General features: G+C 40.9%; 2 protein-coding genes across 3 annotated transcripts; both read right to left on the bottom strand.

Annotated features, from left to right (window-relative positions):
* Nucleotides 1–817: 817 nt before the first annotated feature.
* Nucleotides 818–2,989, bottom strand: POU4F1 (POU class 4 homeobox 1). The gene is made up of 2 exons (XM_048215732.2): nt 2,638–2,989; nt 818–1,960 (listed from the first exon to the last, which is right to left on the bottom strand). The coding sequence occupies exons 1-2, from the start codon at nt 2,758–2,760 to the stop codon at nt 818–820; spliced, it is 1,266 nt and encodes a 421-aa protein (XP_048071689.1). The 5' UTR covers nt 2,761–2,989.
* Nucleotides 2,990–12,684: 9,695 nt separating this feature from the next.
* Nucleotides 12,685–54,692, bottom strand: OBI1 (ORC ubiquitin ligase 1). 2 transcript variants are annotated; one of them, XM_048215667.2, is made up of 7 exons: nt 54,536–54,625; nt 50,561–50,615; nt 42,478–42,613; nt 40,298–40,389; nt 37,324–37,572; nt 33,713–33,801; nt 12,685–15,434 (listed from the first exon to the last, which is right to left on the bottom strand). In XM_048215667.2, exons 4-7 carry the CDS (start codon nt 40,364–40,366, stop codon nt 13,919–13,921), a joined length of 1,923 nt encoding a protein of 640 aa, XP_048071624.1. In that variant the 5' UTR covers nt 40,367–40,389; nt 42,478–42,613; nt 50,561–50,615; nt 54,536–54,625; the 3' UTR covers nt 12,685–13,918. The 2 variants fall into 2 exon arrangements, with proteins under 2 accessions (XP_048071624.1, XP_026349233.1); XM_026493448.4 differs by lacking the exon at nt 50,561–50,615 and having other exon boundaries at nt 54,536–54,692.
* Between the last annotated feature and the right edge of the window lie 17,397 nt (nt 54,693–72,089).

Here is a 72,089-nt window from a genome sequence, read left to right as displayed (position 1 = left end):
TTCAGCTGTGTCCCGCCTCACTTTCTGGCAATGGAGAGCAGCTATCGCAGCCTCGCAGCCTCGTTGGGACGGAGAAAATAAATCAAAGAGGACACGGATGGGGTGGAGGTGAGACTTGGGAGGAGAACGTAAACACAGAAACAGAACAACTAGCTTCGCTACCCAGAATTTCACCTTCTGGTTTGTTTGGTTTTCCATTTTTAACTCAGTTCCTGTATGTAGGGTTGGGGTGGGTGGTAATAATAGTGGTGCTTTTTTCTCTTCCTTAGGGGGTAATGAAGCTGCAGAATACGGCTCCCCAGAGTTAAGTTCCTAAAGCATTTTTTTGTTGTTGTTGTTCTGTTTTGTTTTAGTTTGTCTTTATTTGTCAGGTTTTTGGTGGTTGGTAGGTTTGTTTTTGTACATAGTCCCTTGGTCCCCAGGAGATTTTGACAAGTGTCTCTGGTCAAAAACAGTCCATTTCCCTACTCTTCCCGAGTCTCCCCCCACCCTAACCCCCAGAACCAATCTGCTCCTCAGAACCCCTCCTCCAGTCTCTGCTTTCCTTCCCCTCAACTCCCTGGCTCACCCAAATATTCCCCCTTTCTCCCCTGCCTGGCTCTCCGGTGTCCACACCCAGCACCACAGTCCTCTTTTCTGGGGAGGGTAAAGGGCAGAGAGAGCAAAGAGGGGGTAAAGGAGAGTGCGCCAGGAGGGACTCCCCAAATGCAAGCAAGATAACGGACACTCCAAATCTAGGGGAAAGAGGCTCAGGGAAAGCCCCTGAAAAGCCCCTTCAGCTCCCCGTTCTGCCCCGCCCTGCACCTCCCACTCCCCCTCAGTAAGTGGCGGAGAATTTCATCCGCTTCTGCTTCTGTCTCTGGTTGCAAAACCACACCCGCACCACGTTCTTTTTGAGGTCCAGTTTCTCGGCGATGGCGGCGATCTTCTCGGAGGAGGGCCGGGGTTGTACGGCGAAGTAGGCCTCGAGGGAGCGCTTCTCCGGCGCTGCGATGGAAGTCCGCTTGCGCTTCTTCTCGCCGCCGTTGAAGAGCTCGGGCTTGTTCATTTTCTCGCGCTGCGCGCCCTCGGCCTCCTCGAGCCACGCCTGCAGGATGGGCTTGAGCGCGATCATGTTGTTGTGAGAGAGCGTGAGCGACTCGAACCTGCAGATGGTGCTCTGGCTGAGCGAGCCCACGCCCGGGATCTTGAGGTTGGCCAGCGCCGAGCCCACGTCGGCCTGCGTCACGCCCAGCTTGATGCGCCTCTGCTTGAAGCGCTCGGCGAACGCCTCGAGCTCGCGCGGGTCCGTGTCCGAGTCGCAGATGGACGCCAGGCCCGCCGCGCCCACCACGGCCGCAGCCGCTGAGGCCGCCGCCACCTGCCCGGCCGCCGCCGCCGCCGCCGCCGCCGCCGCGCCGTGGTGCGCCGCCGCCGCCACCAGCCCGGGGTGCGGCAGACCCGACGGCATGTTCATGGCGGCCGCCGCCGCCGGGTGCGACAGGTGGCCCAGGCCGTGCATGTGCGGATGAGGGTGCGCCGAGCCGCCTAGCAGCCCGCCGCCCGGGCCGCCGCCGCCGCCCCCCGGGCCACCGCCGCCGCCGCCGCCCCCGGGGCCGCCGCCGCCCGGGCCTCCGCCGCCCCCCGGGCCTCCGCCGCCCCCCGGGCCGTCGTGGGCGCCGCCGCCGCCGCCGGCCGCGCCCGCGCCACCCGCGCCGGCCATGAGCGCGAGAGAGGGCGACGAAATGTGGTCCAGCAGGTCGCCAGGCTCGAGCGCCTGGTGGTGATGGTGGTGGTGGTGGTGGTGCGCCAGCGGCACGGTGGATGTGGACGTGCATGGCACGCTGTTCATCGTGTGGTACGTGGCGTCTGGCTTGAATGGGTGGCTCTTGCCCTGGGACACGGCGATGTCCACGGCCGCCAGCGCCTCTGCCCGCGCCAGCAGCGTTTCGTCTAGGCTGGCGAAGAGGTTGCTCTGCAGCTGCAGGCGACACAAACCAAACCAAAACAAAAACAAACAACAAAAAAACCACAAAACAAAAAAAAGCAAGAACACAAAACAAAACCACACACAAGCCGGAAAGCACAAGCAAAGGGCAAACCAAACACAAAGCAACCAAAATAACAATAACGGGGGTGGGGATAGCGGAGACCGGGAAAGACGGAATGGGGAGCACATTGAGGGCGAGACAGGGGGGACAGATGAGAAGGGACATGAGTGTGAGGAGAGGGATAGGTGCAGGGGAGAGGGGGACACAAGAACACATTCCGGGAACCGGTGTAGGAGACCAAAAAGGAAGGGGGAAAGAAGAAGAAATGGAGATGTAACTCGCAGCTGGGGACCCGTGTCACGCACCCGAACACGCACAGAGACCGCCTTTCCGAGGCGTGAAATTAACAGAGAAAGTGGAGGGAAGTCGAGAGTCATGGCCCCAGCGCTCCCCACTCTGATCGCAGGCGCCCGACACGAGGCAGAGGCGACGGGAACACGACATTAAGCGCCACTGGACAAAACGTGCCTCGCAGCGGGATTCCTCTAAAAATCCCTGCCCGCAAAACCCAGCACCTGGACCTGGCGCACATCACCCGACATGCAGTGTCTCGGAGACGGGGAGGGGGCAGGCGCGCGGGCCGGGGCCGCGGACGTGGGGCGCTTACCGGCGGCGTGGGCAGGCAGGCCCGCCGGATGGCCTCAGAGCTGGAGTGCAGCGACGGGTACTTGTGCTCAGGGAGGGTGGGATGCATGGCAAAGTGAGGCTGCTTGCTGTTCATAGACATCATCTTGATGGCTTGGCATGTAAATCCACAAACACTCCGAAAGTCTGCCGGAAAGTGCGCACGCCGGCTCCCCCGGCCTCCCTTCGGAGGCTGCAGCCGAGGCGGCTGGCGGCGCGGAGGCGGCGGCCGCGCCGGGGGCTGCTGCTGCTCCTCTGCTGCCGCCGCTGCCGCCCGGCGCTCCCTTTGACCGTGCAGAGCGCCGCGCACCGGCCTCGCGATCCCACTTCTCCTAGAGCTCTAGCCCCGCGCGCCGACGGGATGCACTCCTCTTACACCTGAGCCCCACTTCTCGCGGCCGGTTCGGGGAGCTCTCGCGAGAGCTCCCGGCCCCGCCGCGCTGACAGGCATCAGCTGTCTCTGTCTGTCTAGGCGCGCTCTCTCTCTCCGCGGCTCCGTGCGTCTGCGCGCGCGCGCGCTCGCTCGGCCGAGACAGGCGCTTGGGAGCCGCTCTTATAGTGACCACCAGCAAGGACAGCGCAGGTGATGCACCTGTAGCTACCTGGGCATGCGCATTGCACGCCTCACCTTTCCCACCGCGGCTCTGGAAAGATCAAAAGGGCTAGCTATTGTCTCAGGGTACGCACCTTTTAGGGGGAGAAAGACAAGATGCTCACAAGCCCCTTGGTGCTTTCCCTCTCGCAAGCTCTCCCCATCCCATCGCAAGCCCGGAATATATGCGCATTACTTCGGCACACCTCCACTCCGGGATGTCTAACAAGCTGTTATATAATGTATACAGCTGGGTATTTGTATGTTAAATTATGCCCGCGCATTCCTCTGTATACAGTATAAATAACAACACAGAAATGCAGAAGATGCTGTCTTTTGCTGCAAGAACCTGTTTCTTTCAAGGTTTATAAATAGGTTCCTGGAGAATAATCGTGGTGACAGATATTTGTTTGAAGCAGTCAGACGCTATTGATTTCCATATAATTTAATTTCCTCTGCATACTTTGTTGTTGTTGTTGTTGTTGTTGTGAATATAACTGTGTCAGGCACCGACAGTGACAGCCACTTAGGAGCCACAAGGAGCGTGTGCTTTCTACTAGGGAACCGCTGTTGAAATGAAATTGTGCATTTCTCTTATTGTTTGTCTCCTTTAACCGTGTACAAACCCACATTTCAAATGAGCTCCGGGTGATCTGAGGCTTCTAGTAATCAAAAGGAAAAATAGTTAACAGGGTGTTGCTGGGATCCTTTCCTCTCCTCAGTGTATACACACACACACACACACACACACACACACACACACACACACACACTTAATGCTGGAAACTCCGGGAAAAGGAAATCGCTTCACAGAAAAAAGAATTAAGATGTTGAGAACTTTCTTTTCCCTTCAATCGTTTTGGCTTCTTTGCATCTTATCTGTGTGTGTGTGTGTGTGTGTGTGTGTGTGTGTATACACATATACACTTCTCCAATAGGAGACAGGATCAAGCCAGTTTATAGGAAAGTGTGATTAAAATATTAATTCTAACCAATTTGAAAGAAAGAAACCTAAGCTCTGGTCTGGACTTTATTTTTTACATATTCTCTTGTTGTGAAATCAAAACGTAAGAAGAATGAATCAATTAGCCAACCTGTTATATGGCTCTTGTGTGGCAGACAGATCAAGGGCCTCCAGGGAGAGCTACAGTTCAGGTGCCCAGTCCCCAGGGACACAGCGCTTGCCCCGGGTGATAATAACAGCCCAGATGTTATCACATCTGCGGCAGGAGAGCTGGAGAGCATCTAGGGGCTACTTATGGGAGGCAGAGATCAGATAAATAATCTTTCTGGTCTCTCCCACACCAAAGAGGTCTGGATTTCCACCAAAGAGCAGCTCTCATCTCTCAATTTGCGTTCGTGTGGATCTTTTCTTCGGATAAACGTGTCCGTATTTAGCATACCCACTCAATACTCAAATTCCAAGAAAAGCCCACAGGCGTCACCATGGCATTTTCTTTCTTTTCTTTCCTCTCTACCCTCCTCCCCCGTTGCAGCCAGAGAGGGGAGTAAGAAAGATGTTCAGTTGCTGGTGGGAGAGGAGCCGCGCGTTTCCATCCATTACGTGGTCCCCCGGGAGTGCAAATGCAACTTATCTCTACCGTGAATGGACGAGGAGCAGGACATCGCTGGAGGGAGCGAGTGAGTCCTAGGTAGTTGTCGCACCGGGTGTCCAGGCTTAACCTAATCCTTCCTGATACCCAAGGCGGCGGTTCCCTGAGATCTCTCACGAGGGAAAGGATGGGTCCCACAGAGGGCGAGAGCCTAGATCCTGCCTGTTCCCGAAACGCTGGCCTTTAGAGACCCGGAAGCGTGCGTGGGAGACGGAACCTCAAATAGCACAGGTTCCTCCGAAGTGGACCCCCAGAGAGCGAGGCCAGCCACCCCCCTCCCCTGTACTGAAAACTCCTCTGGACTTACACTATGACTCTGGGAGAGCACCAGGAAACCGAGAAGATAGACACCCTGCCAGAGATCGGGAGTTCACAGGCCTGCCGAGACTCCTCCCCTAGTTCACATTTCTTTGGACTCCTTTCTTCCGACAATGCCTTGGGGTGAAGCCAAACTTTAATCCAGAATATCTCAGCTTTTCCTGGCGCTAGAAATAGAGGGCTGTGGGTTCAATTCCCAACCCACCCCCTAACCAATGGACTGGAAGCCCATTTAGGGCACATCTGTGTCCACCGTGGTACCTAGCAAGGTGCTTTCCACAAGAGTAAAAATGCCCCATCAGAAAATACCTGTGTGTAGGAAGAAAGAGAAGGCAGATGGGCCAGGAGTAAGAGCCAGAGAGTTCAACAAGCCAGGGTTAATGAGGGGCAAGCAGGAAGAATACTGAAGGGTCTCCTCTCTTCCTAACAGGAAGATGGAGACTGGGCCAAAGAGGTGTGTTGTCGCTATGCAGAGCTGTAAATCTTTTTTTTTTTTTTAAAGATTTTATTTATTTATTCGACAGAGAGAGAGACAGCCAGCGAGAGAGGGAACACAAGCAGGGGGAGTGGGAGAGGAAGAAGCAGGCTCATAGCAGAGGAGCCTGATGTGGGGCTCGATCCCATAACACCGGGATCACGCCCTGAGCCGAAGGCAGAGGCTTAACCGCTGTGCCACCCAGGCGCCCCCAGAGCTGTAAATCTTGATAGCAGCTTGTTCTTTTTCGGAGTTCAATTATTTCATCCCTCCCTCATTTACTGTCTACTTTACTTTCCTCCCTCGGTGCTTGGTTATCACCAGTCTGGGCCAGGGCAAGACACTGGAGAGAAAGATGAGGTGTAAAAAATGGGTATCTGCCCTCCAGGAGGTGGCAGTCTCTAAGAGTGGGGCAGCCCCAGGTTGAAGGGGTGCTATGGTACAGGTGTGACAGGTGCAAAGAGAGGGAATTGGACAGAAACATGGGATGGGGTGGGAGATGATGCTGGGTCACTTGTCTGGCCACATCCCTGCTAGCCTTGGCCCCAGGCTAGAGAATCAGGCACAGTGGCCGATCTGCCGGCAGTTCCTTGGACCTTATGAAGTCTTTCTCTACTTTCCCCAGGGCAGTGAAAGAAGAGGGTGGTGGGCTGAGGCTCACCAATATGTCACTGCTTTGTTTTCCTGGTTTGGCAAGTGCAGTAACTAGTTGGCCCCTGCTTGTGCTAATGATGCCCACATGGGGTCTGAGCCTTGGCATAGATTCCTGGAAAGTCCCCCCCTTCCTACTTGTTTAATGACCAACACAGATTCTCCCCTCCCCCCATCTCATAGCTTTGCATTTTATCAAGAGGGGATAATGAATGCACAGCTATTGATTTCCAAGGAATTTCCGCCCCCAGGGATAGGGAGTCTATCATCTGGATCAGAGACACATTTCTTTCCCTCATTAATTAATTTTCTCCTCCTCCTTTGGCAGGCCCCACTTCACATCTCCTTTGGCAGCTGCTTTTTCCCCGAGCTCAGAGAGCAGAGATTCCTTGATTGGAGTGAGGGCCTGCGAGAGAGGCGCTGTTCAAGGGCCGGCGCTGCTGGGAGTGACCTCTCCTTACCTTAGACACCCACCTACCTCCGCAGATCAGGAGAGCGCTCCTGACAGCTGCTGCCCACTCGGGCTGCCTTTTTCCGTCCAGAGGGGTGCGGGGAAGATCAGCGCTGCCCTCAGCAGCCGCTACCTGCGCGCGCGCGCGCGCGCACACACACACACACACACACACACACACACACACACACCCCTCTGGGATTGAACCCGAGTTATTTGTTCGGATTCAAGGATAGGGGTTTGGCCCTGAAGAATGTCTCCTTAAGTGCATGGAGTTCGCGTGTGTGTATAGGTGAAGGGTATCGGGCTCCACTTTCTGGCCTGAACCTGGGGATCTGGCCCTCCCTGCAGGCCAGCCACCTCGGGTTCTGGCGGCCCGGGCGGGAGCTCTGCACCTCCCAAACCCGGGGTGCCCCGGTTCCCGCGGGCAGTTGCCAGTTTGAAACTAGGCACATTTCACAGCGCAGCCAGCGCTCTGCGTGCAGGAGTCGCCCCCAGAGCTCAGAGCTGACGGGCTCCAGAGGCCTTCTGGGTTGTTTTTAAGCAATGTGCAGGGGCAGGAAGGGGAGGAGCAGGCCCAGAGTAGGGGGTGGGGGTCGGTTCTCTTGAAGGGGAGCTGCGCTTGGGTGGGCCGGGCGGCGCCTTCGCACTCCGACACTTTTTGTCTGAAGGGTGGACGAGAGACGCTACTGGGGCGGAACTTTTTGCTTCCGCTCCCGGCCGACTTCCCAGGGCTAAGCCTGGGCTGCCTCGATGGTAGGTTTCTGTGAGCGCTACTCCTCGCGCAGGCCGATCCCGTCTCTCCTGCCGTTAGGGGCCCGGGCTCCTCGCAGGTCCTGCCGGGGTCCTCAGACCTCCCCCACGCAGCGCCCACCCCGTCCGATTTGGGGCGGTGGCCCTGCTCTCTGCCAGCCTCAGGGCCCAGCCCTGCCCAAGCAGCGACTTCAGAGCCACGCTCTTGCTGCCGGGAGCTCGAGGATTTCCTGGAGGCCTTGTCCTCCCTTTCTACCGCGCCCCGCCCGCACTCGGGCTGCCCGTCCCTCTCCCCAAAGCTGAGCTGAGTGAGTTATTGAGGCCCTTGGTGATCTCCTTAAGGCTTCAGCCCCGCGTTCATACTGGATTCCAGCTGGGACCTGAGGAGAAGGTTCTGGAGTAAGCCAGTAAAAATCCCCACTGTCTTCTTTCTTCTGGCCGTTTAATTCAAATGCAACTTCCGTTGGGACCATTTTCCTGGATGTCCACCACGCTACCCCGAGATGATGCGTCCCAGTAAAGTTCACTGCCGGTCATTATCACTCTTGGCGTTACATATGTAGAGATCTATCAATCATCTATCATATCTATCTATCTATCATCTATCAATTATCTATCTATCTATCTATCTATCTATCTACCTTTCATCTCCACCTTCTCCACCTTCATCTCTCTATGGACTCAAAACCAACCTACCTTGTGAAAGATCTACGGACGAGGCAGGACAACTACGTCTGGGTCCTGACAGGGACATGGCCTCCCCCGCCCGCTAGTTTCGCTGTCCGTGTGAACAATGTTATCACTAAACCAGGCCACGGCCCCCTATGCTTTAGATCCTAAGAGGAGCAAAGTCGCCCCCGCTCCACCCAGGCTCCTTCAAAACCGGAAGAGCGCGCTGGTCAGAGAAGGGGTTCGAGGTCCCCGGGTTAAAAACAACAACGAACAAACCTACTCTACAACCCGCACTCCCGCCAGTGACCCTATGCGACGAGATGGAGATTCTGTCGCCTTCCCTCTCCTCAGCCGCCTGCCCACCGCTGCGATTCGGCCGCACGCAGGCCGGGGTTGGAGGGAGCTCGGCGGGCGCAAATGGACAGCAGAGGACCCCCGACAGCGTACGAGTGCAGTTCCGGGGACCGGGAGGCGGGCGCTCATCGCCCTCCCCGGGCTCAGCTCTGCCTGCAGGAGCAGGATCCCCAGAAGGGCCCAGAAGCCGCCGAGGAAAGCGTGAAGCCGCGAGTCCGAACGCCGGAGTGCGGAGTTGGGTCCTGTCGCCGGGCTCCGGCACTCGCCGGCGCCGCCGCCAGCCTCCCCTCCTCCTCGCCGCCCGCACAAATCAAAGCCCCTTGCGAGGGACTGGGAAATAGTTGCCTTGTCATGTAACACATTGCCCTGATTTATTATAAAATTTTAACGAAATCATGCATATTTTAACAGCCTTTAATCACTGCATGAAAATTTAATTCATGGACTGTAGCGCGTTTAAATAAATGAAGTGTTAATTCATTAGGATTAATTAATTTGTTAAAGGATTGTGTGCAAGGTTAAGGTGGAAAGAAAACTCTTTGTTGGTTTCGCGTCTTAATCGCCAGGTTTCGCGAGTGGTAATAAAATGAAAGGAAACCGCAAAGCAAGTCGTTTCTTCGGGTGGGGCCTGGGCGGGACCAACTGAGAGCGCCCTCGAGAGCGCGGGAAATTCCGGCCCGCGGGGCACCGGCGGGTATGTCCTCCCAGGGGGCCGGGGGACCGGGGATTGGGGGAAGAGCCGCGCAGGCTGCGGAAATCCGGGAAGGCGGGGTGAGTTGGAATCAGAGGGAGGCAGGGGCCTCAGAGCCAAGACTAGTGGGCTAGACCTCACCTCCCCACCCCCAGCACAAAGATGACCCTGTGAGTGAAGCGAGGTCGCGCCTTCCGGCCCTCGCAGCGCAAAGCCCCGGCTTAATGGACAGATGATGGGCCAGCCCTGCCACCTCCTGAGCCTTCCTGCGCCCAGGGAGTCACTGTCTCGCCATCAGGCCGCCGGCCCCGGCGGCTAGGGCTAGCTAGAGTCTCCAGGGACGCTTAGAAAGAGGAGGCGGAGCAAAGCCAAACTTGCAAGCTCAGGCTGGAGCAATCTAGAAACCTTTCTCAATCAGAAGCCCTGGCATTAGGCAATGGGTCCTTCAGCACCTCTTCTGAGACGGCCGTGAAGTAGGCGCCCCTACAAGGACAGCGAACAAAGCAGAAGAGACGTCCTTTCCCACACCGAGCTCTTATTCATCCTTAAAGACCCAGTGCAAACAGCACTTCCGTGAAGATGCTCCATGCTATCGCCAACACCGACTTTTTCACCGTGCTGTGAGAATCAAAATGGACCAGAACTAGCTCCTCTGTCCTCACGGAAAGTCTCGGTAAACGCCTAAATCCTTGCCCTTGGTAACCGCGAAATCGTGCCACACAAGGCACACACTTCTCCACGCTTGGTTAATCCAACTAACATTTATCAGAGGGGGTCTGCTCCCTCTTAAGCCACTGCAGACCTTGTAATCTACCATTTCAAGAAGTGGAGCTCCAATTCAAAGTATTCTAGGCTGCTTCTGTCATATAAAACTGAAGATCACCCTAGCTTGAGCTCCAGATGGGTTCTTTAAAAAAAATCTGCATCTTAATAGATGTTTCCTCGCTCAGAGTGGGGTTCCGAGAATTAGGCAATAAATGTTCACTATGCACTCTGAGATCATTGCTTAAAAGGTTTTCTCTCTGCCAAGTATTATTAAAAGGATTGGGTTACATCATCACAGGCAAAGACTGTGTTGTAGGACTCCCACAAATAGGAATGAAAGACCTTCTTATGAGGCTTTGGGAAATACTTTTAATCTAATAGGCCATACTCCATAAAGTTAAACTGTTAATCTCAGTTTGATGTTCTACAAGTATCATTCACAGGTACAAAATCTATGTATTACACTTTGAATAACTGAAAACCATTCAAGTATACAGAAACAAGTTCCTGAAACACCTTGGGATTTAAGACGAAAGTTCTTCCCTTGTTCAGTGGTAACTTTAGTTTTAAACCAATGTAGATACAAAAGAAATTATAGGAATATAAAGCAGATTTGAAATTAAGGGGCTATAAATCTTAAAGTCTACCATTTTCAGTTTTAGTCTCAGCTGATACATTAAAACAGGAAAAAAATGTCATTGTGAATGGGATTAAGATTTTGAAAATTAAAAGATGAACACTAAAAGTCATGTCAAAAACAAACAAACCCTAGCATCATGTCACATTTCCTTAGCCATTACATTTGAGAAAGATGAGCAATGAAAAGATGTTGTTTTTATAGGCATGACTGATTACTGTCTGTTTCCCTTATCACAAGTGCATCTTGTTCTAACACAGCCTTTACTGCTATCTAACCCTCCCAATAAGGGTTAAATTCATCTAAATGTCAGAGTCAATGCAAATCTTTCAAAATTTAAAAGTGGCAGAGACTATGGACTCCAGGAAACAAACTGCGGGTTTCAGAGGGGAGGGGAGTGGGGGGATGGGCTAGCCAGGTGATGGGTATTAAGGAGGACATGTATTGCATGGAGCACTGGGTGTTATACGCAAACGATGAATCATGGAACACTACATCAAAAACTAATGATGTACTGTATGGTGACTAACACAATACAAATTTAAATAAAATATAAGTGGCACACGAACAACTCTCATCACTGAGCTTCCACTTAGTAGTGGAGTTAGACCCTGGAACATTGGCAGGAATAAAATGCTACTTGAAAAGAAACATGCTACTATTTCTAAAGTAGTACTTTAAAAGGAACCCTTGGAAATTTCAAATCCATTCATCCTTTGGCCTACAAATGTGAACTCTCATGTGTGAGGGAGGAAGAGTACAAGCTCTAGAGTTAGGGGCCCAGCTCTAAGACATGGTTCTATCCCATTCCAGCTGTGTGACCACTAATCCTCAAATCACTTATTTTAAACTGAGGATAACAGCTCTTGGTTTACAGAGGATTAAAGGAAATAGAAGTTAGTAAAGTACTTGGTTTAAATAAAAGTTTGTTTTTAGAGTGTGTATACAATATACTTAAAAATATATGAAACCACTACATTTATCATGACATATCAGATTATGGTAAAATAAGTAAAGAGTACAAATGAGAATATGTGATTAAAATAAAATCCTGCAGGTTATTCCCTTCACCTGAGAAATGTCACAGGTTTGATTAATTTAATATATTGTTAATATACTGAAATATTGTTTTGGGAAGGGTGGAGCAACATTTCTGACGCAGCTGGGAAATGCTCTGGTCCAGTAGAGACACTCTAACCCTGATTAGGCATCACGAAATCAGGTTACACATTCTGGACTGCCATGGCACACTATCAGTATATATTTGGATTAATGGATTAAAAACTGACACATTCATAGTAAAGAAGAGTTATAGACAGAATTAGAGTGAGGCTTACCCTCAAATTTACTCTATTTACTCAGAAAAATTGTGGATTTTTACATTTAATAGAATTTCAAATATATTATCATATTGTCAAAGATATCTAAACTACTAATATCTCTAAAAGTACCCACTGACTTTAACACATTAAAAGAAAAAAGAACACACAAATACTTATTGGAAAATATATATGATAAAAATTATGCTTCATGTTAGCTTTTCTTTTTGGCCCTTATTATTTCTAAAAGTGGAAGGCATGATTCTCCAAATCATAAAAGTGATTTGTTACACGTTTATGGTTTCATTGAATCCTTAGAGTCTACTATTAACAGGGGTCAGCAAATTTTTCTGTAAAAGGCCAAACAGTAAATATTTTAGGCTTTGTGGGCCATATGGTCTCAGTGGCAACTATTCAACTCCGCCACTGCAGTGTAGAAGCAGTCATAGGTAACATGTAAACAAAGGAGTGTATTTGCGTTCTAGTAAGACTGTATTTAGAAACACTGAAATTTGAATTTTGTACCATTTTCCGGTATTATGAAAGATTTTTTGGATTCTTAAAAACCATTAAAAAGTGTAAAAACTATTTTTATACTTCACAGGCTTTTCACAAAAAACAGGTGTAGGCCAGATTTGGTCCATGGTCCATAGTTTGTCAACCCCTATAAGATTAATTAAAAAGGGTGAGTTTTACTGATCATTATAGGCTAACTCAATATCTGAGACAACATCAAGGATTACAGTGCTTATGACATCCTTTATTCAATTCACATAGAAAAGCATGCAGTATTAATGTAAAACAGTACAGTATTAATGTAAAATGTTCAGTGCACATTAGATAAACAAGTTATTAGCATACAAACCATTTTAAAGGCCTATACAGGCATACCAAACATGTACAGAATATACTTTTTCAGACCCTAAATTAAAAATTGTGCTTAGCTCACCTATTCTCATCTCAACACTCTTCAGGAAAAAAAATTCTGTCCGACACAAAGATAATTCTATTAGCCAACTAAAACTTCTTTTTCTTAGTAAGGAGAACAGTGCAAGCAAGAATGCTACCATGCATACAGAGTTTCCACAAAGAATAGTAACATGCAAACAAGAACTTCACTCCAAAAAAAGCTCCCCTGGGATGAAAGTGGATCAAGAATTTGGCAAAGAGCGCTTCTGCACCTGTGTATATGGAACAATGAAGCTACCAAGTTTAGGCTCCCCAAACCCAACCAACCATTCTATGCCTTCTTTCCAAAGTAGGTTCAATTTCTGATATTTGACACACACAAAAAGATGAGGAAATGAAAACTACCTGACATAAAACAAGTATTTTCATATAGAAACTGCATTCTTTCATTCTAGCAAAATGTTCTCACAAAAACTGTACAGAACACAATGTTAAAAATGCAAACATACATACACAAAACCTAAAAAGAAAAGTAAATGAATATTAGACTAAGGTTAGAGTGCTATTTCTCCATCCCATATGGCCCTGCCTAAAAGTTGAGCCATCTCTAAACATAAATAAAAAAGGGCAGGCAAAATTATTTCCATCCTAGGAAAGCTTTAAAGAAACTCAAGTGTCTTATGAGCAGTGTGTAGACAACCCAAAAAGTTTTATTTAAGAAATCCAAGTTCTGAAGACAACCAAGGCTCATTAACAGGCCACTGTATCTAACAGCTATATCAAGACCCAAACAAACAAAATACACCTAAACCAGATACATATAAAAAGAAACCTTCTCCTTATCCTTTCTGGTTAAAAAGATGCCCAAACGAAACTGAAAAAGGACAAATTCTTTAAAATGAACAAAAGTATTTTGGGTACAGGCTAATCCACCATTCTGACCTGACATTTGACTACAGATTATCAATTCAAAATCATATAGAACTTTTATGAGGGAAAAAAGTAATTTTAAAAACTTATTATTCCTCTCAGGACAAAAACATGAATGACACCTTTCTAATGAGTCAACTTTTAGTTGCTTTTGATGGGCTTGCATTGGAAAGACTGCTCTGGATTTTTCTTTTCGTTGATTGATTCATATTTTTATTCCTCTTCTCAGGCACAAAGGAAGTAGACCAAGGAGACTGAAGGTGGTTATGAAGACCATGCATCTCTGAGGTCACCTTAAATAAAGATGACCCAAACCTCTGATCTTCAAATAGCCGGTGTGAACTGCTTAACAAAACACCCTGGGAAAACTCAGTCTGAAACAGACAGCTTGGAGGTTTGATTTCATTAGTACCTGGGTTAGAACTGGTATGGAGAGAAAAATCTTCATTCATTTCTTGGTCAGATGGAGAGAGGAGAAAAAAGGAAGTGGGTTTCCAATCATTTCCATTTTCTAACTGATCAGTAGTTAGAGAACCTTTGGAAAGGTTTGGCTTAGTTCTTTCTTCCAACTTATCTGGTTCCTCCAGAAATTCACTGCCTTGAGATGACTTTGATAACCCATCCAAATCCACTGACTTAAAACCATTATTACAGGGGCTCTTGCTGTTGTCTGATTCCGACATCATTGAATCCAGCTCAGAGATTTTGTCAAGGTAAGCTGCGTCCATGGATGCTTCACTGGATGTTCTTGTCCGATTCATTTCAAAAGAACGAATAGAATTCAACCTCTTAGATAAGCATGAGCCTGATTTCTCACTTAATTTTAGAGTAATTTCTCCAACAGAATTTGCTATTGTGTTCCCCTCTGGGCTTTCAAAATCCAAGTTTTGGGCATAGCTTGTGGAACAACAGTCCCAAAACCCTGTCTTTGAGGAAGTAAAACATTCTGATTTCTTTTCATTTTCACTCCTATCATCTTCTGATGAATCTTTATTACAAACATTTGGAGAATCACAAAAATCATCAAACACCAATTTTCTGAGATGGTTTGAGTGCTTTTTGGAACCCACTGCTTTGACTACAGAGCTCTCTCTATTTTCTGGAGTACTGAGCTGAAGGCAACTAAGGGACAAAGGAGTACAAGGAGCTGGAAGATCATAAAGTTCTTCATCTTTGTAGGGTATACAATCACTTGGCTTATTACCCCATTCTCTTTCCAAATAAGTATCCATACTTGTATCTGTCACATCTAACATTATTTCCACCTGTTTTTGATATAGGTCTTTGTTCTTAGAACAATTTGGTTCTGTTTTGCTGGTGCTTTCCTGCCTGGCAGAACTGCTAGAAGGTTTTGCCAGGTGAGAACTTGAGGTGGATGAGCCAAGCTGCTTTCTGGCACCATCACCTTGATTCTTTGATGCCATATCCTCCTCGTTGCCTATGCTCCCCTTGCCATCTGCAGAAAGTGCTCTCTGGCAAATGGAATTCATAGCTTCCTTCTCTTCACTTGAATTTTTTAGCTGTGCAATTTGAGATTCTAGTTCTTCTATATACTTATCACTTCGTTCCAGAGCTTTCTTGAGACGATTGGTTTCACGTTCATGCTGTTCTACTTTGGACTGAAGAGCAGCTACTGTAAACCTTCCAAACCTACAAGGAATGGAAAGATAGTTAACTTTACAGTTCAAGTTTTTTCTTTCCTTTTCAAAGTTTAAGAGTGTAAACTATATCAACCCATTTCAATTTCACATACCAGTGACATTTCAGACCACTCGATGAACAGGTCAAAAGCGATGCCAAGGTAGTATTTTCAGAAAAGAGTTTTTCCACTTTATATAATAATATGCATATGATAACAATGGCAAAGATCTAATAGGATACTCTTGTGGTCAAATCAGATTAGTAGTGGCAGAAAGGCAGAAACTCACTGCTGATTTCCCTTCCAAGAGCTAACTCTATCAATTCAGCTCATATATGCATGCAGGGTTATCCCCTAAAACAATGGCAAAGATTTATGATAACATTTGAACAGTGGTCCACATCTTGAAATATTTACATTCAATCATTTTCCTATTGTGCAGCAGTGTTTTACAATACATTTCTTATACAATGTCACCTTGTCAAACATAAAATGCCAATTTGAAATTCAGAAATCTTAGCAGTCCCAGCAGGGGTGGTTTTAAATACTTATTTGGACCCTTTCAATTACAGCCACTCTTGATCTGAAGCTTTTACTTGGCCTTTCTGAACACTGGGCTTTAATTCATTCCAGTTCTACTTATTTTTGGCATTTTACAACTGTGTGGGACATCAATCTCATTTCTTCCAACTTTGAAATATAAAGTCAATATATTACACATAAAAACATTTTCACATTTTCTGAAAAGGAACCTTTTGGAGAGTAACTGAAAAAGAACATATCAAAAATTCCTTCTTTTACTCAGGATTATCTTGTTTTCATTATTCCCTTAAGAATGGGTATGGGAGGTACCTGGGTGGCTCAGATGGTTGAGTGACTGACTCTTGATTTCCGCTTAGGTCATGATTTCAGGGTCATGAGACTGAGCCCTGAGTGGTGCTCTGCTCTCAGCGTGGAGTCTGCTTAATATCCTCTCTCTGCCCCTCCCCTTGCATGCTCACTCGCTGTTCTCTCTCAAATAAATAAAAATAAATCTTAAAAAAAAAAAAAAAAAAAGAACGGGTACTAGGCTCAGCTCAGAAAACAGTTTTGAGCACCTAGTATGGGCTGATGGTATATCTGGAGCTGGGGATACAAAGATCAGCAACACTGTCCCACCCCAATGGATATAAAATGTCTACCTTAAATTCCATCTGAACATCAAAGAAAATTCTATCTTTTAAGAAACTGCTTCTTATGACCGAATAAACATAAGCCTTGCATTCTAACCTCATGAAAAATACTCCTCTCCACAAAAGTTCTTTTAAAGAGCCTCTTTCTATAATCTTTTTGATGATTTAAATATTGACCCATCTTAAAGAATTCACGATTGTCTGTTCGGAGGAAAGTACTTGAGAAGGTGGCTTCTAAAAAAAATTTTTTTTAAATCTATGGGTTTATCTTTTTCTTCTTTTTCCCCCTAATTATAAAAGTAATTACAATTAAGAGGTGCTTGGGTGGTTTCTTGGTTTCGGCTCAGGTCTAGATCTCAGGGTTGTGGGATCAAGCCCTGCCTAGGCTCCGGCTTGGCAGGGAGTCTGCCTCCCTTCTCCTTCTGTTCCCCCCCACCCCCAATTATGCCCTCTCTGTCTCTGAAATAAATAATCTTTTTTTAAAAAGTTATTACAATTAAGAAAATATACTAGGTATTAAAAAAAAACACAAAGAAGAAGAAACCCACAGTAATTACCTTTTAGAGACAACCACTACATGTGCTCTGACTCACTCAATGCCCAACACCTCCTCTTCCACTACAGCCCAATTCACTCTCTAGCTTACTCTGACACAATTCCTGCTCCGGTCACTACTGGGGGAAAAAAGCAGGGCAAAAGTAGATACAGATTCATAAAATCTCAGGTTTAGAAGGGCCTTAAAAGACTCAGTACTGAATATTGATCTAATCACTGCAATTAACTAACTGAACTCCCAGAAAAAGCATACTCCCTTCAACCTCTAAAAAACAAAGCAAAAACCACAGGTATAACAATAACAAAACCAACTACAATAACAAGCCTCCCTGTTTTAAAACCAAGTTTATTACTACTATGAGTATCTGGTTAAATGAATGATGGTAGTTTTTCCTTCTTTGTTAGAGAAAAATGTTTTAGTTTATAAATGTAGTATCTAATAGAGCTGTAGTTTCACAAGAGGATTTTAAAAAGCAATGAATATCTTAAGGACATCAGCAAAAATGTAAGTTCTTGATTGCAACTACTCTATAATCAAATAACCCACATATTTTTAAATGGAAAAAATGTGTAGCATGTTTATTTAATGCAAACAGCAAAAGTGACAGCCTTAAATTTGCTTACCAAGATAAAATTTATCTTTTTCTTAAGTGCGATTTTTACAATAAAGGTAAACTCAGAAGAAAAAAAAATCAAACAATTTTTTAAAAGATTTATTTATTTTAAAGAGAGAGAGAGAAAGCACAAGCAGGGAGAAGGGCAGAGAGGGAGACAAGCAGACTCCCCACTGAGCAGGGAGCCCGATATGAGGCTCGATCCCACAACCCTAAGATCATGACCTGAGCTGAAATCAAGAGTTGGACACTTAACTGACTGAGCCACCCAGGTGCCCAAAAATCAAACAATTTAAAATCAAATAATGTTACTAGATAGGTAAGTCAGCCATTACCAAAGGATGTCCTTGGGAACTCAGACGCTTACATAAGGAAAGACTAGTGACAAATATGAAATGTTTCCCAAAATATTAGCAGCTTTTTATTAGCAGGTTTTAACCTGGAATTTCAAACATGTCACTTTATTTATTTATTTTTTTAAAGATTTTATTTATTTATTTGACAGAGAGAAACAGCCAGCAAGAGAGGGAACACAAGCAGGGGGAGTGGGAGAGGAAGAAGCAGGCTCCCAGAGAAGGAGCCTGATGTGGGGCTCAATCCCAGAACACCGGGATCACGCCCTGAGCCGAAGGCAGACGCTTAACAACTGTGCCACCCAGGCGCCCCTAAGCACATCACTTTAAGATGCTACATTTGTCCCTATGTTTATTTTTTTTTAATGTTTTTAAAATAAGTTAACAAATGGTTCTGAGTTGAAGTCAAAATGACAGCCCCAACCATGTATTCTGTGTTACTTCAGAAAGAAAGCTGAAGTGCCCTAAGAACTAACAACAACAAAGGCCAGCAATGGAGCACATATGACAGAGACAGCAAGCACAAGTCACTGATGGAGCTGGCTGTTTTCTAAAAGGTCACTGCCCTCAATTCCCCAAAGTTCCATTTCAATACTTTACAAGTCTATAATACTTTGAGTGATCAGACCTTTTTACCATGCTAATAAGAGGCCTGTGCTGGTGGACAAACTAACAGAAATGTATAGTGAAAGCTATGGAACTGATCAATTAATTAATCAATCCATGTAATTTTTGTCTCTCTCTCCCCCACTAGAGTATAAGCTCCAGGAAAGTAGGGAGTCTGACCAACTCACATTCACTGCTAGCTCCCTAGAACAATTCCTGGTATACAGCAGTCCTCATTAAATGCACCTTGAATAAATGTTATTTTCTTACTTTAAGATGCATCAATACCTTACATCAAGACAGAGCCAACAACATAGGATAAGCCAAAGGTCCTTGGGTCTCTTTTACGTGTTAAATAAAATCTTAAAAAAAAAAAATTGCTTATTTATTTGAGAGAGAGAGAGAGAGAGCACGAGAGCAGGGTGGAGGCAGAGGAAGAAGCAGACTCCCCACTGAGCAGGGAGCCTGTTGTGGTACTCCATCCCAGGACTCCGGGATGACCTGAGCCAAAGGCAGTCATTTAAATGACTGAGCCACCCAGGTGCCCCATACATGTAGGTATTCTGAATCACTATATAACTAAACTGAATGTTTCATACATTTGACTGTTTTTTTTTTTTTTTTTTCATTGACACCAAGGAAAGCAGCAACAGAGAACACCACATACAGAGCATAGTTCTGTGGCTTTTTTGTTTTGTTTTTACTACAGGCTTTCCATCTTATACTGCTCCTTCTAAAAAAACCTGCCACTTAAGGCACTTGGGTGGCTCAGTCAGTTAAGCATCTGCCTTCAGCTCAGGTCATGATCCCAGGGTCCTGGGATACAGCCAGGCATCAGGCTCCCTGCTCAGTGGGGAGCCTGCTTCTCCCTCTCCCTCTGCCCCTCCCCCCGCTCGTGCTCTCTTCTCTCTCTCTCTCTCCTCTCTCAATCAAATAAATACATAAAATCTTTAACTCTAACCTTAGCAAAAGAATGGAAACATATGAGACTTTTGACATAGCTATTAGGAATTTTAAGCTTACCCTCGACTACTGTATTAGATTTGGCAAAGGGAAATTAATCAAGTCATATAGAAATAACAATTAGGGCTGCATATCTGATGCTATACTTCCATAAAAGAAGACAACGAAGATAAGAGCTTATTTAACTTTGGGTTTTAATACTCTTATTCACACTAATTCCAGATATTTCCAGAGTACATAGCATTAAATGAATCAATGCCAAGGCAAGCCAGAGGGAATTCTAACATCATTTACCATACTTCCTTTTCCTGAGCAAATTTCAAAATGGAGTATTTTTATAAACATTCCATTAGAGACCAAAAGGCTTTGATTTTCAAAGTAGCAGTGATGGCCAAAGGCTTCATTATGTCAGAGAAAACATCGTAAAGCAGTTTGGGAGCTGCAACCGATATATCGGAAGTATGCTAGAATCTAGGAGAAGCTTAAAGGATTTTGCAGCTTGCAATGTTAACAGATATATACAATCTGGATTAGGGCTCCCCTTGTCCAAAAAGCTACAGAGGTACAAGATTATTCCTGTCCCTACTAGCAGTAGGAGAAATGAAAGTCCTATTAGTTTGACCTTTGAGGTATTACACCTAGAATAGAGTATTACTCACAATGAAAAGCTCCTCAGTCCACATTATCTCATAGCCCATTACACAGAAGTAATAGGATGTGCTTGAAGGGGATTAAAAGAAAGGAAAGGTGGTAAAAGAATAAATGCCAGAACCAAGTACCAAAATATTTAACTTCTAGTGCCATGCTGCCATTAACTAATTGTGAGAACTTGAGCAATTAACTTGCCTCTCTAGTTCTCAATGGTATCCCCAACAAAAGAGATAAAGTCAGCAAGTCCAGTGGTTGCTGAGACCACTAAAATTCTAAAACATCTTCAGGACATAGGGGGACATCAGGGAAGGGAACCCACCTGCCCCTCCATGCATCTTTGATTTCATATCTTTTCCTTACTTGCTAGATGGGGTAGTAATTATGAAACAAAGTGAAAGCAATCTTTGGATCCGGACCAGCTTTTATGATCTGGCCTATGTGCCAGTTTTCCAGCACTGATATCCTTGCTGTACACACTTCTGATATGGGTAAATTTCAGTTGCCACAGTTTAGGTAAATAATACCAGTTACTTAACAACGTGGCTCAAATTTACCACATTATATTAATGTAACTAACTGCATGAAACTGCATAAAATAAAAATTTCAATACTTGCTTTTCAGTTCACAAAACAGTACATAAATAACATACGCATCAGTGACCAATCGGGTCACTTCTTTCAAAGTCTGAAAGTGGTCACTTTGCATCTGTTATTCGGTTCACACACAGACAGTAACACGTGTACTACTGTCACGTACATTTTACAAGAATGGATAATCAAAAGACAGAACTGGTCAACAAAAAGGAAGGTGTGGCAAAGAACTGAATAGTGATCAATGCTAGAAGTCAAACTGGAATCAAATGTAAATGCAGTTATTGAAGAACTGACCATGGAAATGTTGAAACCGTCACTATCTGAGAGACCCTAGCAATGCCTGAGGAAACTGGGAGCGGCAAACTTATTGACCCAAATGAGAAAAGTAGTTGTGATGAAAAGAATAAAGCTGTCTAGAGGAAGTGACAGGCTGGCAAAAAACTTCACATTAAAGCAATATGGAGATATTTCACAACATTGAAAGCATTAAGGATAAAACGTTGGAAGCTGATGCAAACTTAGGAGTATGACAATTCGTCAAGGCATTAGAAAAGATGCTAGCTTCATATCATAAGTTATAGGATAGGAAGACAAGCACTATTCAGATTATTCTCCACAGGTTTTTTACAAAGAAATAAAATACTTTACACTTCACAATGTTTCTAATGTTTTATTTTTATTTTTTTTAAAGATTTTATGTATTTATTCGACAGAGATAGAGACAGCCAGCGAGAGAGGGAACACAAGCAGGGGGAGTGGGAGAGGAAGAAGCAGGCTCACAGCGGAGGAGCCTGATGTGGGGCTCGATCCCATAACGCCAGGATTACGCCCTGAGCCGAAGGCAGACGCTTAACCGTTGTGCCACCCAGGCGCCCCTCTAATGTTTTAAATTACACTACATAAATATTAGTTTTACTCTTTTTTCATTTCCATATACATTTATAGCTGAAAGCAAGAGATTTAATGTTTTGACAAAAATTATTAAAGTTTATAAAGCAACCTGATTTTTCCCATTGATTATTAAGACTGCTTTTCATGGTTTTTATTTGAATGGCCTTTTTTATGGTCCTCCACAACTGTGCAAAGTGAGTATTACCTACACTAAAGGAATAGTTGATATGTAAGAAAACCAAGTAAACTTCAGTGAGTCTTGAAAGTTTTTTTTAAAGAATAACCCATTCATAGAGGGAATTGTATTGTACAGTTGCATGTTTACACAAATGCTGTTGCATATCTTCTCATTCCCTGACTTTCAGAGATATTAAAAAATATCTTATTTTAAACATAGAAGAGAGGTAGGGTTTCAAAGGGAAGAACATTCCATTATCCTTTTCCCTTTCCTAAATATTTTTTCCTAAAGCAAAATTCACCAGTTAGAGATTCCTTAAATTTGCAAACTCCTCTTTTTGATTACACGTAACTGAAGAAAGTAGCTTATAATATGAACTCTTCAGAAACATGAAGTTTGATAGGAGTGGGAAGAAAAGGGAGAGGCCCAAGTACTGTGTTCTGCCTTGTGCTTGCGCACGCAGGGTGGCAGAGGGGCATATTTCAGGGCAAGAGGGCAGAGAGGACCAGGACTGTAGGAAGCTCAAAACTGTACTTGGTGGTGAGGGCCTTTCGTTCTCACCTGTTTCCAAAGAGTTGTTTGTGTGTTTACCTATATCTATCTCACCCTTGTGTATGTGTCAGGAGGACCGTCAAGGGCATTCTGTCTTTAAACTACTAGGGAAGCTTTGGGAAGTGGCTGATACATTTTTATCTGCTGCAGAGCTGTATGACTTGCCAGTGTTTCTTCAAGAGTTTTTTCTTTTTAAAATTAAACACCCAGTGATGAAAATTCTACATTCTTAGAGAATTTATTAATCATAAAAGTACCATCTATGACCAATCCTAGCCACACAAGCTGCTTCCACAAAAACATGTTAAATAATATGAGCCACACTAAGAGAAGAGGAAGAAATTCCTCCCTCCGGAAGACTCAAAACAACATTTCTGTTTTCTGGACCATCATCAATAAAGAAAGAAAGAAATAGCCCATCATCAAATAAATAAATAAAGTGAACTTGCATGATGGAATTTAACAAGAGTAAGTGTAACAAGTAAGTCTTTAACAGTAGCCTGACCACTACTGATAATGACAGTGACAAACATAACAGCAGCAATCACAATTTATTAAATGTTTACCTGAATCAAGCCCATAGCTATATGCTCATTATATATTATCTTTTTTATTGTCCTGTCGACCTAATAAAGGAGGATCTGTTATTTTTATTTTAAAGACAAGAAATGAGAAGCTTAAAAAGACTGTCTCTTATTCAAGGATTTGCAGAAAGTGGCAGGAATAGGATTTGAATTCAAGTGTATCTGAGTCCAAATGCCAAGTCTGACATTATATGAAGTGCCTGAACATTGAGATCCCTTCTTCAGTAATACAAGTACCTATTTATACTGTAAAGTAACATAAAATACAAGCTAGGACTGCTGAGCACACAGTCTGTACACACAGTTAAGTAACTAGGATTGCTGTAATATTTACTAATCCATACATTTGCTAATAGAACATGGAGAGGAAATAAGGGATCAAGATGTAGGAAGACATACAGATATGTATGCACACAACTGATAAATATTTATCAAAAACCTACTATATTTTAGGCACAAGTTCAAGAATATTTTGCAATTTCCAAACATCATTTATTACAGTAGCCTTTCAGGAAACTAGCACAGACAGCTCACCCCAACAAATGCCAACCCAAAGAGGGTATCTCCTTTAACCAAAGATACGAGGACTAAATCGGAACCCAAACCACAAATCTGAAAGCCCCATCTTAAAGTGTGCTAACAACAGAAAGTATACATGATCATTTTGTCTACCTCATGCATAATCAGCAGGCATCTTCAACTATAAGGAAACAATGCTACTTATGTGAAATAAGCAAAATTTTAAATGTAAAATTTTAGGGCCTAAGCCTCACACAGGTACTTGTCCTGGGGTCTAATATTGAGGAATAAAAAAATACCAGCTATATTATGCTGCATCTTAGTTTTAGCATACAATAGAAAGTGCTTCAACATTTGCAAGAATAAAAAAAAGTCACAATTTCTTCCTTAAAGACAAAGGTCACATGGACAGTGGAACTAGATAAAGAATTAAGGCCCATGTAGCCATTTTTCCTCCTCCTACCTCCCAGAAGTACTGTTTAAAGATTAAGGTACAGTCTGCTTTGCAAGCTTTCAAATGGAGAGCCGAGTTTTAAAATAACAGCTCACATTATCAATACAATTTTAAAGGAAGTGGTTTTTTGCTGCATTTATTAAACTAACCATGCATTTGTAGTTGAAAATTGTGAGGCTGAAAATTCTTGCCGAGAAACCTAGAAATTCTTAACACAAACAACCTTAGAGTTGGGCTGCATATGTAAATTGAAGAAGAAGAGATTCCCTTTTGTGGTCTCTAAAAAGGGCTGACACACACACACACACACACACACACGCGCGCACACACACACACACACACACACATATATTAACTGTTCTTTTTACTATGGAATAAATTCCATTTTATTTGATGAATATATTTCATTTCAATTCCACATAGAAATACCTTAATTTTCTTCCCCAAAAGAAAAGATCAGCCTTGAAGTTTACAGGATATCAGTGGGGATCCTAATCTTTCATGGAAGGAAATAACCTATGACATGCTATTTCATATCTTTTTACAGTTCTAAAAGGAATAAAGGACTTATATGTTTTCCCCAAATATAATAACCTTAACAACAAAATCTCAACAGTGTAAGAGGATAGCTTTTGCTATATAAAAAAAGCATACTTAAAAATCTCCGGACTAGTATCTATCTATACATTTTTCACTACAGTTAAATCAACCTCTCTCTCACCATGAGGAGCAATCTATTTTTTTATTCTCCCAATTTCAAAGGGGATGTTTATTAACACAAGAAACAATCTAAAACAAAATAAAACAACAAAAAAACTGTGATCCGGCCACGCTGTAATTATTACTCTGATGACAGTTACTAAGGACTTAAAGTATGCTGAGGGAATAAGAGAAAGGAAAACAAAGTAGAAGACATTCTTGTTCTCAAGCAGTTCCTAATCTTCCCGACAACCCTACTGCTTAGTCATTAGCATGCATTGCAGGCTTCTAAAATATCTTATCAATACAATAAAGACAAGTTGACAGAAAACTGCAGTAACTGTCCATCCCCAATTAGCTGAATACCCAGAGAAGGGCCCCTCAGGCGGATGAGGGGCCCGAGCACACCTGGCTGTCACAGTCTGGCCCCAGGGTATCATCAGGCTCCCCTGACAGTCTACAAGTTCCCCTTCCGGGAAAACCAAAGGGCATAGCAGAATCAGTCATCAGATCAGGCTGGGGTCAAATACCAGGAATCGTGGCGTTTGTCAGAGCAGAATCATGAGAAGTAAAAAAGGCCAGAATAGGTCAAGAAGGGACAATAGCCAAGGCCAGCAAGACCAGACATGCTGCTGAGGAAGCCGAAAGACAGAAGCACTCTGAGTGGTACTGGGATGTCTTGAGACACAGTTTAGGAAGAGCAGAAGTGTGAACCAAGAAGGAGCCACAGCTCAGAGTCAGCACGGAGACAGATCAAGGTAGGATAAACCCAGTACAAGTAAGGAGATAGATGAGAAATCTTGTCCAGAAGCCCAGCAACCCCACCTCCTCCTTTCCCCTTTCTTGCTCCCAATCTCTAGTATGACCTAGGAAAACCTCAGGAAATCCCTCTGCTCTCCTCATTTGGAGAAAATGCCAAGAATCTTGGGATTTCCTGTCCGTGTAAACTCTTTGTACTTTAAGCTTCAAGAAAACTCAAAATCTCAATTCCCTGGTTAGTTCTCTCCATGTTGCAGCATGGAATATTAGGGTATAAGGACTCCTTCCTTCTGCCAGTCTTCAGAGAAGGAACACATACACACACACACACACACACACGAGTCATACACACACTTACATATACTTTATACAGATACACATATTGCATGCATTTTTATAAATATGTCTTAGCTCCAAGAAGCTAGCCGTTAGATTAACTGAGCATCAGTCATGGAACTTGTCAGTATACCACTTGACCCTTAATAATATAAGAACAATGGGAAGAACAAGAGGAAAGTGTTTCTTCTGTCTTAGGAACTCATGGGAGGGCTTCACAAATAGAGTAACAACTGTGGAGGAATTAACAAGGCAGAATAAAAAGGGAGAGGTTAATGGGGAGAACCAGGGAAAACAAAGGAAAAGGCATGAGCAAAGGTGCAAAGGCATGTCATAACATGGCGAATCTGGTCAAAATTCAGCATGTCAAAGCAGAGTATAAGAAGGGGAAGGTTGGCTGGGGCGCCTGGGTGGCACAGCGGTTAAGCGTCTGCCTTCGGCTCAGGGTGTGATCCCGGCGTTATGGGATCGAGCCCCACATCAGGCTCCTCTACTGTGAGCCTGCTTCTTCCTCTCCCACTCCCCCAGCTTGTGTTCCCTCTCTCGCTGGCTGTCTCTATCTGTCAAATAAATAAATAAAATCTTAAAAAAAAAAACAAAAAAAAAGAAGGGGAAGGTTGGAGCGGACACAAAAAGGCCAAAACTCCAGTCATATTGTAAAGAGCCTCACATACTTATGAAGATTTCTGGGCCTTAATTTGAGGACAGTGGGCATCACCGAAGGTTATTAAACAAGGTAGTGAGATAATCAAATTTATATTCTAGAATACTGGCTATAATAAAGCAGATGCTTTAGGGTTGAGAGTGGAAAAGAAAAGCAAGCAATCAGAAGGTTGTTTAAAATAGGCTAAGCAAGAAATCATGTGCATCTAAACTAGTGGGGAATGAGAAGATGGATTAGAGACATTTAAGAGGTAGGATAGATAGAATATACTGAACAATTAGGTGTGGGATGAGGAGAAGGGGTGGAAAAACAGAAGACTGAGGTTTTTATCTGAGGCAACCAGATGAGTAGTAAAGCCATTAAGGAGGATAGAAACAAAGCAAGAGGATAAAGAATCTTTTGAGTAGAATGGATAACAGATACAATTATTTAGACACACACCTATATCAGTTTTGTGCTATACATTGCTCCAAGGACATAAAATTATCTCTGTTAATCCTCGCAGTAACATATCATCCACATTTTACATAAAGAAAATGATGGCTTCAAGGGATTAAGTAATTTATTGAGTGTTATTTATCTATTCATTTAATCATTCAACAAATATTTATCAGATGCCTTTCAGGTGCTGGGGTTTTGCGAGTGAAGAAAATAGGCAGTAAGATTCTTTTACCCTTGCGGAGCGTGGAGTTTAGAATGGAAGGGACAGACAACAAACAGATCAAGCTATTAAACAAACAAGATAATTTCAGACTGATTAGGTCTAGGAAGACAATAATACTATAACCTTGGTTCAGTACTAGCTGTGGGCTCTGTTATAAGCACATTTCAAGTTTTAATTTATTTAACCATTACTACAACCTATAAGATAGGTACTACTGTTGGCCTCATTTCACAGAAGACAAGAACAGAGATACAAATCACAGAGCTAGTAAGCAGACAAAACCAGAGTTCAGTCCTAGGGAGTCTGGCTCTGGAGCCTGTGCTCATAATCACATACTACACTGCTTCGTCATGCCATGATTTTATTACTGTGATATCACAGTAAGACAGTGTAAGGACTTAGAAGGTACTGAAGCAAAGGGCTGCTTTAGAATGAATGATCAGGAAAGGCCTATCTGAATCTGCTGACAGAAGGAGTCAACCACATAAAATCTGGAAGCAGAACATTCTAAGCAGAGAGAAAAAGTCCAGCATGTTTTAGAAACAGAAAAAGCCAGTATGGCTGGAGCAGGATGAGCTGGGAGAATGATATGAAGTGGAACAGGGAAACATAAACTAGTTTGTGAGGAATATGGATCTTATTTTAGGAAAAAAAAGGACAGTTGTAGGCAGGAGACTTCTATAATTTGATTTATATTTTATAAAAAGACAATTTCAAGTATGGTGAAAATGAACTGGGTAGGGGAAGGAGGGGCAGAGTGGAAGCAGGGACATTTGAATCCATGTAGTCTGTCTCCAATGCTAAGTATTTATTTAAACACTACACTATGTGGTGAATTTAAGGTATAAGATCTTGGGTGAAGGTATAAAATAGACAGAAATATGAATCTACAGCTGAGGAAAAATGTAAAACCAAACAAAGATTAATTAGATTTTATTTTATCTCTGACATATAGGTAGATGGTTATTAAAGCTATGGGAGTAAATGAGATGGCTCATCAAGGAACACAAATACAGCAAAAAGGGAAGAAAGCCCAGGTCATAACCTATGAAATCTATTCTTTCCTCTTCAGAGTACTTTTTTTCTTATACTAATAACAGGAAATACTGTTCACTATCCAGAGAGTATCTGGAGCCTTTATCTTCCCCCAGAAGGAGCAGGGGCATGGGGGAAGACTGGTCCATAATGACAAGCTTTGGGGTTGCTGTGCAGTAAAAGAGCTACATGCAGGGAGACATTATCAAATCCATAAATCTCACTAAAGACACAATGACAAGAACACATAACATTCCTGAATACATATTTATAGAAAGGAAAGCCATTAATCCAACTATAACCAAGTCTGATATTAATGACCTACAGAGTTTTGTACATGGAGTTTAACACCTTATGCTGTTAAGGCAAGTTAGTAGCTGAGAGCAAGAACAGTTGCTCCACTAAAGCCTCCTAACAGCTGGCACAAACCCTGCCTAGTGTGCCTAGAGCAAAAAAAAAAAAAAAAAAAAAAAAAAAAAAAACAACCAAAAAACGGCACAACTGAACAGAAAGATCTGAGAGAGGGCATGAAAATTTGAAACACTTTAAAAGTCAATTCTTCAAGGACAAGTATATCCACATTTCTGGGCACAGTTTAGGGATAGTAATTGAAGCCAAGGGTATTTAGGAATATGAGAAACATTAACACTAAAGTCTTCCCTTAGCTTCTTCTCATTCTTGTTATTTTTTACCATGTGGAGGTGTAACACTCCTGGCATTCCCCACTAAACAGAAGACTGAGAACAGGCCTTTCTGTTTAAAGCACAGAGTGATGGATGTAGTAGAGGGAAGCTAACCAGCTATTTAAGTGGGGTGATGATGGTCACAATGGAGAGATATGCAAATTACATAGAGGACTTCTGCTCTGAGTCTCAGAAGGAAGCCACCATGTTTCTCAAGCATAACCATAGCTAGTACTGGAAATGAGGGACTGGAACTAAAGGGATTACTTAGTATTTCTAACAGCTCAAGCTGTTTCCCTCTAGCTCAGAATGCCTTCCTCCTCATGGAAATCTCCACCCTTCAAAGCCAGGCTCAAGTCCTGCCTGTTTGATAAAGACTCTTACCATTGCAACGCACTGGTCATTCTCTTTACTCTTATCGTGGTCTCTGCTATTTGACTTACTGTTCAGTATTTAATTGTTCCGTGTATTTTTGTCTCTTGCTTCATTAGATTATGAGCTTTTTAGATGTGTTTCAGGAGTTTTATTTTTTTTATTATACATCCCCTTTCTTCTATTAAAATATTCTGTATTTTAGTAGTCACTTCTAAAAGAAAATATAGACATTTTATTAGGTAACCACAATACCTAAACAAAATTAACAGTAATCCCTTGGTATCACCTAATATCTAGCTTATATTCAAATTTACCTAATTGCCTCAAAAATGTCTTTTGACATGCTTTGTGATGAATCAATATCCAAAGAAGATCCATATACTGCATCTGATTATTTTGACTCTTAATCCTCTTTTATTGTAAAGCACATCCCCCTTCCCATTTTGCCAATGATTTTTTATTCATTTTTTAAATTTAAAATCAATTAATATACTGTATTATTAGTTTCAGAGGTAGAGTTTGTGACTCATCAGCTGCATATACCACCACCTTGCCATAAAGTGTACCACATTTGGCATTTGTCTGTTTCCTCCTCGTCTTAAGAGTTATGTTTATCAGGCTGCCTGGGTGGCTCAGTTGGTTAGGCATCTGCCTTCAGCTTGGGTCATGATCCCGGGGTCCTGGGATTGAGCCCCGCATCAGGCTCTCTGCTCTGCGGGGAGCCTGCTTCTCCCTCTCCCTCTGCCTGCTGCTCTGCCTGTTTGTGCGTACACGCTCTCTGTCAAATAAACAAATAAATAAAATCTTGAAAAAAAAAGAGCTATGTTTATGATCTATTTTCTCAACAAATATGTATTAGGAGCGGAATATGAGCCAGAACTCTATAAAATGCAGTGGCTACAACAGTGAATACAGCTATAGTCCTGGCTCAGACAGAAGAAAGCCATGAAACAGATAGTTGTACAAAATATTAACTACTAGCAATTATGATATGTGCTATGAAGGGAAAGTACAAAGTAGTAAGAGAAATTATAGCAAGGGAACCTAACCTACTTTAGGGGTCAGGAAGAATATTTATTTTATGTAGTTCAATGCACCTTGTACAATGTTAAGTAAATAAACATTCAGTACTCCCAGGCTGGCTGGGAGAGTTAAGTTTTCTTCAAATTATCAGTCTTACAAACTAAAGGACACATCACTACCTCTGGAGTTATGAATCTCTTAGGAATCCATGTTAAAGAAAGCTGAAAGGACAAACAAATGGTTTTCCCTAGGTGAAATAAACTATTTTAGAAGAGAAGAAAAATTCAGGAAGTAGCTATATGAAATCAAAGAAAAAGATCACATTTTCTAGACTACCAGTTTAGATGTTAGGACAATGAATTTTTGACAAGGAACAGAATGGATATTATTTTAACCTGAAGAACAGGCTTAGTAGAATATCTGCCATACTGCTCAAAAAGGCTTTCAGGTGAAAGTTGAGAAAGGAAAATTATTCAGGCACACTTTAAGACTGGATATAATGGATGGAAACAGAACAGAAAAACAGCAACAGAGGAGATAAATAATAACCCAGATTTTCATTTTAAAAGGTTATAGCACTGTTTTTAAAGTATTATAAAATACATTATTTTTATACTGCACTATCTACTTGAGACCAATTGTAAATGTTTAAGTCACCTTGTCCACACCATATGTTAGTCTAGTTTGGGGGCAACAGTATTATTTGAGTATCTTGAAAAGAAATACCTTCTGCTATGACTGTACTGTATTTGCCACCCACAGCCAAATTCACATGCTAAAGCCCTAACCCTCAGTCTGACTATACAAAGAGATAAGAGTTTTAGGAGGTAATTAAGGTTAAATGAGAGCATAAAGATGAAGCCTTAGTCTGAACTGGTGTCCTTCTAAGAAGAGGAATAAAAGGGACACCTGGGTGGCTCAGTCGGATAAGCATCTGACTCTTGATTTCAGCTCAGGTCATGATCTCAGGTTCGTGAGATCAAGCCCTGTGCTGGGTGTGGGCGTGCAGCCTGCTTAAGATTTTCTCTCTCCCTCTCCTTCTGCCCTTATCTCACCTTCCTCTATTTCCCTCTCCAAAACAAAAAAAAAAAAAAAAAGAGGAAGAGAGACCAAACTCTCTTTCAGACATGTGAAGACATAGTGAGAAGGTAGCTGTCTGCAAGTCAAGAACAGAACCCTTGCCAGAAACTAAAACTGCTGAACCTTGATCTGGGATGTCTAGCCTCCAGAACTGTGAGAAAGGAAATATTCAATGTGTAAGCCACTCCATCTATAGTATTTTGCTATGATTGCCCAAGCTGACAATTATACTTTTCTAAATTTTTTCCTCTCTAGTATCTAAATTTTAAAGCTCTCTCCTCTGCATGATTTGTAGAATATGTCTGTGCAATTTGAAGGATGCATCGGAAACGAAAGCTATGTGTATAAAAAGGATACCTTGACACCTACCCAAGTAGACAAGAAAAATAATTGGTAAGGCATTTCCTAATCAAGGGAACAAAATGGAACAGATGGTTGTATTTGCTTGCATTTACTTTTAAACTCTTGAAATTTCGTATTTTTTCAATACAAACAGGAGCTCTCCTCAGGTAAACCAGATCTGGGTATTTTCAGCTGTGGTCAGCTTCCCTCTGAATCCACTAGGGTTTGGTGATGCAGAGTAAACAAGGCTATAAATCAAATGCAATGCATTTAATACCTCAATGCATTGCAAATTGATCTGGAATAGGGGTCAGTTCAAATCGTTTTTTAAGTGAAACTGTTCCCTTCCCCTGAAGGGAAGGAATGGAAGTTAGAGATAGCAAGTCCTAAAGTTATATGGGATTCAGAAGTGTGACTGCTTGTTAGAATAGACAGAGGCCAGGTTTCTTCAGGTAAGATTCTTCTGTTACTTATCAGGTTGGAGCCGTGGATATTTAAAAACACATCCTGGTGGCTGGCATTAAATATGAAATCTGGTGGGCAACTTTTCAAGAAATAAATGCTGCAGACAAAATAGCTTTAGTTCCATTCAGCACACTGTGGGAAATGCAGCTAATGGACAAGCATTACTCTGACTGGCAAGGCGAGGTGCCAATAAATGAGAGGAGCAGAGATTCAAACCACCACATAACAGCAACATTTCCTAAGCTTATTTCACTAATTTGTCAAAGTACAACATTATCTGAAGTGAAAGAAAAATGAGGTTGGAAAGCACAGGGGAAGGAACTACTTAAAAGTAAAAGCTATGCTTCTTTCTCTATTGGTTAGTTATCTCTGCTTTGAGTAATTATGGTTTACTTCTACCATTTCCTGATACCACACTTGGTTTTACTAAAGGCAATGTTTTCGCTTTTTCATATGATAAGCAGAGAGCTACTTCTGGTAGGATAAATTTCCACTGGTTGCTTATGTCTGCCTTGCCTTTTTCCAGTTGGAAGAAATGAAGTCCAGTAATTACAGAAGGAAGGTGTGGAGTTCTGATATGCCAACCCCTCAAAGAGGGATTGAGGGCCATATTCTCTGCTTGTCTTTTTTTCCCCCTGAAGAAGAAAAACTTCAAGTGCTATCTCCCATCTCTTCTCCATCTTTAACTCTCAACTCTCAATTGTTTCTTATAATTTTAAACAAACTATTAAACAGGTCAATACTTGTACTCTCTTACTTGGAATGGAATGAAAACTATCCCATCATAAAGGAAGAACAGATTCACTTAATTGTATAATTAAAATCAGTCTAGAATTCAACAAATAATGTCTTAAGTTCTATTTCAGATATGCTTTCTAGTATAATGGTTAATGTAATAGTGTAACAGTTCTCTGTGTAAGGTAATACAGCATGGACTCTGGGGCTGGACTATGTGGGTTCAAATCCTATTTCCACGACTTACTAGCTGTGCAGATTAGACAAATTAATTTAATCTCTCTATGCCTCTGTCTCATCTGTAAATGGAGAACACTAATAGTACATCACAGGTTATTGTACCTGGCAAAGAGAAAGGACTATATGCATGTTAACTACTATTAAGATTATTTCAGAGAATATCTAAAGGGCATTATGTTAATCACCCTACTCTCTGTTGTACTATTAAACAGTTATATATAAAACCAAGTGAAAGTTCTCCTGTCTTAGGTCACATAAAACAATCCTCTCGCTAATCAGGTAAGGAAAAAGGATAACAATGAAATCCTTTCTTCAAAATTAGCCTTAAATGACACAAAGATCTCACCAATAACATAAGTGTACACTTGACTTTTAGAAGCAAGACATTCTATTTAAATCTACATATTTCAATGAAAAGAGTCAAATGAAAAACACATACAATAATAGCTTATTCTAAAACACTGACATAATCTGAAACATTGCTTTATAAGCAAAATACATACTTCTGGGGTGATCTGTTATCAACTTCAGCCTTCAGTCGTAAATTCTCCCTCACCAGGCCACCATTTTCCAATTTCAATTTTTTATTTGCCTTTAAAAAAGAGTTGAAAATAATTAAGCATGAGCTAAAACAATAAAACAAGTGCCTTGTAAAAATTATGTCACGAGCCATCTGTATTTTTTAGAGTGATATCAGAAAATTGAATATTAGAACATGGCCTTCAGAAACTTAAAATCACCACTGGGAATGACTTGTGAAACTGTGAACACAACCAAGCATTTTTAATCCATATTCCCCAAGCACTTTGCAATTCTCCTATCCAGGGAAATAAACAGAGTTAGGTTAGTTAGCTTAGAGTCATTAAGGGACTATACTAATGGCAAATATATTTTTTTTCCTTTTTCACATAACTGAATAATTCTAAGCATTATACTATATGCAATTATTTGCAAAACTAATGCTAAGAGTTAATTCTCATGAATTATGAGCTATGAGATTGATTTTTGGTTGCTACTTAAAAATAGCTTTTTAGTGGTAACAAATCTAATATAATTAAACCAATTGTTTTCTTTCTTCAAAAGTTTTTCCCCAATGCCTTGGCTCACAACTTCTGGGACTCTCAAAATTGGGTCAATATTTTCTAATAAATTGTAAGGATTCTCTTTTGATTAAAAAAAAATCCAAACTACGACTTTCTTTTTGTATTGTCTGATACCTAAAAATTGTTTAACAAAACATTAATTGCTAGAAAATTAGAAGTTGAATATTGATTCTGGACAAAAAGTAGTGTGCCTCAATTTTAGAGTCTTCTTAAAAGCCATTTAAATTCCTCAGTAATGGCATTTTTTAGTTCCAAAGAATAACACTCCCTAGCCTAGAAACCAGTCTCACTAACTTGGCAAGAGAAATGTCTTTGACTAGAACACTGACATTTAAAACATTTTAAAGTGAATGGGTCACGAAAACTACTGTTAACAAAAAGGTTTAAACTGAAAGGCTTAAAAACATATTTCGAAAATTTGACCAATGTTTTTGACTAATTTGCAGAACTTCTGACTATATTGCTTGTCCACCCCCACACAAATACCCCTAGAGGATGACAAGAGAGGAAGGGCAAAAAAACATTCTTCTTGGCATAAAGCCTGGCTGGCTCTTGTACTTACACTCATCGAGGTTCTTTTGGGCTCTTAAACAGCTGCTTATCCTCACGGTTGCAAACCAACCAGTACTGTGGAGGGTTAATTCTTTAAGTGACTGATAAATACTATTACTGCCCCTCTGAAGATATAAGGAAAGTCATCTACTTCCTCATACAAACAGACAATGAATTAAGCTCTCAAACATAGCACCATAAGAGGAGGCACTTAGTGAATGCTTTTTGATGATGATGACAAGCTTAAATTAGAAACTCATTTGATTTCTTTTCCCCATCCCTTCCATATGGTATCGCTACATTTCAAGGTCTTTCACCAGTCCTGTGGCTCTCTAATATCCTCATTATGGGCTGGCTGGTTCCTTAAGTATCAGAGGTATTTTCTTTTCTTTTTTTTTTTTTCTTTCCAACTATCAGAGGTATTTTTGGTTGAGTGGGTCAAGATTACCAAGAGCAAAGTTCTGCCCATTTGTTGCACCTAAAAGAGTAATGAGGACTTCAGATAACTATTTTGCATTTGCAATACTAATTCAGTAGTGATATTGGCCTCATGATGGTTTCAAAACTCATCAGAAAACAAGTCCATTTCACTCATGCTATGTAGTCTGAATCTTTTGTACTCCTGTATTTGATTTATAGTATGTTATTATTTTTTACCTCAATTCAAATTTTGCTTCCACGTTTTCTAATTCACTTGTGCCACAATTTATTGCCTAGTACTACCTAATACCACCACTAGGCATCCAAAATGGGCTTATTAAATATCCCAAATAATTCTGAGGTCTCAGTGTAGCTCTGGGATTGAATTTAACATGTGACCTTTAAAAGAGCAAAGAAAAACTGTTTTATGTACTTTTCTTTCACATACCCCCTACACCACTTTTACAAGCCCAGAGTAATGTTTTCATACCAATCCTCATCTTCAAAGAAGCATTTATTGCCAAAAATTTAGATGAAGTTTTAATAACTATAAAGGAGACCATGTAGAACTTAATGATAGCTCAAGAAGACGAAGGGAAATTAAAGGAGACATAGTAGATTAATAAATACTGTAAATTTCCAGCTGTCTTTGCTTTTCATATCCTCTTCCTGGACAAACCAACAGGCTAATGTCCTTCAATACCCAAAGAAACTACACACTTCCTCTAAACTTGTAACAAACTCAATGCAATTATATCTGTAGTTTCTTTTTTCTCTGAAAGCACTAAATTCCCTTCTTTTCTGAACTCAAACAACATTTATTTTATAGGTAGATATGTGAAGATGGCTTGGTATTTACACTAAGTTGCAGACTTCTAAGCTACTTAGCCTCACTGAGGATCTGAGGGTCAGTATGTTGTGGTATTTCTTTAAGGAGCTCATTAATGATTTCAAGGAGGCAGGATTCAATAATTCAACACACTAAGGATGTTTTAAGGGAATGCAGACAGGTTAAATGGGCGGTTGTGGACATGGATACCACAAAACCATCACCATTCAGCACAGCAGGACTCTACTGTGGATAAACTTGAAATGAAAGCCAAAGGCTGGTCCCTCTGGCCAACAAACCTCTACAGCACTTGATTTAACAACCTCTCATACTGGATCTCATCTCTTTTCCTGGACTGAAAAATCCTAGAGGTTTGCCTTTTCCACCTATGCTTTATCTTGTTGGATGAAAAGAAGAATAATTGAAAAAAAAAGAACTCAGGGGCGCCTGGGTGGCTCAGTCATTAAGCGTCTGCCTTTGGCTCAGGGCATGATCCTGGCGTTCTGGGATCAAGCCCCACATCAGGCTCCTCCGCTGGGAGCCTGCTTCTTCCTCTTCCACTCCCCCTGCTTGTGTTCCCTCTCTCACTGGCTGTCTCTCTCTGTCAAATAAATAAAAAAAACCTTAAAAAAAAAAAAGAAAAAGAACTCACCTCATAAGCTACAATACTTTTTTGCATGGAGTATTCTAAAGCATCTATTCAAAGCTTCCTTGGAATTAGTCATTAAGTCTTTTAACTACTTACAATCTTAAAAATCAGAGAATGATAGTACTAGAAAAGATATATTCCAAGCTTTCCATTTTATAGGTAGGGAATTGGATACATATAGGGCAGTCATTGACATAAGCTTAAAAAAAAATTAAGGCAAACCACAAAGAGGGGAAATAGAAACACATCCTTTAAACTGATGTCACTCTTCTACAAGAAGATGCAAACTCATATAGAAGCACTACAGTCTCCAATTATGGTCACAAATGGAACGACCTGATATTTCTTGGCAGCTGATGACATTTAAGAAGAAAAAAGTTGTATTACTTATAAATGCTTGTCCAGAGATTTTTGTCCTTCCCCCAAAATCTTCTGATGAGTGAAGATATTATGGCTATTCTTCCTTTTATTTTATTTTTTACTATGTTATGTTAGTTACCATACTATTTTTACTTTTAAAGGTACTTAAAGTACAGAATTTTAAAAACAACCACAACTTACTTCCTTTAACTTATCCACATCATCTTTTACTTTTTCATAGATTTCATTAGCTGTTCTAAGTTTTTTCTTCCACTCTGCTACAGTTTCTGGGTCAATTTTACTTGGATTATCTGCAACTGGATGTTTGTCTTCATTTTGGTTGCCTTGCATCAAGGTTAAAGGATCCAGAATAGTCTTGATTTGTGACTCCAAGCTGAGATTTTTACTTTTAAGATCTTCTACTTCTTTCTGCAGACAATCTATTTCATCCTGAAAAAGAATTGCATGGCCATTAGATAGACACAGATACTAAACACATATGTATGCTAAATTGAGGTCAATGTGTTTTTAAATTTTATACTCAAAATTCTGCAGGTATACAGATTCATTATGCCTCAGAATAGTTTTGTAGGCAGAAAGTCACATACAGTTGAAATTCTCAAAATGTATTTGACTCTGATAAAAGCTGGCATTTCCACTGCTTTCATTTTAATTCAGTGATAATTTGTGGTTAAAAAAATAAAAATGTTGGGGCGCCTGGGTGGCTCAGTTGGCTGAGCATCCAACTCTTGATCTTAGCCCAGGTCTTGATCTCAAGGCCATGAGTTCAAAGTCCCACACTGGGCGTGGAGTCTACTTAAAAAAAAAAAAAGTCAAATCTTTTATTTTATTGAAGAGATGCAGAAAACAAAACAAGTCACGTGAATTCAACAAGGATGTAGATTCTGCAGAAGAAAATTCTTAGGCATGTTTAACTGCTTTAGTGAGGGGAATTAAAAAAAAAGTGTTGATCAAGGTCATAATAGGTTTGTTTGATAGTTACATTTTTGCTTCTGCATTTGAAGTAGGAGTGTAACCCTATACTATGCCCTTCCACTTTCCATTCAGTTAATTTTTAGTTTTACTTTTAACTTTTCTACATTCTGGTTCTTCAATTACCACTGTGACTATGTAAAGTATTAGTATTCCCCATTTGGAAGTGCTTACTCTCTTAAATTCAATTACTAAACATTTGGTCTAGAACTTTTTTTTGTGATACCACTTATTAATCTATAATAGATATTTCATCTTAAACTAAGATTGTTAGAAATTCTGTTGTTAGAAAATAAACAATATATCAGTGAACATTTAAAGGATTATTCTGATTATTATCTAAGTGATAAATATTAAGTATGTAAGAATACATTTTAGAGTTAACATAGACAGTACTATTTATATTTTAAATTACAGTACACGTCAAGTCAAATAGCATTATAAAACAAGAAAGTAAGTTTTTTGTTGGAATTAATATATTAATGAATAAACAAACATGAATAGGAGAACATATATGAACGAACATTTATGCAGTCATTTATTTATGCCCCACTCTATTTCAAAATATTTTTGAGGCAACTGAAGCAGTTTCCATGCATATATTTTAACTTAAAAATATTCTGTGTTAAAATAAGGATTAATAATATCCCCTCTTTAGTCAACATAAAATAACAACTGGGCTTAATGGCTACTACTCGAAACCATACATATTCCAGGGTGCCTGGGTGCCTCAGTCAGTTAAGCATCTGATTTCAGCTCCGGTCATGATTCCAGGGTCTTTGGACTGAAGCCCTGCTTCTCCCTCTCCCACACCCCCTTTTTGTGCATGCATGCTCTCTCTGTCAAATAAATAAATAAATAAAATCTTAAAAAAAAAAAAAAACCAAAAACATACATAGTCCATTAGCATGAAACTAATTTGGAAAATTTCCATCACTGTGTCAAATCACCTTCACAAGAAAGAAAAGTAGTGCATGATCTCACTTATACGTGGAATCTAAAAACAACTGGATACATGTAAGCAGAGTTAAACAGTGGTTACCCAGGGTGGGGAGGTAGGGGAAATGGGGAGGTGGGAGAAAGGAGATGGGTCAATATGTACAATGTTGTAGTTATGAAGGCTAAATAAGTCTAGAGATCTCATGTACAACATGATGACTACAGCTAATACTGTCTTGAATACTGGACTTTGCTAGCAGAGTAGATTTCAGGTGCTCTCACCACAAAAATAAAAGTATGTGAGGAGATGGCTATGTTAGTTGGCTTGAGTGACACAATCATTCACCATGGATATGTATATCAAAACATCATGTTGTGCCCCTTAAATATATACAATTTTTTAAATTTTTAAAAAGATTTTATTTATTATTTGAGATAGAGAAAGAAAGAGCTCGAGCACAAGCAATGGGAGGGGCAGAGGGAGAAGGACAAGCAGACTCCCCACTGAGCGGGGAGCCCTATATGGGGCTCCATCCCAAGACCCTGAGATCATGACCTGAGCCAAAGTCAGACACTTAACCAACTGAGCCACCCAGGTGCCCCAAATATACACAATTTTCATTAAAAAACAAAAAACCAAAAAAAAAAAAAAAAAAAAGAAAGAAAGAAAAATAGCATATTTCATACCAAAATCTCTTTGCTGGTAGTTGACATAGGTATATTTATTTTATGAAAACTAATCAGGCATAGAAATATCAGGGAATTTATAGACAAACCAAATGGAATGACAGTTACAGCCACTGTTTACTAGAGCATTCATAATGCCCTGTAGGGACTGGAAGACTGACTTTCACAAGAGGGTTTCTTTTCTCTCCTAAATTGAGAGCAAATACTTACAAAATGATGTGTCTGTTGAGGACAAATTTGAAATTAAAAAAAGGAAAAAAAATGCTCACATTTGTTCCTGTCTTTTATTTGAAATAGAAAAGGAAAAAAGAAAAAAATTATCAAATAAGATATTAAACAGGCTCCACACCCAACACTGGGCTTGAATTCACAACCCTGAGATCAAGAGTCACATAATCTACTGACTGAGCCAGCCAGACGCCCCTCAAATAAGGTATTTTTCAAATGGCATTTAAAATAAGATTTTATTGGATGTTAACAAGTCCAGAGACCGAGAGAGCTCAGTTATAGCTTGAATTCAATGCTGTCCTCATTTTAAATTATAACTATTATTTACCTCATACTCTTTGTGGAGTAACTCAAGTCTAGTTTTCCGAAGGTGCTTCCTGACTGTATGGCTTAGCATAGGTTCACTTTCACTTGTTCCTCCTAAAAGGAGAAAAAAAAAAAAAAATCTAACTTTCATTCCGATTTAGGCAGTATGAAAACAAAGATAAACGATTTTCTTATTGTTGTATATACTTCTCCAGCTTAATTTCTACCCTTTCCCTATATACATACTTGGGGCTGCCACCTAGGCCTTTCTCTATCTCAATCTTGAGAAAAGATAAATACCAAATAACACCATAAGAAATACCTTCAGTAAAATATCATGGGCATTTACTTACCTGTGTATCTTATTATAGTAAACTCAATGAAGGCAAAGGTTATATTTTGTTAATTATCACATTTGGACTACTGTAAAATTTGAATACCAGACAACTGTTCAGTTATAATAAAACCAATGATTATATTTATATTTAACCAATAATTATGTAAGTATTATCCATATTATCAAATTTCACATAATTCTCCAGTATATCTATATATATCATAATACATGAGTTCATATTATCATATATATATTATAACTAATGTATTCAAACCTACCTAGTTACTGATAAAACAAATGAAAAGATTAACACATATTTTTACTGAATCTAACAATCCAGTTACAATACATTATGAATCACAGCATTAACTCTATGCCCATAACTCGATATGCAAACACTCAAAATGAATTCTTCCTGAGAGTTCTTCACATATGCTGTGGTAACTTTCTTTGTACTTATTAGTATCATGACAGCAAAGGTATTTTACAGATGTTCTTTTTCAGGACATTCTATCCAAATACAAGGATGAATGAACTATTTTACTTGAGAGAACTTATGAAATATCACTTAGATATGAATGAATAAAGGCAGGAGAAAGGATGTGAAGAGAAGCTAGGGAAAACACTTTCAAATTATTTTAATCATCAAAGTTCACAACAGAAAAATATTCCTTTACCAGATTTCACCCAAGTACCAAGAAAGAAACCTAGGAATAATCTGATTCCTCCTTCAGATTTCTTAGTTCTGAAGTCCTACTAGTTCTTCTTTTGTTCTAGTATATATCTTCCTTTCCATTTCTACCATAAAAATCTTACTTAAGCCCATTTTCCCTAAATTGGGATTATTACAATGACTTCTTGTGTTTTCTGAAAAGTGTTCTCTATACATAGGTAATGCCAGAGTCACTTTCAATTTTTCCTAAAGCAGAAAGAAGTAAAAATCATTTTCATTTCTGCAATCTAAGAATAATAACTTATATGAGCAGAATAAAATCCAAACACTAAAAAAAGCTCTTTAAATGTTTAATTTTTCAAGGATCGTCTAGTTCAAGTTTTATTTCCCTTTTACCCACACTGGTATGGCACTGAATGTTCTTTTTTATCCTTAAACCAGACTTAGTTCTCCCTTAACTGGGCTACAGCCTCCTACCTGACCTACTCACAGCATGTCTCTCCCCTTCAACCCAACTTACATACCATCACCCAAGTAATATTCCTCAAGCACATTTTGGATCTTGCCACTCCTGTGTTCAAAACCATCAGCTCACTTTACTTTTCTTCTCACCTACAGACCAAGTCCCTGAATTAGTTTATTACTCAAGATTCTCTGCACTAAAGTCTCAATTTACCTTTTCAGTCTTATTTCAGTACTCAGACCCAAACTAAACTACTGATCATTTCTAAAAACATGCTTTGTGTTTTCCTATTTCTAATCCTTAGTTCATGAAATTTACTCTGTATGAAATGCCCTCCCTAACCTTCACCAGTTGAAATTTTATCCATCCTTAAATCTCTTAAGGCCAACTGCTTTATGAAACCTTTCTTGATATTCCCAGCTGAACCTCCTTGCCTGAACTCTATGGGCCTCTTTTGACCTTTAGCATCTGCTACTTTAAGCCATTAATATTTTGGTCCATATGCATAGCCTCCACCATAAAGTTAGTTCCACAAGGCTCTAAGATTTCTCATAGTGGCTCGTGCCCCTCATGTGTTCACTTACAGATTATACAAATGACCAATCCATCCAGTATGACAGTGGCAAAATGACATCGGTGAAAATTGTCTATTTTAGTCTTCCTTCAAATATACACTATTTAGAGAGTGATTCAAATCTGCTTCTATGTGTTTATAAAACAGGCCCTTACCAATAATCTCTTTGCAAGGATTTTCAGGCGTGATGGGGACTCTGCAAGCTGGACACTGGCTATTATTCTTCAACCACAAATCGATACAAATTGAACAAAATACATGGTTGTTGATGCATATGACAGGCTGACGTACCTTTGAAAAAAGAAACATTACTTTTAGTACAGGACAACAGTCATAACTAGAATCCCAATAGGTTTAGTTTAGAGCAAATAAATAGTTTCTCTACAGTACAGCAGAGTAGGTGTTTTAAGAGGAAATTATCCAGGATTTATAAAAACACTGGTTTATAATTTAAACAGCAAACAATGCTGACAGAAATACTGACATACACTAAATAAACAAATCTTTGACTCCATTTAAACAAGCACAAATACTAATACTTTACATTTATATAGTCTTATATTTTACAAACGGCTTTCACATATACTTTCTCTCTCTGTGATTCTGTTTTAAATAGTCCTGTGAGGTAAACACAGTAAATATACCTCACAAATAAGGAAACCAAATTGTGAAGAAATTCTGTGGCTCGGTCAGGATTATTGAGGTGTTTTGACTGTATATAATTGTTTTATAAGACAGAAAATAGAAGAAAGAAGTTACTTTAGTTTTCTATCTGGTGTTTGTTTACACATTTAATGTCTATCTCTCCTATTAGAAAGGAAGCTGCATGAGAACAAAAACTTCCTTCATCTCATTCATTTCTAAATCTCTGATGCCTAGAAGACAGCCTAGTACACAACAGGTACTCAACAAAAACTCGTTGGATTAAGTAATTGCTATTAAGACAGTATTTAACACTAATTAGTTAAGGAACTGCCAGAGGGAATAATAACAATATTCTTCAAGTAGCAAAAATTTTTAAATAAAAACCGAAATGACATGTAAATGCTTAGGCTTTCACTTGATTCACAAGGTAATATTACCGTGGGACTCAAAACACTGTGTAATATTTTCAATATTTACCTGCTCTAATAATAATAAAAATACCATTTTAGAGTCCTTCCTCACTAGAGATCAGAAGATTAAGAGGAAACAGAGAAAGTAGAAGGAGAAGAGACAGAACTACCACAAACCACTTTCTGCAGAGAAAACACTTGTGCTACTTACTCTACGTCTGCCTAGGAAAGATAGTGAGTATTCATTAATTCGAAAGGGTCTCTATCTTCAAAGAAATCACAGATGTATGGTGATCCATGACAGGCAGGAAATCATTTTAAGTTTCACTGTAAAGAACTCTTTGGTCTTAGTCTGATTTTCCAAACACGGAGATGCTCTCTTGATTATGAACACTGACATATGAAAACTAAACAGAAAAGATGATTCAGCATGCATTTAGACTTCCTCTTGGAGAAACCAATTCTAATTCATTCGGTTCAACTAATCTGAGTGAACAAATGAATAAGACCATGAAAGACAGCTTCTCATACTCTTCTTCCAAGTGCTCCTACCTACAGCAAGGAATGAATGCTTATCTAGAAGGTATTCCTGGTCAGAGTTTCAAGAGGCAGACAAGTCTAAATTTCCTTTACAGGTTCTGTTTTTTCCTATAAAGTCATGTGGTTTGTCCAAGTTCACCATTATATATTCGCGGGTGTTTTCATTTCATCTTTAAAGTCATGAAATGTTTTAAGAACAAAAACCTTCTCAAACTAAGTACCAGAAAGATACTGCCTTATCTATCCTATAGATTCCTGCAACACACACACACACACCCTGAATTCCTACAATACTCCTAGAAGTATGTGTACCCCTAAATTGAGAAATTCAACTAAAGAAAGAAAAGTTATCTCCTTGAACTTTTAGAGTAGTGATTTAATTTCTTTTTTTTAAGTCATGAACTCATCTAAAATGGATGAAAGCCAATGGTCAAAACATAAAACTGTGCACATTTAAAAAGATTCAAGATGCTCTTCTACCTCTTATAGGCTTCCCTCATTAGAAGCACATTTAAAGGCAATCAGTATTTTCCATGTAATTGCTTCCACAACAAAGGTTAAGTATCTCCCCAATCTAAAAAATGCTTTTGGATAACTCAGTGGTTGGTGCTATCATTAACTAAGGTGAGAAAGATGGAGGAAGAGGTCTCACATGTGGTAGAAATTAAGAATTCTGTTTTGGGCATATTAAATCTGTGATGCCAGGTGTACTTTTAAATGGATAAGGCAGAGTCTGAGAATCACTGGCATAAAAAATGATGGCATTATATCAACAGGACTGGAGGAGATTCTTTCATGGGCAGAGTAGCTAGAGACAAGGGATTCCAGCAAGCAGAGGAAGGAAAAGGAGGAGCAACCAGCAAAGGGAACTAAGAAGGAGGGGCCTGTGCTGGAGGAGGTCTTACAGAAGCCAAGAAAAGAGATTTTCAAGAGGAAGAAAGCAGCCAAGCATGTCAAATAATAACAGAATGAGCTTGGGGTACCTGGGTGGCTCAGTCAGCTAAGCATCAGACTCTCAATTTCAGCTCAGGTCATGATCTCAGGGTTGTGAGATCAAGCCCCAAGTCAGGCTCCTCACTGGGCATGGAGCCTGCTTAAGATTCTCTCTCCCCCGGGGCGCCTGGGTGGCACAGCAGTTAAGCGTCTGCCTTCGGCTCAGGGCGTGATCCCAGCGTTCTGGGTTCGAGCCCCACATCAGGCTCCTCTGCTATGAGCCTGCTTCTTCCTCTCCCACTCCCCCTGCTTGTGTTCCCTCTCTCGCTGGCTGTCTCTATCTCTGTTAAATAAATAAATAAAATCTTAAAAAATAAAAGATTCTCTCTCCCCCTTTCCCTCTGCCCCTGCAACCTCCACCCCTAGAAGGAAGGAAGGGAGGAAGGAAGGAAGGAAGGAAAAGAAGAGTATGAGCTTGATATGGACAAAGAAATGACTATGGGATTTCATTACATGGAAGTCACTGTGATCTGTTACTGACAAGCGCTGTTTCAGTAAATGGTAAGAATGGAAACTTGATTGAAGGTTGAGAGAGACAGGGAAAGGTTAAGTAACAACAGAGAAATACAGACAACTCCTTCGTGTTTCATTGTAAAGAAGTCAGCATAAGAATTAAGACCATGGTAAGAGATGCCGAAGAGAATGATACAGTAAAGACGGGATGTTAATGATGGAGGAAGAAAAGGAGAGATTAGAGCCATAGGCAGCAAAATCCCTAAGAAATCAAGAGGGAATGAAATCCAAAGCACACAGCAGAGGTTGTGGCTTTTACAGGCTTGAGGATCCATCTTTCATTGTAACAAAAGGGAAGGCCACGGGCCTGAGAACAAATGCAAAGGGGTTAGAAGATCTGTTGATGGAAAAATGAGACAACTCGTGTTCTAAATATTCCAATTGCTTATATTTTATCTTTAATATGAGGTAAGGTTAGCAGCTGAAAGTGAGAAGTAGGAAGGGATATCAACTTGAGAAAATAGAATACAGCAGCTATTTTGAAAACCAAGAAAGTAAATTTACTAGTAATTTACATACAGTAGGATTACCAAACATTTTTGAGTTCCTATTTGAGATCTGTGATTTTTACTATAAACAAAACCCAATTAACACAGGTATGTATTTTTCTTACCAATTTTTACCTGTTCAGTTTTAGGCAGGAAGCAAATAAGTTGTTGGGTTTGCCCAGAATTGGATTTTTGCCAAAGAGAAAGAGAGAGACAAGGGACTGATGATAATAAATGACCATGGCTAACAAGAAACATGAGTATATGAATGGTAATGATGACAGTGAAAAGTGATATTCACAGAGTCAACAAATTGGTCTTGATAAGGCTGAAGTAATGCTGGAGAGTAGGTATGATGAAAAGAGAATCAGAGTGAGATGCTTATAGTCAAAATACCAGAGATGGTACAGCTGCTTTCTTTAATGCTTTTTTCCTGGGCCATCTTATCTGACATAGTTCTATTTTCTCTCTTAATCTCATGTATCACATGATGTTAACACCTTTTTTATGACAACTCCTAAGAATCCTCTGTAACTGGATCTCAGTAAGCAGCAGAGCTTGGGCTTTGAGAGACAAACCTGGGGCTAACTTCAGCTCTGCCACTTGACCTGTGTGACCTTAGGTAAGCGCTTTAGTTACAATGCGCATAGGTTTCTGTCTCTGAAGACAGTGGCTTAACTTAGTATACTTTTCATTCAGGCATTAAGATTTAATACTGTAAAGATATAAACACAGAGGGGTTGATAGCAATCCCTCAAAAAAGAAAAAAAGAGAAAGAAAAGAAAAGGTAACAGTATTACTGTAATCTGTGCCTTGGAGCCAACTCCATGTAAGGATCTTATAGCTGCCTCAATCATAACATGTCCAAACCCAAACTTGGCCTCCTCCACACATTTGCTCCTCCTCCTGCACTCCTTCTTACCTAAGTTAATGGCACCACCACCTCATTACTTGAACTAAAATACTCAGAGCTGTCTCTGACTCACCCTTTTTACTTAGCCTCACCATCCAATTGGCCACAAATCCTGGTATCCTATATTAAGTCAAAGTAGCCAGAGATTTTAAGATGCACCAATATTTTATGTACCACTAAGAAAAAAGAATGAAAAATGCTGCCAATTACAACTGTAAGATGCCATCACTTGTAAGATACTGCCAGGTTTCAAAAAAGTTATAATGTGAAAAAATTACACCCTAGAATTGTCAAAATTTGGCAAATCTACCTTTAAATGTTTTTTGCTTTGTTTTATTTTTATTTATCATCTATCCCTTCTTTTCCATCTTCACCTCAATAATGAGTTCAGGCTCTCATTCCTTTACCCATGGATCTATTGTAATGACCTCTTCCCAAGGTTCCTGGCTTCCAAATATTCACTTCTGTCCACCTTTTTCTTTTTTAAAAAAAAGATTATTTATTTATTTGTCAGAGAGCACACAAAAGCAGGGGGCGGGGCAGAGGGAGAAGCAGGCTCCTCGCTGAGCAAGGAGCCCGAAGTGAGACTCCATCCTAGGACCGTGGGTTCATGACCTGAGCCGAAGACAGACGCTTAACCGACTAAGGCACCCAGGCATCCCTCTGTCCACCTTTCATACTGATGCCAGAGCAATTTTTCTAAAATATGGATCAGCAGCTTTCACTGCTCTCCTGAAAAACAGCAATGATTTTTCCCTGTTCACAATTTTAAGTACAGCATTCAAGAACAACATAAGCTGGTTCTTAAACAGCTCTTTCATCTGCTATTTCAATACTGAACTTATATTTCAGTACTTGATATAACCTACGCTTCAAAGACACAGATCTACTTGATGTTCACCAAATTAATAAGAACAGTGGAGGCTCCCTGTTTATTAGGCTCTCATTTCTTAGCTTGATATAACCTGCTGATATAATCCAGCTTCCCCAATCAAAATAGAGTCCCTTCCACATTTTAAGATGAAAATCAAATGCTACCTCTTCTGCAAGGCTTTCATTAATCCTTTTTAGAATTAACTGGGTCTTTGTCTGATTTTCATTAAGGGTACTCCCTTATACATCGATTTAATGTTCATTTCTTTCTGTACGGTACTTAGAAAGTTGTTTACTTCCTGCTTCCCTATTAGATTTCAGGCTCCTTGGGGGCAGGGGATGGGCATGCTCATCTTTGTATCCACCTACAGGACCTGATATAATGCCTTGCACACTCTAAGATTAATAAAAGTGAATTCTGATGTATTAAAATGAAAGGCTGAGATAATGTTCCTAAAAGTGTCTCAAGAAGCAAAAGGTCGATGGCCACTGCCAAACTGTGAAAAAGCAAAAGTTTCACCTTCCCATTTAATATGCCAAATTCTACAGAAGACCAACCACAGGCAGACTACTTAGCTCTCTCTGCTGAGACCATTGGCAATCCCACCCACAGGAGAATTATTTTCACTGCTTGATACCTGGTATTGTCACTGTCATTGTGTTGGAGCTTTGAAACAGTTGACTAATTCATTTCTTTGGACCAAGTACTTATGAGATGATGATTTCTAAACGATGGTTTAAATTTAGCTTAGGAGAAGAGAAATCTATAAAGAAGTAGTAACTACTAAAACAAATGACTTGTTATTTGACTATAACCTATAGGAGCAAAATACAAAGAATCTAGTGCTCCCTCAACTCCTGTCCACCCCCTTCCTCTACCCAGATCCTGGTATATACAATACCTAAATATGCACATAATTTTCCTTAATATAATCTTCCTGAGATACAGAAATAGTCAAGAGTTGCCTGTTAATACACTTTATATCCAATTTACTCTCAAATGAGATCTGTGGCAATAAAACAGTATTCTTATGAAATAAAAATGCAAGATGACAATGGCAAGTGACATGTACAATTCCAAACTCATCTGGAGTAGGCATGTCAAAATGATATTCTAGGGTAATACACCCTGAGGCTGGTGAGGAGAAAGAGAGAGAGAAGAGAAAGCGAGGTATGAAAAGTGGGCTCTTCTCACTGGAATGGGCCTGAGGGGTGCAGTCCTAGGAGCAGAAAAATTAACCCTAAATCTGTAATTCTACTACATAGTTTTGATTTCCTCTATTTGAAGATGTTTCAGTTTTAAGAGACCACTCTACCACCAAAGCTCCTTTCTTAAAAAAATGATGTAACTGAGATGTACCTGAGAGGTGTCAAAAGGGGTTATTCATTAATATCCATATCATCCTAGACTCACCTACTAGACGTTATTATACACTGGTTTAAGACAAGGTTTCTCATCTTCAGCACTACTGATATTTTGGAGTGAGGAACTTTTTGTTGTAGGGAGCTCTCCTGTGTATTGTAGAATGTTTAGCTAGCATACCTGGGCTCTACCCACTAGACATAACTAGCACACCCCTGGAGACAATCAAAAACATTTCTAGGCATTGCCAAATATCCCTGGGGGATGAAATACACTCCCACCCCTTTGAGAACAACTGGTCTAGGATATTCACATGAAATTCCCTAACAACCTAATGGCTCCGGTAGTATCGAATTCATTTTCAAGCTGTGGAAACTGAGACTCAAGAAAATAATAATGCAGGTTACAAGTGGCAGAACCAGTATTTAACCAACATTCAATGTGACTCAACTGCAAACTGAGTGCTCTTTCAACTAAGAAATAGATTTTTCTTCCTTAGGGCAGAGTTAATAAACAATAGTCTGAGAGTAAGAAATAGAGGGCACATACCTGAAAGAAGCAAAAAATTAGGATTAAGACTTTGGGATCAGTAGGGGCTATAGAAAAGGGGCACTGATTGAGGTGATGGGAGGGAAAGGCAACTTAACCAACTGGCCTGGCAATTACACTTAAAGTCAACTCTTCTGCCTTTTATCACCTTTGCTAAAGACTAGAGCTAATCTTTCTTCAAAGAATATTCTTTCTTGCACCTATGTCAAAATTTTATGGGCTTTATGAGGCAAGACCTAGAAAGACTGTGAAAAAGAAGGCTGAGGTAGAAAAATGATGGTAATAGCTCCACCACCATCACCAACTTTGGGAATTTGGAAACTTTTCAAAATAAAATTTCTGGATTGTTCTTGTTATGTTTCAAGAAATCTTTGGCTCTGGATCAAAATTTCAGTTCTAGAACTTTAAAACTGTGTGATCCTGAGAACTAAGTTGCTTAATGCCTACTGGTCCGGGTCCCCATTTCTGTCTAGGTAAAAGGAAAGATAATACATTTTGCCTCCCCCACCTTTATCCCCCTGGAATGCTTTCAGGAATCTTATTTGTTTAGTAACTATTCCAGCTATTACATACTAACCTTAAAATTATTAGGATATATCAACACTTTTTTTTAGTTAATTTTTTATTATGCTCTAAGTATGCTAAAAAACCCACAATATTATTATACATTCTTTAAAGTGTCTGCATTCTTTAAACTTAATTCGGAAAAGAGAAAAATGTAGCCCATATGGCTTTTTTCAAATCAAATTACTTGTGATAGTCATGTACAAGGCTGGTTCTTAAATCCACTCTTGGGAACTAAGAAGCAATCAGGACTCGAATGTGGGCTCAAGTGTACTGAGATTGATAACATGCTGGCCAATCAACAGCCTCTGATGAACACTGATGAATGAATTTAGTCAACCTAGAATGAGGACTCTAAGTTGCATAAAGCTTTGTACCTAGCCTTACCTTGTCAACATTTTAAATCAACAATATGGGTGGAAAGCAAGGCAAGAAGTCCTCCCTGGAAAAAAAAAAAAAAAAGGATTCTTCCTGTAGTATTCTTAGCTGGAAACAGTCTACCCTATACTGGACACTACAAGAAACAGACACCCCACATCCTAAGGAAGCTGATTTCATCTCAGATTATTGTAGCCAGAGAGAATGCCCTTATATAAGTAGAAATCTTAATATTGTGGAGCTATGCAAAGCTTGGTTCCCTTCCAAATGAAAAACAGTTTATATTTAAAGATTCACTATCATGTCCATTCATTCCAACAGAGTCCATTCCACTTATATTTAAACCTCAATTTCAACTCCTTTCCAAAAGATTTCAAAATACTCTAGTTTATTTATATTTATTTTAAAGTGTGGTGTCCCAAACTGGACTCATACTCAACTGAAGAATAACTGAATACAATATATTAATGTTAAACAGCATCAGAAGTCTAGTTGCTTGGAATTTCACTTCAGAACCTCTTCATCCTTTCATTATGAAATGGGCCACATTTGGGAGACATGCCACTCATGGGAAAATGCAGACATAGTCAATAAAGGTATTACATGTAACAATCATTTGATTTCATAGCTTGAATCCTATTTGAAGAGATAAATGACTGGAATTATCTAAAGATAAACTGGTCTGTAGCAATCTGGTGCCAGGACCAGTTCTGTCATTTAACAGATATCCTGAACTAGATCATTTCTATATTTCTGCTTGCTGGCCCAACAGTCCAGGGCAAAGGGAAAAAACTGAGGAACAGGCAAGAAAATAAGTTACACAAAACTCATCCCACAGGATGTGTACCTACCTTCTTCAAGCCACATAGAGCTCTTGTCATATTGGCAAGGCTGCTAAACATTATTGAGCAGAGAGAATCCACCTTTAAGACTGAGGTAGAGACAGGCAGAAAATGTAAAATGTCTAAACTGTCCCATTTTAAGTCTATTTGTATCCAAAAGACAAAGTATTGACAATGTGCATACTTAGGCTATCTCCACTACTTCTTTACCCCTCCATCCTCCCCCATCCCAATCAGCGTCTATATTCAGATCCGAGGTCTCTCCTACCCTCACCTTCTCCTTTAAGCATTTTTTTGTTTGTTTTTTGTTTTTTTGGTTTTTGGTTTTTTTACAGTGACCTGTCAGGGATAACAGCCCCTAATTCTGTTGAACAAGCAAAAGAAAAGGATCTTGCTGATGGTGAGATTTGGGACAAATAATGAGGGCGGCAAAAGAATGGTTATCTGGAAGAGGGCTAGGCAGAAAGGACCTTAAGGTAGAGCTCAGAGTTGGCCAGAGATGCTGTGTCAGGGAGGCCGAAATAACAATGGGAACATGGTACTTACTATCCCAGGTCATGCTATCTCTAGTACCCCACAAATACCAGTATGTGGGGAGGATAAATAGCCCAAGCAGATCAGATTTGCTTTAACTATACAAAATGCAACAGTTATATGGAACCAGTTAAAAACCTCTGGACATACTGTGGCAATTTCTAGAACAAACAGGTCCCATTTCATTAGGAAAACAAATCTTTATCAAGTGAGTGCACTGCCTCAGAAAGCAACTGGGAAGAACAGTTACTTGAAAGGCTGGTTTCCTCACATGAGGGCCTGTCTCAGCACCCACACTAAAGGTAAAAATTTATGGAATATTATTATGTTCCAGACCTTATGCTAAGCACTACATATGAATTACTTGATTTAATCATCCCAAAATGCAAGGAAGGATGTTGCTACTATTACCATTCCCATCTTACAGATGAGGAAACTGCTCTGAAAGAAGTTAAGTAACTTGTATAAGGTCACATAACTAGTAAATGGAAGAAGCTAGAACTCATGCAGTCTGAACACAGAACTCAGGCCTTCAGCCACACCTTTAGCCTCCATAGTAGACAGAAAAAGATGCCAGTTTACAAATCGTTAATCTTTTATTAGCAGATTTCATTTTAGAACACAGCTAACAAATACAGGAAAAAAGAGAGAGAGAGAAAGGAAGGGAGGGAGGGAAGGAGACCCCAAGAGTGTCTGCTCACATGAGTTCTTAGGAAGTAATCTACTGAAGACACAGATGATAAAGATAGAGGTTCAGGGGCGCCTGGGTGGCATAGCAGTTAAGCGTCTGCCTTCGGCTCAGGGCGTGATCCTGGCGTTATGGGATCGAGCCCCACATCAGGCTCCTCCACTAGGAGCCTGCTTCTTCCTCTCCCACTCCCCCTGCTTGTGTTCCCTCTCTCGCTGGCTGTCTCTATCTGTCAAATAAATAAATAAAATCTTTAAAAAAAAAAAAAAAAGATAGAGGCTCAAACCAGAGACTGTCTTAGCTTTCTTATGTTAAAAAAAGGTGGGGGGGCAACCAGCCTATCTATCTCACAGCACTAGTGAGAGAAGTAAATGAATTAAATACATACAAAAGCATTCTGTAATCTGCAAAGCACTATTCTCTACTAGTATCATTTCCGTTACACACAAAAAGCATAAGTATGGAAAATCAACCAGGCAGAACACATTTTCAACACAACTGCAAAACGGCCTGTTAACTAATGGAAACTAGATACAATGCATACAACTAAGACCAAGTGAAAATTATTTCCCAAGGTATTTTTATCAGCTTGTAATGCTATTGCTGGGAGTATATTCACTCAGAATTTAACACATACTTGTGGGAACTTCATGTCAGAAACCAAATTAGACAAGCAAACACAAACATCATCTTCTCCTCCCAGCTATGTATGTAGGCAGTGGCAGCAAATGCCAGCTCAAATACCACCCTCCATGCAGCCATTCTAGATCTCTCCAGTCAGAATTGACCAAGCCATCCCCTATATGCTCTCACAGCACATTTGCTATTTTCCTTGGCATTTCATTCTGAGGGATATCAGTTGCTTCCAAGCCTGACTTTGTACTTCCTGAACTCAGTAAATTCACACAGAACCCCAAACACCTAAGGCAGATGATTCCGTTGGCTGGCACTCAAATGTTTACTGTATGAAGTTTGTATGTCTCAATTCTAAATATGTGGCTGTAGTTTCAGGCTGCATTTTAGGGTAAACACAGACACACCACAAACGTAAAAACAATTCAGGCTGGAGAAAAATCTGATTGTTCATACATAGTATCTTCTCCTTTCTTGATCTATGCGTTAAAGAAATGCTCTTTTAAAAATCGAATGGGAGGCACAAAAGGAAACGAAAGAGCAGACGAATGCTTTAGAACCTTCAAAATTCCGTTTCTAATTCAGAAGTACTCTGAATGTTTCACAAACACAGTAGGCACCTCTTGCAACACAAAGGGAGGGTATTCTATCTCATTGCTGATCCGTTGTTGGAATAAAAGACCATGCCTCTCATTTTAAACACCACTCAGGGGCGGGTATTATTTACTTTTCAAATTTTGAACCCAGAGCAAAGGCCACTCTGAAGGCTGGGTTAAGCAAGGGCAAGGAGGTTGGAAATGGAAAAGACTCCCCAACTAGCACTGCAGGCAGGCCCAAGGACATGAACACTCTACTTGTGTAGGGGACGAAGGAATCCTAGGCAAGGCTCCCAGGAAACGTGCTTCAATGGGCTTCACTACACGCCACACGGGTGGCAAAGGGGCGTAAAATACTGTTGCGATTCCTTTTTGACGAGGCCTCTTCGACGCCGGAGCCGGCCGGGTGAGGCCGCCGGCGGAGTCAGAGCCGCCTGCCGCTCTCCCTTCAGACCCCAGGCCGCTGTCATCCTTCTCCAAAAGGCACACATATGAACCCAGTAATCACGACGCGCCCCCTCCGTTCCCCAGGACGCGGCCTCCCGTTGCCTGAAGAGAACGCAAGTTAGCGTCTGCACCCATCTCGGTGCCTCACGCCCCGTCCCCGCCACACACGGAGACCGGCCTCGGCTCCGGAGGGCGACTTCATACCCGACCCTGTTTCGTAGAAGTGCCCAGAATCACCCATTACCTTCCCCAAGCAAATGTGGCACGTGATGGGCAGAGTGAGCGACAATGTAACGTTCTGCACGGTCTGAGCCATGGCAGCGTTCAGAATCCCGCCAACACGGAAGTCCCGCCGACGGCAGCTCCTCGCCGCGTCTGGGGCCGCGCGAGGCCGGCTACGGCAGCCCGGCAGGGCCAGAGCCCGCCAGGGGAGGAAACGAAAACGCGCTTTCGAAACGCGCGGTCACCACGGCTTTTCTCTCCTTCCTTCTTCCCTCCCTCCCTTCTTTTCCTCCCTTCCTTCCTTTCATTAAAAAAAAAAAAAAAAAAAAAAAATCCCGTGTTGGGGAGCTGCACGATTCTTGAGAATGAGAAGGAAGGCAGTATACTACAGGCACCGATGGAGGATCCTGAAAGTTCAAATGAAAGAGTAGAAGTGCGGAGCCGAGAGAAAGATGGGGAAAGCGATTTTAAGAGCCTTGCTCTTTCCCAGAGCGTGGAGGGGGGAGAGTTTTCCGCCTAAAAATTAAACGCTACACAGTCTGGAAACACATGGTGCAGTCAAAACAGGAAGAGAAAAGATTATATCTATACCTTTTAATTTTTCAAAACAACTTTCTGCCGCTCTCAGGTCTTTTTCCATTCTGAAATGATGTTATGTCACTTAAAAGCAACAGTGATTGTCTTTTGATGTTTCCGAAACAGGTTATATTTTATCGCAACTTTCCCTGAAGACACGCTTTGCGTTGGCCCCTCTGTGGTTTCTAACAGAGACCGAAGGGTCGGAGCCACGGACTCTGATTTATACCCGTCAGTGAGAAAGCTGCAAATAGTGCCAACCATCCACACTCCTGGAAAGCACTTGCACAAGCTTTTAAAGCCTACATCTCAGGTATATGTTGGATAAGATACGTATCATTGTGCTGTAGAACTCGGAAGGACAGCAGTGTCTAAGCAGGTTCTAAGTCAGCATTTCCTACCAGTGAAAAAGAAAAACTCTAAAAGTTCCTAGATGCGTCTTGATTAGCAACAGATTAGGAATTTAACAGCAACTAACTTTAAGTGAGAAAGAGCCAATGTAATTAATTTATGCAAACAAATACAATTTGTGAGTAGGGAGATTTAGAAACAAAACCAAGGGAAGGACTTCCAGTAATCTTTTCTAAAGAGAGACAGTATAATCACGAGAAACCCGTGATCAAAGGAAAGGGGTTCTGGACCTGTACTGGGAGCATAGGAATTCCCTGCCCCCAAAACTTCCTGGCTCTACTGGTTTCAGACCATTTATTTAACCTCTCTGCTTCTTAGGTTCCTTCTTGGTAAAGTGTGTGCGCGCGTGTGTAATAAATGAGGTCAATGTATGCTTACTATCATGTTTCAAAGAGGCAGACAATAATGAGACTGGACCAGCCAGTAATTCACCTAAAGAAGGCCAAGTCCAGTTCAAAATTGTCTCACAGAGGACAGTGAGAATTCTTCCAAACAGCTCAAAACTTCATTTTCTGGGAATTGGAGGCCATATCATGTATTTGGAATTGGAGAATTAGGCAAAATAGTCACATCGCTTGTCTGGTTAATGGCCACTTTTTCAAAACGCCTGGCAAAAAGTCACCTGGTTTGGTTATTTTCTGGCTATTTGAAGTAATATTTTTATGGGGTCTGGAGTTCACATGTTTTGCTAATGCATCGTTCCTGTCCCTGGCTGTAAATCTCAGACTTCAGAATGAGAAAGCTCCAGGTCATTCATTACCCACTGTCATTCAAGTTTCACCTTTTCCCCATCCTGCTGTGTTCTTCCTTACTCTCACCTTGCCCATTCCCTGTTCTCACCTCAATGACACTTGAGATGGTATGTTAGGACTTGTCATTCCCACCCTCTGAGTGGGATGTAGAACTGAGAATGTTCTGCCTCTCACATCCACCCCTGGAAACAATGTAGCAGGGAAACATGCTGAAGACAATTTTTTAAAAAATTCTTTTCTGTTGTTAATGGAGCAAATTCATTTTTTGTTAATCACCTTGGTGACTGGTGTTAATACTCAGTCACAAAGTGAGTTTAAAAAATTGTAACCTACATTTTAAGTAGAATGTTAAAATCTAGAGTATTCCCAGCCTCTCCTTACACATTCACTGTCATTGTCGCTGCTCCTTGGGGCTGTTGTCGTAGTTTATCCATATAGTTATTTCTATCCTATTATAGTTGGTTGTTTATGTGTTTGCCCCCACAACAGACTGTTTTTTGAGGTCAGAGATTGTGTCTGATTTATCTCTAGTATCTGGTACTAGGACACTATTCCACAGAAGGTAGTATTTTATTTAGCTACAGACTCAGGCTATTTTAAACATTGCCTTTACTTGTTTTTCACTGCAAAATGGAAAACTGTGTTGCTTTTTTGCTAATTATAAAAATAATAAGGCTTATCTTAAGAAAATGAAGCCATTTATAAATATATAAAATAATAAGCAAAAGTTCCTCTGTACTTATTCCTCTCCTTTATATCCTGTGTGGTAATCACTATTAAATTCTAAATCATATCCATACAAACAGTCTAATTCATATATTCGTGCATAAGCACAAATAGGATCATACCATAACATACCTGCTTTGTTTACTAATGCTTGTGAATTGGCGTGTGTGCACACACACACACACACACACATCTAAATAATATTGTTAGTAATACAGGCTGATGAGTACTACGTCTAGGTCCAAACTGATTCCAGGCCAATTCCCAGGTGTCACTTTAATAATACAAATGGTTTAAGGCCAGGAACTATCCTTTCCCTCTGCTCTATGAACAGCATTTCTTTTTGTTGACAAATCATGTTCTAAACAGAAGTCATTTGGCCAAAATTGTTAAATAATGTTGCCATTACTCTAATAGGAAAACAAAGATTACATGGCTCATTGACTTTGTGCTTAATCTGTGTTTTGGCTTCTTAGTAGCCTTATGGAAAGTCCTGTGATCTGAGGGGTACCGTCAGATATAGCACCTGGGATGGGCTTAACCCCCCTAAATTCTTAGAATTTCAACTTTTAGAATTAGAAAGAATCTTAGGGGTTTTTATGCAGGTCTCTCCTTTCACAGATGAACACATTGAGACCCAGAGAAGGTAAACCACCAGAAAATGGTAGATTTGGAACTAAATCCTAGATCTTACTTGGATTCTCTGAGATTGTTGGCCCGATGCCTTTGTGTAAGTGCAAGGTGTATTATTATTAATAAAGTAGTTCGGTAATAAAAAGTCAGTCATAATTGAATTTCTTTGCTAAGAAAACCATCAAATAGCTATGGAACACCTTTTACCCCTTGTTTAAATCAGATTCATTTTTATGATAAATTATTTAAAAGCACGTTTAAAAAAATATAAAATCTTAAGTGCTATTAAAAATTGATTAGGCATGCATTATTCTTTCATTGACCCAGTTCAGATTGTTTTTTAATTTTTTTGGTCAAAGCTAATAAATTTGAGTAGATGTTTCAGACAGACGTTTTGTAATCATTTGGCCATCAGTCAATTAATCACAACTTCATAAATATTGATTTCAGATTACATTTATCTTTCATTTCTGAAACACAATCTTTTTTGTTGTTGTTTGTTTTAAATTTATACTCCCCCACTTGGATTGTGGTTAACACTGAGGAAACTCATGAAAGTTGGATTAAAAAAAATTAATCATAGGGGCTGGCCCAGCTGCATGGACGTCAAGCATGGGACAGTCTTTTCATAGGCTGGGAATTCTGAGCTAAAATATCTCAGGATGGTGGCATGAAAGATGCTTGTTACTATAGCAGAAGTTTTTCTTGCAAGTTGGTTTTGTTTTTTTTAAACAGACTACTAGAAGTTAACATGCGTTCATATAATGTATTTCTATTTAAGATATTAAGGAACAACTAACTCAGACAAAGTTCTGTCTCATGGAGCCTTCCTTCCAGTGGGAAAGTTATACTGCATTGGCTTAGAACCAAATCTTGGCCTCTGGAGTAGCAGTTGAGGTTTTAATGCTGAACCTGCACGTCAAATTTGTATGTAAACCACAATATAAGTGATTGCAGAATGAATGAATGAATGAATGAATGAATGAATGAAGTTAGTGGTTTACTATTCCACCAATATTTAAAGTTTTTTGTGGTTTTTAAATTTTTTTTTATTTATTTATTTATTTATTTATTTATTTATTTATTTATTTATTTAATGTGCCAGGCCCTGGTCTAAGATCCTGGTACACAGCTATGAATCCCTGCCTTTTATTCATTCAACAACCACTTTACTGACTACCCTTGAGGTGCCAGCCACTGTACTAATTTTTTTGTGTGGTTTTCTTTTTTCTTTTTTTTTAAGTGTGCTCCACACCGAAAGTGGGGCTTGACCTCACAACCCCGGGATCAAGGGTCACATGCTCTCCTGACTGAGCCAGTCAGCACCCCACCACTGTACTATTAATGAGCCACTTTACAAATGGAACAACGGAGCCCAACTCTTCTATTTCACCATAAAGTGCCCATTTCTACAGTAATTTCTCTTCCAGATGTTCTTACTGTGGGTTAGCCTCTGGCATTGTGACACAGAAAGTTATAGTTTTAAATATTTTAAAATGTTGCAAATTGGGTGATTGTTTTAAATTAGGCAATTTTTAAAAGAATATTTTAGTGCCACCTAAGGCTAAGTGGTACTTCACAAATGTTTGTTGAATGCTAGAGAATAAATAAAGGAAATATTATCTCTGGCAATATCATAACAGGAACCACAAAGACAGAAGTTGTGGGATTCGCCACAGTAACAGAATAGGGGACCCCGCTCTGAGATCCTGACTGCTTTTGTCTTTAAGTTGCCTGACAGACCATATTCCTTTTCTTTTTGCCCTTCCTTCAGGTGTTAGCAGAACTTCCAAGGTGAGATCCTCCATTAAGAAGTGAAAGCTGGGGGCGCCTGGTGGCTCAGTCAGTTAAGCATCTGCCTTTGGCTCAGATCATGATCCCAGGGCCCTGCAATTGGGCTGCCCACAGGGACTTCCTGCTCTGCGGGGAGGCAGCTTCTCCCTCTCACTCTGCCTGCCACTCCCCTTGCTTGTGCTCTCTGTCTCTCTCTCTGTCCAATAGATAAATAAAATATTAAAAAAAAAAAAAGAACTGAAAGCCAGACCCTCGTTTTCATGTTATTTACCAAGCTCTATAAATAATTGCACTCGGAGGACAGCTCTCCCACAAAGGCATCCTGCAGTTGGCCATCGCGTCATCCGCAGCTGGCTGCAGTCTTGCCAAGTTGCTTTACAACTTTTGCAACTTTTAAGGTAAAGCACCGACACCTCCTTTACAAACTGAAGACTCCCAGTCATGGTGTTAGCTGCCGAATCATTTATTACAAGTATTATTTAAGATATGGCTTCATTTCCTCATATCTTATCATCCTCAACTCTTTGATCTGTGATTTTTACTTCTTTTCCCCATCTCAGCGTCCATTATATTCATTATGACAAGGTCTCAACTTCCATCTCTTTCATGATGCTTTTCTTGTCGCCCCAGCTTCCTCATAACCCTCCTGAATTTCAAATTCTGAATCACTTCTAATCTATCTCAACCAATTTTGCACCTCATGAATTTATTTTACAAGCCTTTATGTAACAGCAGCTGTGGGTCAAGCACAGTGACAAATGCGGAAGGTAAAGAGTTGAGACTGGCTAAAAGTCTGAGATCAGGGTGTCACTGCGTTGGTTACTTTGGAGGTCTGTGAGGAAGAATGTCTTCCATGCTTGGCTCCCAGCTGGTGGTTTTCTGGCATTCTTTGGAATTCCTTGCTTGTAGAAGCATCACTCAGATCTCTGCCCTCATTTCTACATGGCATTCTCCCTGAGGGCATGTCTGTGTTCTAACTTTCCCTTTTTATTTATTTTTTTTCCCTAATTTCCCTTTTTATAAGGATGGCAGCTGTGGATTAAGGACCTTCCCTACTTTGGTATGACCTTATCTTGCTTAATTAATTGAAGAAGGTCACATGCTGGCGTAATAGCGTTAGGACTTCAACATAGGAATGGGGTGAGGAGCACAGTTCAACTCGTAACAGTGTCTACGAATACTGTTGAGTATGATGTCAGTTCCCTCCCTTCTGAGCACACGATCGGTCTGCTCTGCCTTGCCTCCCTATCTGTGGTGGGACTTCGGGTCTAGTTTAGCAAATAAGATGCAAGTAGAAGTAATGTGGTTCCTTCTTGGCTGGGAGCCTTTCGTTGTCTGTCTGAGGTTGCTGAGAGCTCTCTTTCCTTCCACCGTGGTGACCGTCATGTGGAAGATGAAACATATAAGTAAAGCAACATGGAGCGGAGCTTTGACCCTGATAAGGCAAATAGTCTGAAAGAAAACTAAACCTTTATTGTTATAAATGACTAAGAGGTGTTAACTGTAGCATAACCTAGCCTTTGCGGATACAGTAACTTTGGGGGATACGATTTATTTTTATTTTTGCTATGGACTGAATGTATCTCCCCAAAATTTATATGTTAAAGCCTGAACCCTCCATGTGACTGTATCTGGAAATAGGGTCTTTAGAAGGTAATTAAGGTTAAATGAGGTCATGAAGATGGAACCATAATCCCATTGGACTGTGGCCTTGTTAGAAGAGGAAGATCTCTCTCTTTGTGGCTCTCTGTATCTCTCTCTGTCTCTTTCCCTATTTTTCTTTCTTTTTTTTTTTTAAGATTTTATTTATCTGAGAGAGAGAGAGCACAGAGGGAGACTGAGAGGGAGACACAGACTCCCTGCTGAGCAGAGAGTCCAATGCGGGGTTCCATCCCAGGACCATGAGATCATGACCTGAGCCAAAGGCAGACACTTAACCAACTGAGCCACCCAGGCGTCCCCTCTATTTTTATTTCTTTCTCTATCTTCATTTCTCACTTTCTCTCCACTCCCTTCCCCCATGTAGGGACAGGGACGAATAAAGACAAAGCTGTCTGCGGGGTGCCTGGGTGGCTCAGTTGGTCGAGAGTCTGTCTTTGACTCCTCCTGATCCTGGAGTTCTGAGATCCATCCCCAAGTTAGGCTCCCTGCTCTGCGGGGAGTCTGGTTATCCCTCTCCCTCTCCCCCAGCTTGTGCGTGCGCGCGCGCTCTCTCTCTTTCCCTCTCAAATAAGTAAATAATATCTTAAAAAAAAAAAAAAAAGACAAAGGCTATCGGTAAGCTGGGAGGAGAACTTTCATCAGAACCTGACCACGTCTGGCATTCTGATCTGGGCCTTCCAGTCCCAGAACTGTGAGAAAATAAGTGTCTGCCACGTAAGCTACCCCATCCATGGTATTTTGTTATGGCAATCTGGGCTGACTAAAATGCTTTTTTTTTTCTGTTACACTGACATACATGTTTTTCTACTTGTACTTATTTAGATTCTTATGATTTTTTTTCTTACTCGTCCTTTTTTCTAATCTATAAAAAATACTAGTTTTATAACCATGAAAGAGTTAACATTAAAAAAAAAAACCCTCCGAAGCATGCATCAGTGTGCCATATGTTTTAGCAGATGTGCTACCCAGGTTATCTTTACAATAAACTAAATTCAAAGGAAAACATCAATTCAATTCAAGCCCATAGAAGTGTATTGAGAGCCACAGCTCTCATGGCCGCTCTTCTTAAGAGCCTCACACAAATCTCCTACCTCTCTTTCTGCAGATACAGACTTGTAATGATAACACACACCGTTTCTGTACTTATGAACTGCAGTGGCGATTTGTGGTACTGTTCTTCGTCTCCCCCGAGTGTTCTTGAGACGAATGTAACTGTGGGAAATTGTGTAACTGTTCACCAAAACCAGTTTCCCCTCATGTCCTGGGTGAGGACTCTATTTTAGGTTCTATTTCAGAGTCCCACAGAAGTTGGCCTTGATCAGGCCAGATTCTTCCTTGGCCAATGAAATGTGCACCGCAGTGACCTAGATCTCTTCACACGGAAGCTGTAAGAGCCGTGCTTTCTTCCTCACGCCTTTTCCCCTGGCCCTGGGAACTGGAAGGCTCTCCGTGGCAGTGGTGCCCTGTGCCTGGGTCGTGGCGAAGACAATGCAAAGCAGAGCCTCAGCCCACGTCCGATAGACTTGAAACATGAGCTGGAAAGTCCTTGTTGAGATAAGCCACTGGGATTTTGGAGTGGTTTGTTTGTTTGTTTGTTTGTTTGTTTGAACGGCTGCACGTGCTAGTCCAGCGTCACCGATACAATGTTATGGAAGACCGTGTGTGGTGTGTGAGTCTGTACATCCCGCACAGCTAGCTTTCTCTTGGGACGACATGTGTGATGGACACAGAGAGAAACCATTCCATTCTCCCTTTAGGGAAATCTTTTTTTTAAAGATTTTATTTATTTATTTATTTAAGAGAGAGAGCACGAGCAGGGGGAGGGGCAGAGGGAGAAGCAAGCTCTCAGCTGAGCATGGTGGGGGGGGATTCAGCCCCAGGACCCCGGGATCACGAGCTGAGCCGAAGACATGCTACCCGACTGAGCCACCCAGGCGCCCCTAGGGGAATCTTGATGTAGTTGCCGTGAGTATTGTCCGCGAAAGTCCTTCAGTTCTCAGCCTCTCAGCCCCTTTGGGGTTTGCCTCAGCTGCAGAGAGGCTTCTCAGCCAACGTCACTGCCTTCCTAGCCTGGCCCACATCTCGTAGCTGGTGGAGGTAGGGATAGAAAGGCCTGACCAATGAAGGACAGCTCTGTCGGGTCATTCAGCTCTAGAGCTCCTTATGAAAGGGGTGAGGTGTTGATGGGCCTGCACCCAGTTTGTCTTCTTCCCTTGCCCAATCCACTTCCTTCCCTTCCCGTCCACAGGTATCGACCACAAGGGCACTTCCTCACAAACCTTTTGCACATTTAACACTGTTTCAGGGTCTTCTTCCCGAAGAACCCAGTCTGCAACCAACATGCCTACCTTTAAAGAAAATAAGAGAAGTGAATGTATGTGTGTGGGGGGGTAAGTGTACACACATATGCTCCCAGGGGTGGTCTGTGTTGGTTGTCTCCCCACTCTCCTCCTTCGGTGGCCCATTTGTTCATAAATGTGCCATTATTGCTAATGAGCTGCAGCCAACCTCTGCTCTTGTGGGCCTTGGAGACCGCCTACCTTCTTCCAGCACATATGTCAAATGTGCAAGCATAACTTTCAGAGTGTGACCTAGTTTCTTTGCTTAAAGTCACTGGGAATAAGAAGGACCATTCAGAGGTCAAGAGGCTGGGCCACTTTAATTTTTGCTTTTTATTTATTTTTTAGATTCTTCAGCATATTAAAAAATGAAAAAATGCCAATAAAGTATCACAAATTTTGTGGTGGATTTTGAAAATTTACATTTAACTGATTAATTCCTTTTGCTCAAAATACAGTGCAATGTAATTACTTCCACATTGCCCAAAATAATTATAGGATTTATCATAGAATATGAACTCCTGGCACTACAGGTAGTACTGTCTTGTAAAATTTTTGTTTTTGTTTTTTCAATCCATGGGTCACATCCCCATTAGTGGGTCATGAAATCAATTAGTCTGTGAGGAACAGGGCAACCAAAGTGTAAAAAACTGCTTGACCCTCTCTCCCGTCAGCCAGGGTAAATTAACTGAAAATTTTTATTGGGCATTTGTGATTACCTCTTGAAGCCAACACAGCTCAGTAATGTATCCTGACTTTCTCCACTTTTCCCATCCTTTCCCCTTTACCTCCATCTGCCCTGGTTGTAACCAACAGTCTAAGAAAATTTCAGTTGCACACAATGGAACAAAAACATATACTATATTGCATGTGGTAATGGTAAAAGGTTTTTTTTTGTTTGTTTTTGTTTTGTTTGTTTGTTTTAGTGGAGCTTAATGCAGGGCTTGAACTCATGACCCTGAGATTAAGAACTGAGCTGATACCAAGAGGCAGACACTTAATCAACCGAGTCACCCAGGCGCCCCAATGGTAAAAGTATTTTTTTGTGCTGGGTTGTGATGTAGAATAGATTTCTTACTGAGCTGTGTATTAAAACATTTGAGAAATAGTATCTTAATGTACATATTTGGGTTGAATGATGGGTATCTCCTTTTAATATCATCAGTGTCTCTATGATGAAATATTTACATTCTTTTTGAGATAATGTTAAAAGTCAAAATTTGAGTCATCTGATAAAGGTAGTATTGGGGCAAATGAATATTCTAGTCCTCTTCCGAAAGGAGCTTCTTTGTCCCCATTGTCTCCTTTTCTTACCCCTTCATCAAAGCATAAGGTTAGATATTATATGTTTTCAGGAAATAGTCTCAACCTCATTGCTGTGGCTTTACAAAAACTGAGGAGAAGAAAAGGAAAGGGTCTTTTATTTAATTTTTATTTTTTTGGGAGAGAGAGAGAGCGTGCGCACATGTAAGCACATAAGCAGGGGGAGGGGCAGAGGGAGAAGGAGAAGCAGACTCCCTGCTGAGCAGGGAGCACCACATGGGACTCAGTCCCAGGACCCCGGGATCATGACCTGAGCCAAAGGCAGATGCTTAAACAACTGAGCCACCCAGGCACCCTGGGAAGGGTCTTTTATTTCCGTTTCTTCCTCAGACACTTAAGGCTAGCAGAGCTGCAAAAGGTAACTCAATGAGAACAGTGCTTCAGTCCTGAAGACATTTCTGGTGTACATACTATGTGTTCCTTAAACAGCCCTGGTAGATAGCCTGCTATTCTTCCTGTTTTATAGTCAGAAAATTGAGGTTCAGAGAGGTAGCAAAACCACGTAGATATCAAATGTCAAAAATAGATTTTCGCATTTGTATTCCAGTGGCTGTTTATTCAAACTTCATTTGTCAAGGATGCACCAAGTTCTAGAAAATATGCGTTATACCTGGAGGGTATGAAACTGAGAGAGACATGGTGTCTGCCTTCAAGGATCTTGAATCACTCTGGTGCTAGAAATACATTTAAACCTCGATCAAAATAAAATAAGATAATACAGCCATAACAGCTACCGCTGACAGAGCTCTTACTCTGGGGCAGGTCTGAGATCTACACAGTACTGTGGAGACCCTGAGGAGAAAGGTTATTTCAGGATAGGGATCAGGTAAGCTTTTGCATCCCTGGGAAAGGATAGTTAGAATATCCATAGCCAGAGAGGAGAGCAACACCCGTCAGAACAGTGGACACTGTGAGTGCAGAGGACCTGGCTGGGTGAGAGAGAGCCTCTGTCACCAGGGTGCATGTATGACTTTGGCTGTGCGGTAGGGGAAGGAAATCAAGAATATTCCAGACTTTCTACTTGGACAGCAAGGTGGGAAGTGGGATAGAGGCAATTACTGAATTTTAGAAGTTTGCTCGAGATTCAGTATTGTGATCTTACCATGGATATTCACTGTCTAGAAGAACTAGCACTTTTGAAACTGTGAGGTTTATATTTGCCATAACTAAGTTGTGGGAAATCTGGTTAAAATCAGTGGTTTTGTTGTTATTGTTGTTGCAGGATTTATTTGGAAAAGAAGAATGTATCTTGGTACATTTGAATATGCAAACTTCTCAATGAATGGCTCTTCTCTCTTGATTTAAAATTTATACCTAAAAGATTAATGAAATAAGAGAACTCAGTTTTAGAATGTTTATATAGACCTGAGAAAACAATGCAGTAGGTGGATAATGGACAGGGAATTACCAGAAGACACGGTCTTGTTGAATGAAAACAAGATCCGGTTAAAAATAAAATTTGAATTCAATGATGTTTGAATAGCTCTGTCATTACCTTGTTATTTGAATCATTATTTGGATGGATCTACAAGGGATAAGGCATCATTATTTAAAAATAAACTTTCATTTTATTTTTTTAAAGATTTTTTTTAAGCAATCTCTACACTCAATGTGGGGTTCAAACTTACAACCCTGAGATCAAGAGTTATATGCTCCACCAACTGAGCCAGCCCAGTTAAGCGCCCCCAATAATAAACTTTTAAAAATATGAAAGTATAAGTCTGTAGGAGTCAAAGCAGGTGCTAAATGGAAAAATTTTTTTGAAAAGATTTTATTTATTTATTTTAGAGAGAAAGGGATAGAGAGCGTGCAGGGGGAGGGACAAGCAGACTGCCCACTGAGTGTGGAGCCCCAGGGGTGGGGGAGAAGAGGGTGCTCAATCTCAGGACCCTGAGATCCTGACCCCAGCCGAAATTAAGAGCTGGATGCTTACTTAACCAGCTGCTCCACCCAGGTGCCCCAGAAACATTTTAAATTACTGATTAAAGCCTTTTTTTAAACTGGTGAAAATAGATTATGCTGTGCCTTTTAGGGTAAAATGGAGGCAATGTTTTAGAAAAGGAAAGCAAGTCAGGAAGGAAATGCATATGTTCAGTATACATACTGTATTCATACTGCATGTGTATACATGTACTCCCCCTCCACATACCTGCTTTCACGTATACCTCTGTAACAAATATCTGTTATGCAGAATTTAAACAACCAGAGATCTCGGAAAACCAGTATCAATAGTACACAATTATAATTGAAATTCTTAATGATGATTCTGTGACTCTGAAGGATCTTGAGATGCCTCTGGGATCCTCAAGGCTGTATTAAATTATGTCAAGGTCAATATTAGTGTTAATTATATTTTATTATATTATTTGAATATTGGTTATCCCTCCGTGCTATACATTGTTACTCTCATTTGACCTCATAGCTAATTAACTATGTTTTAATTTGCTGTGTGTGAATATTTGTGAAAAAGTGCATTAACATGCACATTTGATTCCATAACTGATCTTTAGCTGTGAGTGTAAATGTGGCATTTAATAAAACCTCCCATTGATGCAGAAAGAATATAACCTAGATGCCCTGTTATCATCTTACTTACATATTTGCTCCTACATTGAAGTTTTTAAGCATTTGGTAGGAAAAAGGTGGTTTTTGTTGGTTTATGAAAAAAATCAAGATATAATATTGGTATATGACGTCAGTGAGCCCTTTTTGTTCTCTGGTTTACTGTTTTGTTCTCTAGCTCCATTTGTCTCTAGTAGTTCAAGTTCTGATCTTCGGTGTTAATGCTTGATTTATTAGAGACATCTTGGAGCAATCCATTATTTGCCAGAATGTGCTTTCTAATTCTCCCTAGATTTGCACACATAACGAAGATCGGGTGTTGAGGTTACACAACCTATTCTTTCGGAACCCTTTCCTCTAACCCAGCTCTAATTTGAAGGAATGATAAGAGGTTTGTTTTCAGGATAGTAATAATGGTCAGCTTACTGGATTCCACTTGCTGGATCTCAGTCACTGTTAAGAGCTTTAAGTGCTTCTGTTCCTTTAATTCATAGTACAACCCTATGAGATTGTTACTGTTTTACTTTTGAGAAAGCTGTGTGCCAGGCATTGATCTAGGTTTGGGTCCACAGCAAAGAGTAAAATAGACACAAAGTTCCCACCCCTTAGAGATTAAATTTGCTGTAACCTCCAAAGAGGTTTTGAGAACTTGGGACACTCAATCTATAATGCCGTTTTTTAAGCCAAAATGTCACAGAATCTGTATGGTTTGGCAAGTATTTCTGAGTGTCTACTGTGAGTGGCTTAATGGAAACAGCACAAGACCGAGAGTCAGACATCCTCATGGTTGTGTCTTTGACATTCGTTAGGGGCAAGTGCCCAAGCTCCTTTGACCTTATGGGTTCTCGATGAGATGTCACTGAGGTATTCTAACTTTAAAATGGTTCTTTGTGTCTATAATTTTTTAGATACAGTGCATAAAAATGTATGTACTGGGGAAGCATATACCAGATGCAGACTTGGGAGAATGTAAACCTTCTATAGGATTATGTCATTTCAAAGCTCATTATTATGACTCAGTGAGCAGATTGGAAAGATGTTATTATTTCAGTTTTACATTTGTACAAACTGAGGCCAGGTAGCGTGCCCTAGGACACGGAACTAACAAACACTGCGACAAAGATTCAAATTCTTCTCTTCTCAGAAATGCTGGCCCAGCTCTGTCCCTATTTGGAAGATAAGATTGAGCTTGTCTTGGAAAGAATTATTAATCTTTACTATATTCGAGACACTATGAATAAAGATAAATGGAATATGGACTCTACCTTGTAGCACCTGTAGTTCAGCAGAGGGGAGAACACTTACATATGAAAACTCCTCAAAAGGAATAAAACGGTAAGAGTTTTAAGGAAGATTAAATGGAAATTGGTTGGTGGGATAAATTATTTTAAGTGGGCATAAAAGAGAAGATTACATAAAAAACACCGTTTAAGCTCATCATATATGGACATATGAAGTAGAGGGAAAGTATTCTAAGTGAAAGTGATAGCATAAGGTAAGTTATGAAAATAGGAAAGGATTAAGGAACAGCCCAGAATTCCGTGTAGCTGCCGCATAAACTGGGTAAAGGCAGCAGTAGGGAGGCTGGTGAGATGGGCTTGAGGCCAGGGGTGGGGGTCCCCAGGACTTTGGACTTTGCTTTGTAAGCTCTTGGGAGCCAAAGGACATTTCTGAGGAAGGGAGTGTATGATTAGAGTTATGCTTTGGGAAATCCAACCCATCCGCAGTGTATAAAATGGGTTGGATTGTGGAATAAAAAAGCAGAATATTATGCATGCTGCATGTTGTCAGGAGTAGGAGATATGGATCTATATAGGCTAGAATATTGAAAGGTTTCCTGGAGCAGGAATAACTTGGTCTGGGCTTAGAAAAAATCGATTTGCTAAAGAGAGGTCTTGGTGGATAAGGATGGGATTCATTCTCATGAGGACTCTGGTCATTTTAGGAATAAAAAGATATATGACCTTTGAACAGCAAAGTGAAAAAACAGAAGTGCCTCCAGAGTGAATCCAAGGGTTCAGAAAGCTCTGGAATCAATGCAGGCTGCAGAGTTAGGGGCCAGATTTGCCTCCTGGGCTGCACGACCTAATCCTAGGGCAAGTTTAGGCCAAGAAGAATGCCTACCACCACTCTGGGGGCCACAAAACTATAATGCAACTCTTAAGGAGACTATCAGGCTTTATGATATTCCCAGTGACATCAAAACTTAAACAATCATCATTAGATTTGCAGAGGATGGATGGACAAAATTAGACCAGGTGGCTGGACAAAGCACAGAAGCTCGGCCTGAAGCAATGTGGCTCTGCTGTAAACAGCTGGGAAACAGCTGCAGCTGACAGCCCCTGCTGGCCGGCTGCTGCTAGCGACAGGCACGCTCAGGACCAGGAGAAGAGACAGGAAATCTGCAAGGCTAAGTAAGCACTGGGCATCAGGCCTGAGACACACATTAGGAGGCAGGCCTCTTTCTGCTGGTTCACGTACTGTATTTCACTTACCCAGGAAGCAAAAAATGCCAGCAGATTATCCTTCTCGCTTCAAAGGGAGGTCAGGAACCTCCACTGTGAGTTTCTCAGGTCTTACATGCCATTGTTGTCTACACCACAAGCCTTCTGCAATTGACAGACTTCAGTTTGTTAGTATGTTTGTGTTTAAGAAATTGTCAAGATGTTGTCCAAGGTGATTCATCATTTTACATTCTGCCCCCTACCCTCCCACCAGTGTATGGAAATTCCAGTTGCTCCCGCCACAGCCTTTCCAATAGTTGGTATGGTTAGGCTTTACACATTTAGTCTTTCTAATAGGTGTGTAGTGGTATGATTGTGTTAATTCACAGTTCCCTAAAGGATTTTCTCATGTGCTTATCTGCTGTCATTTATCTTCTTTGGTGAGCTGTCTGCTCAAATCTTTTGCCCCTTTTTAAAAAATTAGCTGCTTGTCTTCTTTTGATTTGTAAGGTTTCCGTGTATATTTTAGACACAAGTCTTGATCAGACCTATACTTAGCAAATATTTTTTCCCAGGTTGTGGCTTCTCTTTTTATTTTCTTAACAGTATCTTTAAAGAGCAAGAGCTTGTAATTTTGATGAAGTTTTTGCTTTCTCCTTCCCCCATCTCACTGATTATTTCCAATGCAGGAGTAAGGCAGACCCTCCTGGCTCACTGTGCCTGATGTTTGGGCAGGGTCGTGTTGGGGTCAAATTTCTCCTGAGTTTAGTTCAGCCATCCCCCTTTTTATATGTTTGTGATTCCATGGTTTTTGTGGCAAAGAGTAGAGGAATAGAGTAAAGGAGGACCGGGTAAGGTGGAGGTTTTATGAGAACTATCATGAGATCTTCCGTTCACTCAAGAATGGCACCAACCCATTCCAAAGGATTTTGAGGGAGTTTCTCCTTCTATTCATTAAAAGCGGATTCCTTGACAGCGTCTTCTTGGACTCCCTTGTATCCGTTGCAAAATGTGACTTGTGAAGGAAGGGAAGATTTGTCTGAACCTGGTGACCTGTGGTGGCAGATTTCCTTGAAGGCCACCCCAAGTGACCTCCAAGTATTGACTACTCCTGATATACTTCAGTCATCCTCCAAACATTCCAGAGGCAAGGAAGTTACTTTTTGTCTAATACATTTATTTATTTACTCAGAGAGGATTGAAGGTCAAGGCTAGGAATAGCTAGTTTTAATTTCCAGAAAGATATCTGGAATAGTCTTTAAAAGCTATACTTCATGATCCTCTAAAAACTGTTCCTAAAAATGTGTTCCTATAGTAGAACCATCTAAGTAAAAGCAGGTAATTGTTTCCAACCCCACACTTAATAAATTAGAATTTCTAGTCTGTGGGTCTCCACGTGATTCTTATGTACATCCACATTTTAGAACCTGGGGAGAAATGTCTTTACTTGTGTGTTTGGTCAGTTAGATAATACGTATGCTGGCCTTTGTGCTGGGGCAAAGGGTCATAGGAAGGGAGAATTTACAACCAGTGTCATGCCTTTAATAATCAAAATTATGTGCTCCTAGAGAAAGTGTAGGAAAGCAGGATGAGATTCCCACACCTTCCTCTGGACAGGAAGGAGTTAACTTGCAAGATGCTAACTAGCAGGGCTGGATTATTGCGTGCTCTAGGCAGGAAGGCACCTAAGTCTGTTGGCTGCAGGCAACAGAGTCCCTAAGGGGGTGTGGGGCAGAGGCATCTGTGGTTGGGAGACATTCTTTACTGCCTATTCTGTGGGGCTGAGAAAAATGGATGTCATTTTACTGAAGTCAGAGGAGTGCAGGAGCCTGGCAGAAGTCATTTCCTAGAGGTTTGGCATTTGGTTGCAGAGGTATAATACTTGTCAAAATATGGCTTTTTATTTTTTTTCCTAACAAGTTACAAACCTTCTTGTAATGCTAAAAAAGAAATGGCATTCATCACGAAATATAAAAAGCTGCAGACAAGTGAGACATCCCATTTATCCACCATGTGAGACCATCCAAGCCAATAATAGAGGTTTTCAGCCATATTGGATAGACCCTGTACTTTCCCACCTCCGCATGACTATGTATTTTCTCCTAACATTTATCAACATTCTATCCATCTTCCAAGGATAGATTTAAATGCCAAGCACCCCCTAACTATACTCCCATTCCCCACCCCCATCCTCCACGTCTTGCTGCTGTATGCTTTCAACTCTTCCTTCCTGTGGGAACTCATTGCCTTGCCCAGATTGTCTCCTCACTGTCCTCACAGTGCTGGGCACAGGGTCTAGTCCATCGTACTTGCCATATTTTCCCCATTGTCTAAAACGTCTTTCCCCTTTCTGC

Source organism: Ursus arctos, unplaced genomic scaffold (assembly GCF_023065955.2).
Source record: "Ursus arctos isolate Adak ecotype North America unplaced genomic scaffold, UrsArc2.0 scaffold_10, whole genome shotgun sequence".
NCBI lineage: Eukaryota > Metazoa > Chordata > Mammalia > Carnivora > Ursidae > Ursus > Ursus arctos.
The sequence above is the reverse complement of the archived record's forward strand: the minus strand, read 5'-3'. Positions and strand labels throughout refer to the sequence as shown.

Bases quoted from the DNA above. Each gene is read 5' to 3' on its own strand.
- POU4F1 (XM_048215732.2), bottom strand. From the start codon at position 2,760: ATGATGTCTATGAACAGCAAGCAGCCTCACTTTGCCATGCATCCCACC. The intron at 1,961-2,637 runs GTAAGCGCCCCA...TGTCGCCTGCAG, and splicing joins CCTGCCTGCCCACGCCGCCG to CTGCAGAGCAACCTCTTCGC.
- OBI1 (XM_026493448.4), bottom strand. From the start codon at position 54,607: ATGGCTCAGACCGTGCAGAACGTTACATTGTCGCTCACTCTGCCCATC. The intron at 40,390-42,477 runs GTAAGGGCCTGT...TTCTCCTTTTAG, and splicing joins TCCTTGCAAAGAGATTATTG to GAGGAACAAGTGAAAGTGAA. The intron at 15,435-33,712 runs GTATGTATTTTG...CATTCCTTGTAG, and splicing joins GATAACAGATCACCCCAGAA to GTTTGGAAGGTTTACAGTAG.